We start from the raw sequence: 67,230 nt of genomic DNA on the forward strand, positions 1-67,230 counted from the left end.
TATTGGGTGAAAATTATCTGATATATTTATTATTTGTACAAGGGTGTTCTGAAATGAAGAAATGAGACTTTATATATTTGGTGCAAAGTATTAAAGTTCAGTATTCTAGGGTCTCAAATTGTGAAAAATCTCTAGAAATAACAACTTAGTTTTGCTGCACTATATAAATCTGGTCATCAGACATCCAATAAAGAAGCTGTAGAAGAGCTAAATGTTCACATTCTCATTTCATCCTCTAAGCATATTAATTACTTTCTGTTTTTATGGTGGTGTCACAGTTTCAGGAAACTAGCTTTTAAGATTATATTCCTGGCAGTAGGGCTAAGATGTGCATATGAGGAATGTGTGACTTCAGTCACACCTATAGAGCCAACAGCTGAGTTAAATTAAGGTATGAAACAGAAGGCACTCGTATAGTATGGTTGGGCAAACAATATCAGATGTCCTAAAACCTTAAGCCCTATTGAGGTGTTACTCCAAATGGATGGAAATAATGTGTGAACAGAATGTCAGCTGACATGCATAAGAGCTCCACCCATTGGTGGACCTTGCCACCAGGACTGTCCAGTCCTGGCATTCCTGGAGCAATAATAATAATAATAATAATAATAATAATAATAATAATAATAATAATAATAATAATAATAATAATAATAATAATAATAATAATAATAAAGCAGTGTGTGTGTGCCAGCTTCCTGTCTCAGCAGCCCCAAGACTCACTAACTCAGCACAGAAGGAGAGGGTTCTGGGGAGAGAGGTGATGGGCACATGCCTTTGGGCCCATTGTGCCATTTGGAGCAATGCAGGGAGTGATGTACCAGCATTGTGATTTGTGAGCTTATGCATATACTAGGCCTTATGCATGTACTAATTTTAGTATACTGCAAGAACTATGTACAAGAAATATTGCCATATCAAAGAAATTGTTAATCTGCAAATATTTATTTATTTATTTATTTATTTATTTATTTATTTATTTATTTATTTATTTATTTATTTATTTATTTATTTATTTACCACCTATCTGGTCTTACGACCACTCTAGGCGGCTTCCAAACACATAAAACAACATATAAATATAACAAAAAAGAAAAGGAAATTATTACATCAAGAAAGCAAGTTCTTCAAGATGGAAGGGAAAAAAAGTAAATAAAGAAAAAAGGTAAAATATTAACTGGAGGGACATCCAGGTTTTTAACTGGTTTTTAAAGATGCCCAGCGAAGGGGCCGCACAAATCTCTGGAGGAAGGTTGTTCCAGAGGCGAGGAACTACCGCCGAGAAGGCCCGGTTTCTTATTTTTTCCTTCCAGGCCTCCCTCGGCGTCAAGCTCCTCAGCCTCATCTCCCGACTCGATCGGGTGATATGGATAGATCTTGGTGGGAGTAGACGTTCTGCCAAATATCGAGGCCCTAAACCATTTAGGGCTTTATACGTAAGCATTAAAACTTTGAAGTCGATGCAGAATCAAATGGGCAGCCAGTGTAATGTGGCCAGAATAAGGAGTCTGGCCACCGCATTCTGCACCACTTGGAGTTTCCGCAACAACCTCAAAGGTAGCCCCACATAGAGTGCATTACAGCGGTCTAATCTAGAGATTATGAGTGCATGTACCAAGGTAGTGAGCGCTCCCACCTCAAGATAGGGTTGTAGCTGGGCTATCCCCCGAAGATGGAAAAAGGCGGTATGGATCACCGACGCCACCTGAGTTTCCATGGTGAGCGCTGGGTCCAGATGGATCCCCAAGCTGCGAACCCCACTCTTTGCAGTAAGGGTCACCCCCCCCAAATGAGAGGGAGTTTCCCAGACCATCAACAGTGGGGGCACCCACCCTCAGGACCTCCGTCTTGTCCAGGTTCAGCCTCAGCCCATTTTCCTGCATCCATTGCAGTACAGCCCTCAGGCAGCGCTGGAGGGACAGAACGGCATCTCTTGCGGTTGGTGAAAAGGAGATGCAGAGCTGACACGATGCCCCAAGTGTTAAGTACAGTACACTTTAGAAGCTACCACATTTAAATCGTGATGTACATGCACATATATTATTTGTAATTTTCAAACAAGGAGTTGCCCTCTGTGTTGTCATAAACTCCCAACTGTGTGATGTCACAAGGACTCTATCCCCACTGTTCAGGGATCTTTCTCAGTAGTAGCTACCCAAGTGCAGAACCCTCTACCAAGGGAAGTTAGGTTGGTGCTATATCTGTTGAGCTTCCGATGGGCATCTAACACTGCATTGTTCCAAAAGGACTTTGGTCTGTAGGACTGGCTATTAAAACTGACTTCAGATAAAGTTTTGGATGTGATTTTAAAGAAGGATTTTAATTTGCCGTTAATGATGTTTTAAGTCTGTTTATAATAATTTCAACTGATTGTAAATCACTTTGAAAACCCTGTATGCAAAAAGGAAATAAAAACATAATACAAATATAATACACATCTACCATTGTAAAACATTTTAAGAAAACAGATTAAAAAGCAAACACAGCAGTACAAATGCACCATTCATTCCCAGGTGCCTGCAGAAATAAAAATGGTTTAATCTGTCTTTTCAGGAAGATGAAGTAAAAATTTAGCTGGGCCTTGAGAAGCATTGCCACAGTGCTAGAGCTACAAGTGAATAGTCTCCCTGTTGGGAAATGTTAGGAAATCATAATTTATTTTTATTTGGGGGTGGCACGAATTGAGAAAAATATACATAACTGGACTGCTCTTGGTCCAACTCACTGAAAACATTTGTCAAATTAAAATGTGAATAAATACAATTTGGCTATCCTCTGCTTAAGATACTATCTGGAACAATTTACTCTAGAAATCAATGTTAAGTGCTGAGAAAGCAGTTCTGTGGTTTGTCACTTGCGGCTTTAAAACCAACACCAATAACAGAAAGGTGTATGAATAAAGGAATATGTTCAAGGAGTTCTTCTACTGTTTTCAGTTCAATTTGTAATTCAAGTGAACTAGTTTCTGTGTGGAAATTCTACTCAGCTAATGTAGTGCTAAGGTACTCATAAGAAATCCTTCATCCTATATATCCAGAATCGTAGGCCAACAATATGCCATTAGTTTCAATAGCCATCCAATGCATTCCACTGGCCAACTGGAAACTGAGAGATAGTGTTCCATTTTCTCTGCTGCTGTGTGTAAAAGTTACTTTTTTGGCTTTCATTTCACAGAATTCCTGAGCAACTAAGGCTACTGATAGTTGTAATTCAGAAAAAATAACTTTTCAAAGCTTTACCTCAACTACATTTGAGTACTTGGGCAATGGTTCTTTGTTGTTGAACAGTTCCACTGTTCTCAAACATTTCTAAGATCTTGCTTGGTGCTTTAGTAACTGGCTGTGGAGCAAGAGGTGGGGAGTTCAATTCCCCACAGTTCCTCCTGAGTAGAACCAGCCTGTATGGTCTTCTGCAAGCTGCACAGTCCCAGGGCACCCCCAAAAGAACGGAATGGTAAACCACTTCTGAGTATTCTCTACCTAAAAAAACCCGAAAAGGGTTGCCATTAGTCAGAATTGACTTGACTGCACATGGTGATGATAATGATTAGCCTGCACTTATTAGTGTTATTATTACACTTATTAGTGTTAATAACTTATCATTTTGTTCATGTCACTTTTCTTCTATCCAATGCACTTTTTAATTTGTATATCATTATTTGTGTGTGTTTGTTTATAGATATAACATGCGTTTTCTGATTGTGTGGCCAGATTACTCCAGGGTCTGATGAGCAAAGCACAAGATGGAGTTTCTACCTATGGAACAGAAATACCGTACACTCTCCAGATTTATCCAGATCTCCTGTCTGTAACACCAGGTGACCACCAGATGTCAGTATTGAAACAGATGTTACTTGAAAGAGAAGGTGAAGGAAGAACACAATGAACAAATTACATATGTGTGTATCGCCAGCACTCAAACTGCTTTTCTTAGTTGCTCAATAATCTTGCCACAGTAAGTGTATCTGTTATGTTTTCTTTTGGCACTACCAACTGCACTAGTGATGAGTCACCAGTCAAATACTGTTCATCAGCGGCAGTATTATGATCTGAGAATGATCTTGGTTTTTGTATCCCAAGCAGGCAATAAAACGACCAAGTGTTACAATGGGAAAAACGTAATGGATGGAGTACCTTCCAAGAGTTTAGCTCTTCTTTTGTGTTTGTTATCTGGATGAACGACATTAGTACATATGAAAGGGATCCTGGGGTCTCAGTAAACAAGGTAAACATGAGCCAACAGTGTGATGCAGCTGCAAAAAGACTAATGCAATACTAGGTTATATCAACAAAAGTACAGTGTCCAGATCAAGGGAAGTAATGGTAATAAACAATCTATTCTACTTTGGTCAGATCTCACCTGCAACATTATGTCCGGTTGTAAACACCCCAGTCTGAGAAGGGTATCAAAAAGTTGGAACGTGCCCAGGGAAGGACAACAGCACAGTGCTGGCCAGGATCTGTAAACTAAACTATATGAGGAATGGTTGTCAGAGTCTAGTTTGTTTAGCCTGGAGAAGAAAATGTTTGGATAGCATTTTTCAGAATCTGATGGGCTGTCACATGGAAGAGGGAGAACACGTGCCTCCTGAGGTCCAGAGGGTACGACCCATATGTGCGGGGTGAGCTCAAGCTACAGGAAAGCTCAATTTGATTAGAAGTTGGAAATAACTTCCTATTTGCCAATTTCGGCTGGCATAAGAGAAATTACCTGATTCTCGATGGTTAAAACCTAAAATTTATTAAGTAGTGATTTGCTATCCAGACTTAGAGCTCGTCCACTCATCTCATTTGCTCCTTTTAAAGAGGCAGCTCCATTACCTGTTGATTTGGGTTCATTTTATTGATTTGCATAACATGAATTGAATTGAATTGATACTTTCTCCTTCCCTTCCTCTTCAGAGTCATTTTCCCTCTCTTGGGAACTGGGTGGGTTTTTGTTTTGTTTTGTTGCAGCCTGGTTAGCTCTAGGATGTGTCAGTCTTAGAAAGCAGTAGAGTAACCAACTGGGGGGAGCCGTGCAAAGGCTGTAAAAGACAATATCAAGGGAAGGGAAGAGACAAGGAGAGGAGACAGGGCAAAGAATGGGGAGGGAAGGAGAAGGAAGGAGAAGTGCGATGAGGAAGTTGGCATGGAAATTGAAATCAGAAGACTCTAGATTACATTGAAGGAAAACTGACTAACAAGTGTGGAAACTTGAGGTGAGTAATTCTGGATCTGTGGGGGAAAGGAACCATGTTTTCAACCCACACCAGTCTGAGTCATGCACCTTATACAGATGAGTCTTTACATGACTCTATTCTAGCATAATTTAGCAAAAGGATGTTGGTTTGTGAGACTCTGAAGAGTAGATGCCTTCTTCATGTCATTTCAGATATGGAGACATGGATATGCTTCACATTTTTACACTTACACATGGTTTTTAAAAAAGCAACAAGAGCAAGTAGTTTGTTTTTCACCTTTCTTGGAGAATTTGACACCAGTGGTGAAACCAAAGAGATGCTTAAGAGGATAAAAAGGTAACAAAATGCTTAGCACATAAGGAATGGAAAGAGATTCAAAGACACTTTTCTGAATATTATTAAAAGAGAGACAGAGAAAGACCAAAAATTAATGATACATTCATCATCATAAGATGAACCAGAGCACAATAGGAAATATGATCTTTTTTCCATCATAAAAACCTTCTGTGAATTCAACATCATTTGAATGAGTTAAAAAAAAACATACTATAACTAAAGTCCTTATAAGGCAGTTTTGAGTGTAAACTTCATGTAACGTGTTTTCTATTTTTGTTATCTAGTAATCCATAGAGGAAACATTTTGGAATCTGTGTTTCAGAAATACTTTAATTAAATGGTTATGAATAGTGTAGCCAAGCTTTCAAGTTCTGCAGGACTCTTCAGGAGACAAAATGATAAACAGTGTAAAAAAGAGGGAAGTGGCCAATATTGAAGTCAATGGAATCTGCATCTGGTTACTTACAATCTTAAGGTGGGAGGAGGGAGGAGACTTCAGGCAATCAAAATAGGCTCTGCCTAGTGCTGAGGTAGTTTTAGGATTCCTTCAAGGATTGTTGGGATGGAGAAAAAAAAGAAATATTTTTTGAAATGTTCTTCCACTTGAAAAATTCATGTGTTAAAAAAAACCTGGCACATCAGAAATTGAGCTGGGCTAGAAGCTTTGCGGGTATATTTTTCATGGGGTTCCAACGCTTGTACTCTACACTCTACACTGCTACTACTCTTTCTCCCACTTCAATATTTTATCACCTCACTGTGCCACAAAGGTAGATAATGCTGTAATGAATATATTTTAATTCTGTAATATAAGGTACTCTAATAAAAGCAAAGCAAAGCATGCTGCTTATCTACTGCCCCACAGTGCTTAAAGCATTCTCTGGGTGGCTTACAATGCAGGCTACACATTGCTCCCTCCCCCACCAAGCAAGCTTCATTTGCCATCTTCGGAAGGATGGAAAGGTGACTGAATCTCAAGCCAGGTACCTGGGATTGACCCAGAGTTTTGACTGCAGTACAACAGTTTAACCACTGTGCCACAATGCTCTAGAGAGCTTGGAAATGTTACTTTTGCAGGGTCAAAACTCCTCAAATCCTCTGCCAGCATAGCCACTGGCCATGATGATTGCAATCCTGGGAACTGTGGTCCAAAAACCCTAGCTTTCCCAACCTCTGGGATATACTGTACCCCCATCTTCAGATTTTCCAAACACATATGTACCATGCAAGGAAGTGGTGCTGTAACTTTTAAGATTTAATGTTCTAGAATAATTGAATTTTTTAAAAGATGTATCATTTTTATTTCAATATTTATTATTTCATTTATGCCATGCACACTCTGCCAAATAAGGTCCAAACAACTGACACCTCAGTCTCATTGAGCCCACTGCAACTTACTTCTGAGTAGACATACATAAGATTGTATGGGTGGAACATTAGACAGGCCGAGTTGCAGTAAATCTCCATCATGTGCCTTAAGAATATTTGTCTGTCTTTCATGTTGATTATATATCTGTGTACATCTAAAGTGCAATGACCAGGATTTACCCTAGTGCCCTGTATAAGCTGCTGCCAAAGCTTTATCTGAGTGATCCTGTGGCATTAAGTGCTTGGGGTGTTATGTAAACCAAAAGCGAAATCTAGATTATCCAAGCAGCATGTGTGAGTTGAAATCCTTTGGAATAATCACAATCTAGTAGTAATCAATCCTTGATAAAAGGACAGAAGTAGCAGATATCCAAGGTGGCATGATGGCATTGTTTTTAAAAACCGGCAAAAAACTATTTGAGTGAGGCATTATGACACAAGGATGTGCAACAAAACCCTGTACTATCAAATCATAGAACCGCAGAACTGGGAGTTCATGTAATCCAGTCCCTTGCTGATGCAAACATCTACTGCAAAAGCATCCTTGGCAGACGGCCATTTAACGCTGTTTAAAACTCTTCCGTGAAGAAGAGTCCACAGCTTTTCAAGATAGTCTTCATAACGTCGAGAAGTTATTCTTGATGCTTAGGTAAAGGTAAAGGTTCCCCTTGACAATTTTTGTCCAGTCGTGTTCGACTCTAGGGAGCGGTGCTCATCCCCGTTTCCAAGCCATAGAGCCAGCGTTTGTCCGAAGACAATTTTCTGTGGTCACATGGCCAGTGCGACTTAGACACGGAACGCTGTTACCTTCCCACCGAGGTGGTCCCTATTTATCTACTTGCATTTGCATGCTTTCGAACCGCTAGGTTGGCGGGAGCTGGGACAAGCGACGGATGCTCACTCCGTTGCGTGGATTCAATCTTACGACTGCTTGGTCTTCTGACCCTGCAGCACAGGCTTCTGCGGTTTAGCCCGCAGCGCCACCACGTCCCTTTCTTGATGCTTAGCTGGAATTTTATTGCTTGTGATTAGATTTGATTTGGTGAGTCAACTCCTCCCTAAATTCCATTGATTCTAATGGAACTGCTCTGGCTGTGATTTCCTTTAGCGTAGTAAGTCAAATCAATGGAACTTAGGGAGGAGTTGACTCACCAAATCTTCACTGATTACTCTAAGGTGATTGGCTACATGAAGCAACCGGATTTCAGCCACTAGATGTTTTCTTAAAAATTGTACTTTTTAATGTTCTGTTCTAAGCCATTTTACACCCCAGCTTCTAGCAGAAAGGTGGATTACACCTCAAATATATCAACAAATAAATAAATTACATTGCAAAAGAACATTCTTCTTTGTGGTCTCTGTGAATGCACACAAATGAGTTTTAGGAAGCATGCGCAGAGATCCTCAGAAAATTCTAGAGCTTTTGCATGTGTCTGTGAGGACCTCCCTCCCATCACGTTTGCCCCGCCCGTAACACAGATTGCCTCAATTCCTTTTTTGCCGCAGCTGCAGCAGCATCTCGGCTACAAAGCTTCTGTAATTCTGTAGGAAAGACAAAAGAAAGATAGTATGATCCCTTCAGGACCTTCCTCCAATTCTATTATACCATTTTGTGAGCTTAAAAAAAAGAAAGAGAGAGAGAAGGGAGAAAATAAGGATAGAGGAGATGAATCTCTTTTTCCTGCCTTTTTTTTCCACCCAGGCCCTCTGCTATTTTATAGCCTGTTTGGGCCTCTTCAAGCAGTGCAAGTTTTGCCTGAATCAAATAACTCTTTCTAACTGGCATTCTCGTGCCTATTCTACTTAGGTGAGGCACACCAAAATTCACTGTGTCAGGCCTGTAAAAATCTGACTTAACCAGCACTTAAACTTCATCTCCAGCGATTACGATCTTTCCTCTGAGAAAAATTCCTGCAACTACCTTAGTGCTCAACCATGAATCCCACCCAGGCCCAAACTACAGATCCCTCACTTAGTTCTCATAATCACTCTCCAACCTTTAAATCATCACAACCCACTAAGAAGGCTAAACCGACATCAAAACCAAAGACTTTGGCATCAATGTTGAAACCCACCTCAACTCATGATTCTGTATCGACACCGAAGTCGACCTCAGTACCGACACCTAAAAAGAAAAAGAAAGCATCACTCTCTCACAAGGCGAAACACACCGCAGATAAACCAGCTCCTTCTCCTTTACCTACAGAAGAGCCTCAAAAGGAGACAGTGTGCCTTGATTTATTGTCTGAGGATGAGGATGGTCCTCTCCATGGTTGTTGTTGTGGGTTTTTCAGGCTTTTTGGCTGTGTTCTGAAGGTTGTTCTTTCTAACATTTCGCCAGTCTCTGTGGCTGTCATCTTCAGAGGACAGCACTCTTTGCTCTGGTTTAATTTGCTTGGGAGTGGAGTACTTATGGCTCTGAGCTAGGCTTTTGTCCTTTTCAGGAGATGGGTGATTAGTGTGTCTTGTTGTGGGTGTATTGTTGTGATAAGGAGGAGAGATTATCTGTCACTGTGATTGATGGGTGTCATTAGCTGGTCTTTTGTGTGTAGTGATCCCTGGTCCTTGTGGCTGGGTAGAGTTCTGTATTTTTCAGAGCTGGGAGCCAAGTTTTGTTGAGTTTCAAACTTTCCTCTCTAAACACCCTCTCCCTAATTAATTTATTGTGGGTGCTACCCAAAACACAGCTTACAATCGCTTTGCCTTCACTCCCAACAATCATGAAGGGAAGAAGTTGGCTGTCATAGGCTGTTGGGTTTATTCTCTTTCATCCTTCGGGTAGCTAATTATACAGCTGTAATGGGAGCATCACCACCTTTGGAACAAAGCACTGTCCATTCTCCAGGCGGCTTTGGAAGATCTACACTCTTGCGGCCTCTCCTTCCATCAGAGGCCATGACCCTTGCTCAACAGGAGAGAATTGTGGCATGCCATGTGGTGGATGCCACTTCTAAGCAAATGGCCACAGTTATAGCATTATGTCATCACGCATGGGTAAGATCTGCCTGTATATCCAATGATGCACAGTCCAGAATCGAAGATCTGCCCTTTGATGGCCTTGGTCTTTTTGAAGAAAAGGCTGATGAAATTCTAGACAACCTTCAAAAACTAAGGAAAACAGCGAGATCATATAATGCTTAGTAATATCACCCACAGAATTTTTGGTGTTGCCCCTATACTTACCAATGGTATAGACCTCAAGTGGATCTCCAATGACTGCATACTTCCAATGCGCCTACTTTTTCTTTCCGCCAGCAGACTACCAGACAACACCTACGTCAGTTTGTCCATAGACCTGAGAGGAAGACAAGGTAAATTTTTTGACCCCCCCATCCCTCCACATCCACCCCCTGCCACCAGTACCAGATACTTACCAAACACGGCTAGCACCTTTTCTCCATGCATGGTGACGCATCACTTCAGATGCTTGGGTTCTCACCATCATTGTGATAGGCTATGCAATTGAATTTGATTGCTTCCCATCAAGTGGGGTTTTCAGAAACACCACCCCTTCTCTCACTCTGGAAAAGAGGATTTGCTCCCTGCTACAGGAGGATGTGATCATTCTAGTCCAACATGCAGACATTGCCCTAGGTTTCTACTCCTGTTACTTTGCAGTTCTGAAAAAGGACAGCGAACTGTGACCCATCTTAAATCTCTGCCACCTCAATTCCTACATCACCCCACGGTGTTTTCATATGGTCACCTTGGACACTGCAATCCAGCTATTCCAACAGTGTGATTGGTTCGCGATCATAGATTTAAAGGATGTTTATTTTCATATAAGCATACATCCGAATCACTGCAGATTCCTCAGGTTCGCTTTCCAAGAAACGACATATGAGTTCAAAGCCCTACCATTTGGCTTGTCAACCGCGCCATGTGTCTTTACAAAATCTCTTGCTCCTGTAGCATCATATCTCTGCCTCCAAGGTGTCACTGTCTTCCCGTATTTGGACAACTGGCTCCTAGTATCCCCATCTCGCACCAAAGCATTCCATGACATAAATCTGATCCTGTCCCTCCTAACAGATCTAGGGCTTCAAATCAACCTCTCCAAATCAATCCTCAGGCCCTACCAAAGGGTCACATACATAGGCGCAGTATTCAACTTGATTCAAGGCCGAGCTTTTCTACCAGAAGAGAGACAGACAACCTTTCGCTCTTTCCTTTATTTTTTCTCACCCAACACAGCCATTACAGCCCATCTTACTCAGTGTCTCTTAAGCCAGCTGGCCTTCACCAGTGCAGTCATCCAACACACTTGCCTGAAAATGCAATAACTTCAAATGTGGTATCTTTCCCTTTTTGATCCCATGGTAGACCATCCCTGCAAAATCCTCACAGTTACAAAAGAACTGGCATCCCAGCTTACTTGATGGACCAACGTCTGCAGTCTGAGTATAAGCAGACCATTCAAGGCCCTGCACCTCTCTGCTCAGGTTACCACAGATGCTAGCCCTGCAGGCTGGGGAGCTCACTGTGACAATATGACCATACACAGTCTGTGGTCTCCCGCAAAAGCAAATCTGCACATCAATCATTTAGAGCTTCTCGTGGTAATCAAAGCTTTCCATGCCTTTGAAGGCCCTCTTACAGGACATGGGGTTCAAATAACTACTGACAACACTATAGTCCAGTTTTATATAAACAAACAAGGAGGAACACACACACACTCTCTCTCTCTCCCCTCTACCTGACAGTCCAACTGCGGGAGTGGTGCTACGCTCGCCACATTTACCAAGTTGCAGTCCACATCTCTATGGAGGACAATGCCCTCACAGATCACCTCAGCAGACTTGGTATGTGCAGCCATGAGTGGTCTTTGGATGACAACCTGCTTTGCCTCCTATGTCATCATAGGGGTACCCCACAAGTTGATGGATTTGCCTCCTCTGTCACTGCAAAATGCTGCTACTATTGCTCCAGGGTGGGAATAGGATCAGTGTCACCAGGGGATGCCTTCATGACCACCTGGAATCCGAGCCTGGTGTACCTCTTTCCTCTCATTCTGCTCCTTCAGTGCACAATTATCAAAACCAGGCAAGATAGCTCCAATGCCATCCTGATTGCACCATGGTGGCCCTGCCAACCATCATTCACAACCCTTCCGATCCATGGCTTTCGATTTACTCCGCCTTCCATGGTTCCCACACCTGCTGACCCTCAACCAGGGCAAAATGTTTCATCCAGACCTTCAGAATCTCTGTGCATGTGTGGGGCAAGCGTGATGGGAAGGAGGTCCCAACAGACACATGTAAAAGCTCTAGCAGTTTCCAAGGTTCTCTTCGCAAGCCCACTAAAACCCATTTTGTGTGAATTCACAGATGACCACTTGAAGAACCAGAGTTACAGATAAGTAACCTCTCTTTTGTCTAGCCTCTCATCACTTTGCCTTCCAGGACTTTTCCCATGATGCAGCTGCCTCTCTCTCTCTTGTCTCAGGACAGGAACACACTAAGTCAGGTTCTCTGTCCATCTATCTCCTTATTATCAACTCTGCCCACCAGCAGCTCTCTGGTGTCTGAGCAAGGATTTCTTTACCCCTAGGTCCTACAGTGGGGTCTTCACTTGAGAACTTAATCCGTATTGGAAGGCGGTTCTCAAGTCAAAAAGTTCTCAGGTCAAATCTGCATTTCCCATAGGAATGCATTGAAAACCATTTGATCCGTATCTGCTCTTTTCCATCCATAGAAACTAATGGGAAGCTGCTATTCAGCCTTCGACCACTAGAGGGGGATATTTTGTTTCTTTTTTTCTTAGGTCAAGAAAGGTTCAGGGAAGGCAGGGAAAATACAGTCCAGGCAGTCCAGTACCAGGCAGTCTGAAGACTGTCTCCCAATCCACTCTCTAAACGCTGGGAGGAGTGAGGAAGCAGACAGGCACCCTTTCCACTGGCCAACAGTTAACTGAAAGTTCACATTTTGCACTTTCCCTGCCTCCCACATGGTTTTTTTCAGTTCTTAACTCAAATCTAAGTACTTAAGTCAAGTCAATATTTTCCTATGAGAGCGGTTCTTAAGTCAAAATGTTCTTAACTCAAGCCGTTCTTAAGTCAAGACCCCACTGTACCTGGAGAACCCTGGCATTTTCCTCACCGTCTCCCATCCAGGTTCTAACCAGGCCTGACCCTGCTTAGGTCCAATCAAATAGGCTCAATGTGTCATAGGTCATAGGGTACTTTGTTGCAATTACTCACAACAATCACAGTCAATCAACATACCAATATAATCAAAGTGCAGTGAAAAAGAAGAGATGCCCTTCCTGAATCTCTTTCAAACAAAATAACTATCAAGCTGCACCACCAATAGGGAAGAAATGGGAAATGTTTTTCTCTACACTTAAAACTACACATCCCAACAATAGCCCCATAGTAGTATAGTAGGCATCCTTCAGTCTCGAAAGACTATGGTAGCGTGCTCTGTATGGAGGACTTGGAACAGCGTCTATTGTGGCTGAGGAGGCCAATTCGAGAGTGACAATCCCTTCCACACTGGAGACAAATCCAATCTGTCCCCTGTCCAGCTCCCTGGTTTTGCTTCCTTTGTGACTTCCTCTTTGCCTCAGCCTGCTGGACAAGGGTCTCTTCAAATTGGGAGAGGCCGTGATGTACTGCCTGCCTCCAGGCTGAACGATCAGATGTCAGAGTTTCCCATCTGTTGAGGTCTATTCCTAAGGCCTTCAGATCCCGCTTGCAGATATCCTTGTATCGCAGCTGTGGTCTCCCTCTGGGGCGATTTCCCTGCACTAATTCTCCATACAGGAGATCCTTTGGAATCCGACCATCAGCCATTCTCACAACGTGCCCAAGCCAGCGTAGACGTCGCTGTTTCAGTAATGTATGCATGCTGAAAATTCCAGCTCGTTCTAGGACTACTCTATTTGGAACTCTGTCCTGCCAGGTGATACCAAAAATCCGTCGGAGGCAACGCATATGGAAGGTGTTCAGCTTCCTCTCCTGCCGGGCACAAAGGGTCCAGGACTCGCTGCAGTACAGGAGTGTGCTCAGGACACAGGCTCTATAGACCTGGATCTTGGTATGTGTTGTCAGTTTCTTATTGAGCCATACTCTCTTTGTGAGTCTAGAGAACATGGTGGCTGCTTTGCCAATGCGTTTATCCAGCTCGACATCTAGAGAGAGGGTGTCAGAGATGGTTGAGCCAAGGTACACAAAGTCATGAACAACCTCCAATTCTTGTGTGGAGATGGTAATAGAGGGAGGTGAGTCCACAACCTGGCCCATGACTTGTGTTTTCTTCAGGCTGATTGTTAGTCCAAAGTCTTGGCAGGCCTCGCTGAAACAATTCATGAGTTGTTGGAGGTGGAGCCTGAGCTCATTTTCCTTAAGGGTTTTGGCTGGGAAGCAAGAGCAAGGTAGGCTTTTGTGGAGAAGTCTGTTTTTTCCTGTCTCTTTGTTCTGGCTCATCACATGGCCTAGTGGGAGGGCCTGGTAGTTTGAATCCTGATTTTACTGGAGCCTGAGCTCATTTTCCTTAAGGGTTTTGGCTGGGAAGCAAGAGCAAGGTAGGCCTTTTGTGGAGAAGTCTGTTTTTTCCTGTCTCTTTGTTCTGGCTCATCACATGGCCTAGTGGGAGGGCCTGGTAGTTTGAATCCTGATTTTACTGGAGCCTGAGCTCATTTTCCTTAAGGGTTTTGGCTGGGAAGCAAGAGCAAGGTAGGCCTTTTGTGGAGAAGTCTGTTTTTTCCTGTCTCTTTGTTCTGGCTCATCACATGGCCTAGTGGGAGGGCCTGGTAGTTTGAATCCTGATTTTACTGGAGCCTGAGCTCATTTTCCTTAAGGGTTTTGGCTGGGAAGCAAGAGCAAGGTAGGCCTTTTGTGGAGAAGTCTGTTTTTTCCTGTCTCTTTGTTCTGGCTCATCACATGGCCTAGTGGGAGGGCCTGGTAGTTTGAATCCTGATTTTACTGGAGCCTGAGCTCATTTTCCTTAAGGGTTTTGGCTGGGAAGCAAGAGCAAGGTAGGCCTTTTGTGGAGAAGTCTGTTTTTTCCTGTCTCTTTGTTCTGGCTCATCACATGGCCTAGTGGGAGGGCCTGGTAGTTTGAATCCTGATTTTACTGGAGCCTGAGCTCATTTTCCTTAAGGGTTTTGGCTGGGAAGCAAGAGCAAGGTAGGCCTTTTGTGGAGAAGTCTGTTTTTTCCTGTCTCTTTGTTCTGGCTCATCACATGGCCTAGTGGGAGGGCCTGGTAGTTTGAATCCTGATTTTACTGGAGCCTGAGCTCATTTTCCTTAAGGGTTTTGGCTGGGAAGCAAGAGCAAGGTAGGCCTTTTGTGGAGAAGTCTGTTTTTTCCTGTCTCTTTGTTCTGGCTCATCACATGGCCTAGTGGGAGGGCCTGGTAGTTTGAATCCTGATTTTACTGGAGCCTGAGCTCATTTTCCTTAAGGGTTTTGGCTGGGAAGCAAGAGCAAGGTAGGCCTTTTGTGGAGAAGTCTGTTTTTTCCTGTCTCTTTGTTCTGGCTCATCACATGGCCTAGTGGGAGGGCCTGGTAGTTTGAATCCTGATTTTACTGGAGCCTGAGCTCATTTTCCTTAAGGGTTTTGGCTGGGAAGCAAGAGCAAGGTAGGCCTTTTGTGGAGAAGTCTGTTTTTTCCTGTCTCTTTGTTCTGGCTCATCACATGGCCTAGTGGGAGGGCCTGGTAGTTTGAATCCTGAATAGCCCCATAGGTATAATGGAAATAAATGTTTTCCTACAAACCATTGCTGGTTGTGAAACTGCAACATTGCCCTCTCTCCCGAAAAAAATCAGTTTGATAATTGGAACAAAAAAACATAAACCTATTCCCATTCTATTAATAATTAGTATACCATTGGCCTGAGGTTGGTAACCACCAGGACAGGAAGAAGCTGAGGCCCTGTAAGCTGTATAAACTCCATTCATAGTCTATTGCGTTCTTCTCTAACAAAGCGCTCTCCCCCCCCCATCACCGCTTGCTTTAGGCTTCAGCAGCAGGCCACTAAGATTTAAATGGGAAGGCCGATTCTATTAAAGAGGATGAGGAGAAGTGGGCTCTTTTTTAATTCAGGGCCTCAAACAAGTACAGTACAAAAGAAAAGTGAAGTGAAAGGGAAATCGTGTGCCTGGATTAACCACAGGATAGCGTTATGCACGCACTTCAGCCTGCACAATTCTTAAGTGTCGAGTGCAAAGAAAAACAGGGCACAACCTTTCAGTGGTCTAGAGGAGTGAAGTGTGCTTAATGTCTCTCTTTTACCCAGTGGGCATTTAGCCTTCCACAGCATGTGTGTTCAAGGCAAATAATAATAATCCTTCTAACCAGGTTCTGGCATAAGCTCACCCACTGAAGCAGAAGACAACTGTACCTTCAGCCAAGGCATAATTTGTGCGCTTGACTAACCTCTGCTGGCTGCCTCTATGGCTATTAGCGGCTCTTACAATATTATTTGTATTTGAACAATACACGCTTGAACTAGGACCGTCTATTGCAATATGGCTAAAAGGGTTCACACCTATATAAGCACTTAAGATGCTTCAGTCTTTTCAGTCCTAGGACATAAACATTGATTTGGATGCCTTTTCTTCTTCTTTTTAATTCACCTATTTGTACAGTCGAAGCATGGCTATTATTGCATACATGGCTACTATTCACAGACTGGCCAGAAATGTATAAGCATTTCTGGCCAGTCTGTGGCCAGAAATTCACAGACTGGGAAATGTATAAGCAGAATACTGTGCACATGCAATGGTGCACTCCACTCATGCTCTCTGGCAAATGATACATAGAGGCATCCTGGTGTTGTCCAAGTTGGTTGCCATCATTATATCTTTTGGTGGCAAATTCTACAGCATAACCATGTGTTGTGGGATGAGGCACTTTCTTTGGTCTGTCCTAAATTACTCAGTATTCAGCTCAGTGGATGACTTTACTAGAGCTGACTGCTGGGCTGACACTTCCACCACATCACTTCAATCTTTTTCTTCATATCTCTGAATATGAAAAGTGTGTAAGTGTGATTCAGTGTGGATCTTTTTATTCTGTTGACTGTGTTTACAACAGCCTTGTAAGGCAGGTCAACGTAATCACTCAAAAGATAAAATTGTTAAGAAAATGTATAACTATCTGTTAGAAATTAAAATGCAAGATGAAATGGTCAAAGAATGTATGATTAAGTGGGCACAAAACATAGGGCATAATATTGATATTGATCAATGGTTGAAAATATGGCAAAATAATACTGTATAAAGCTGACAAGATCGGTTAATTTTAAGGAGAATATATACAAGACGTTTTATAGGTGGCATATGACTCCAGAAAAATTGTCGAAGATGTATACAGATGTATCAAATGTGTGGTGGAAATGTGAAGCACAAGTGGGAAGCTATTATCATATGTGGTGGTCATGTAGAGTAGAACAGTATTGGAAAAGAGTACATGCTGTGTTGCAACAAATATTGCTTTGTAAGGTGCCATTAATCCCAGAACTGTTTTTATTGAGTATGATACCTGATAACATAGATAAGACAAAGGAATATATAGTTATATACACAGTTACTGCAGCCAGAATTCTCTATGCCAAAAATTGGAAAAGTCCGCCGGTAGCGAAAGAAGAAGATCTTATCGAGAAGATACGGGAAACAGCAGAAATGGACATTTTATCAGAAGTGATGAAGGACTGTCCTTTACAAAAGGCAACAGAAAGATGGGACTTATTGTACAAATGGACTAAATCAACAGGCAGCGTATGAAGAGCATATATTGAAACGAGAACTTAAACCTGGAAGGCAGAAAATAGTAAAAAGAATAATTTGGAATTTTTCTATGGCAATAAGTATAGAATGGACGTTAGCATGTTATTGTTTCTCCTCTTCCCTATTAACCTCAATTCCCCTTTTCCTATAAAGTCTCCAATAATGTCGGGAAGATTTCCCAGAGGCTTCAGTCTTCCTCTTGTGTCTGCAGCAGCCTGCAGAATGAATGCTTATACCATGCTAAGCATCTTACTTCTGCCAAAAGCCCATCTTTACAATAAACCTTTTGTTGATACAAATCAAAATATTGTTCTCCCCGGCCACATACACAAATATCTTATTGCAGGCTTCCTCAACTTGGTTTCCTCTAGAAGTTTTGGAGTAAGAATGGAATTGAAGTCCAATACATCTGGAGATAAATAAGGCGAGGTTCACCCGACTAAAATAGATGCAAAGCCCTACCCCACCTAAATTTCCCTCCTGTTATTTCTACTGCCTCACATGTTGCATTTGAACTAAATTCTTTTGTTGTTTTTTATTGACTTTATGCCCATATCACAGACTGACAACAGAGACTGACAAAATGGAAAGAAAGGAAAGTTGGGCTGGCATTATTCTGGAAGAAGACATATTGCTAGCTTTATAATGAAGGAGTCTGTTTCAAGTGGCACGTGTCACACTATAGAATAATTTCAGTGACCTAGCAATTACCCATCTCAGCAGCCATCAATTCAAGGGGGAGATCAGAGTGCTCCTAGGCACACAGCTCTCAGGGCTAGCACCCCATTATTTCATCTTTCCGTACCCCCTTTTTTAATTTCGTAAGAAAGCAGCTAGTTGTACAAAGTTATGAGTTACAAGTAGAAGCAGATAATGTCATGTCCGGATCATCTGAGAAATTTGGGGACTAAGGCTTTTTCCAACAAAATATCTTCCTTGTACTGAAGTTATCCTTTGATTCTGAAGTCTCCCTTTAAACTCATCACTATGAGAACACTGTCAGTTTAAGAACTGGTGCCTGAATTTGTTCTTCCACCTCCACCCCTTTTTCCATCTGGATTGTAAGCTTGTCTGCAGAAACAGCCTGGTTGACTACTGACCTCAGGTGCTGAAACCTTCTTAGGAGAGTTAAGAATGTGTACAGTTACACACATTCTCTTTCCTTTCTTTGAAACCTGATTCGAGGAGATACAGATTTCTGGTAGTTCAAGCTATCTTTATGAATGAGACAAACAGAAAAAGGATATGCTCTAGAAGCTTGAGTCAAGTTTTAAACATGCTTGGTCACTTTTCATACCAATGTTTCTTTCAGAGCAGAGATAAGATGACGTTTCTATAACAACAATAATTGTATGCTATCCAGTGAATTCTGACTTACAGTTGACCCTTTTCATAGTTTTCCAGGTAGAGGCTACTCAGAAGTGGCTTACCATTCCCTCCCCCCCCCCTCCGGGGGCAACCTAGGACTGTGCCACTTGGTGAAAGCAATACAGGCTGGCTCCTCTGAGATGCATATTGTGGAATTTAATTCTCAATCTCCAGTTGCACAACCACATTCTAACTGAATGGAATGAATATGTTTTTGCCCCTCCACACAACTGGTTAACTGGTTGTCTGGAGGCAAGGTAGGGGAGCACAGAGAACAAAAACAATCAGCCTCTAACAGAATTAGAGCAATCCAGCTGAACCTGCTGCCCAGTTTCTGTACTGACAAGGTTTTTACAACATGAGTTTATGGCTTACATATGCCATACAAGAATTTATCCCACCTCCATGAACCTAAAACCTAAAACACTGCTATGTGCAGAAATGAATTTCTCCCTCCAGTTTTGAGAAAACTGCTTCAGATTGAGAAAGGGAAGAGTGCCAATGCATTCAGTCACCAACATTCCACTTACTTCTTGTGGGTTTCACAGCTGGTACAGAATATTTCCTTTCTTCTGGGGCCACTATGGGATTGTGCAGTTTGACCAAGACTGCACATGATGGCAATTCTCTTGGGAGTCACAGAGAGAAATCAGTCTTCAGCTTCTGACTCTACAGCTGGGTACTCAACTCATTGAGCTGCCTAGTCACTGTGCAGCTACTATAATAATAATTGCATGCTGTCAAGTCAATCCCAATTTATGGCGATCCTTTCAAAGGTTTTCTACATAGAGAATACACAGTCATAGAGTCATCAAGTTGGAAGAGACCACTGAGGTCATCCAGTCCAACCCCCTCCTGCCATGCGCCTACACAGAAGTGGTTGACCATTCCCTTCATCTGGGGGCACCCTGGAACCATGCAGCTTACCCAAGAAGAGACGACCCAGACTGGCTCATCTCCCTGAGTTCACAGTGAGGAACTGAAGTCCAAAGCCAGATACCTAAACCGCTGAGCTATCCAGTCAACTATGCAGCTATTAGAACACCTTTAGTTACACACCAAGAGAGTAAGGAACATTTCCATCCACATGTGTCTCTGTGCATTTTTGAGAGAGGCATCATTCTACACCCCTTGCCCGTGTGTTGCACCTTCTCTGTGAAGTCACTCAGACTTAGGAACACTTTGCTCTCAGAAGCAGTGCTCCACAACATTTCATTAAGTTTCATTTCACCAATCACTCCATCAAAGGCCTTAGTTCCCACCATGATTGAAAACAAAAAGGTCATTTTTTTTTCTGTGAAGGATATTTACATGTGTACGAAGTGCTGCGATGTTATCATTTACAGTAAGATGATAGGCAAGTGGGCTGGAGTTTTGAAGAAACACTCTGTCCAATGTTAGCATGCCAAAGTGTCATTGACTGATAATTTGTGCATGCAGGTTCAGTAGGAAATAGAATGTCAGGCTAGCAAGAAGACGTGGAGGTTGAGGGAATGTAAAGTCTTAGCAATTATTATGAAAACCCACCCAGGCTACTTCTGGGTCCCACTAGTGGTACGTGTAACACTTATTGAGAACTACTGCTCTGAAGGACAGACACTGAGTTACATATCTGGTGCCATTCAGCTGTCAAGCAGAACTCGAAGTCATGCCTGCTGAATGAACTCTCAAACTGATGGCACTTTAATAGCTACTGTAGAGATGTTTCTGCCTATGTTTTATATTTTGCATTTTAATGGTGTTGTTGGGGACTGCAGCTTGCTCTTGACAGCTCTTGTGGCAGAGAATACAAGTTGTAACATGGCTAATGAATAGTATACAAATTGGAGCCCTTTCCTCCTTCAGACATTGGTGATGATAATAATGTGCCTGCTTATAATCCTTGGGGAAAGCATGCTCCCGACACAGCTGTTTCTTTCTGCTGGTTGGACTGCCAAAGGCTCTTGCAATTTTTTGCTGCAGCCATCATTCCTTGTCTCTTTTACAGGATGTGACCACTGGAGTTCACCTTTAACACACGTATAGGCCAGAATCCTGTTGTTGATGTATGTTTGCTAAGAGAAATTGCACGAGTTTTGGGAGGAAATCGGCAATCACTAATGAGATGCTGGTTGTGTACCTGCGCATATACTCAGGAATGCAACCACCATCTCATTAATCAGTGGCAGTTTGCTACAAGGACTTATATACAGTACTTTACCTTAGCAAATGTAAATAAGATTCTGATCATTGTTAGCTTTTCTTAACTGCATGATATGTTAGATGTTGCATCATTATCATCTTGAGTATTCATTCTTGCCCCCCCCCCGTCAATACTGACATTTTTTCTAGGGTCCTCAAATTGCCCTTGAATTTGCAGAAGCGCTATTTCAGTGAGTTATCATAGGCTCCTCAATTTCAGCTGTATTCTTCTTTCAACCATATAGATTCAGCAGCCAAAATCCTGTTGATGTCTCTGTAAATTTTGAGTAGCTAATTGGCAAGGTGCCAGGATGAGCCTCAGTTGCACTATTCAGCATGTAAAATAGTCATGGAACTGAGATACGCCCCAGCACCCACTTCATAAATCAGTTGTTTTTGCTGTTGTTGTTATGTGCCAGTAAGTCAAAATTAACTTAATAGCAACCCCAATAGGTAAGTGAGATATTTAAGGAGTGCTGAGCAGGGGTTTGAACCCAGACCTCCTAAACCTTGTGTGTCTGCCTGACTGTCTTTATATACTGTCCCATAATACAAGCATGTTCTGGAAGGTTCACAACATAGTAATACTAAACCACATTAAAAGAATAATACAATATATGAATAAATAATACAAAAATCAGTAAGACCACTCTAATTAACTAAACCTATATTTAAATAAATAAACAAATTAAAACGACTTTGAACATCTCAGGTAACAAACACTAATAAAAAGTAGCTGTAAATAATTTTGTTTTAACTAGTTTCTTAAAACTGAGAGGGAAGGCACCTGGAAGTTTGTTCTGGAGATAAGGCCTGGTTTCTGATATTCACTCTTTTTGTCCTCCTTACGCGTTACGATTTTTTTAATATATCATGGACCATGAAGTGCAAGCAGGATTGGTAACTATTTTGTAGGAGAGACTTCCAACAGATATCAAGGTCCTAAACTGTTAAAGGGTTTTATATTAGGTGATGACCAGTACTTGGAATGGGCCTGGAAAATAACAAGAAGTCAGTGGAGATGTGCCAAGATTGGAGATACATGTTCATATCTGTTTGTATCTGTAATCAGTCTAGCTGCCACATTTTGGATCTGCTAGAGCAGGGGTCCCCAACCCCCGGTCCACGGCCCGGTGCCGGTCCCTGGGCTGCCTTGGACTGGGCCGCAGACAGGGATCACCGCCCCACCCGCCTGCCTACACGGGGGGCGTGTCATGCTTGCTGGTGGGTATTTCGAGCTTGTGCGCATGTGCGTGAGTGTGACATGCCCCCTCATGCTCATGTGTTACACACCCACCTCTTGGGCGAGCCCAGCCTTGAGCGGAGGGGAGGCGGCTTCACCATGGTGGCCTGTTCGACCCTGGAGGACCTCAAGCTGATGGGCGGAGCACCTGAACCAGGGCTTTCCGGACAAGGGCTTCCATGCCTTCTTGGCTGAGTATGCCGCCGAGGTGGTGGCCCTGGAGCGCCAGCGGATGCTGCAGACCAGCCAGGCCAGCCTCCGCTGCTGCTACCTCAATCTCTACATCCACTTCCACCTTGATCAAAGAGATCTGGCGGCGGCAGTCATGAGCCTGGACTCCTCACCTTCCCTGCAGCCAGCGGTGGCTCAGCTCCTTGTGGCTGCCTGGCGGCAGCTGCTGCTCCCTTCCACACTGCTTGGCCCCCAGCCACGAGTTGAGCCGCTGCTGGTTGCAGGGAAGGCGGGGAGTCCAGGCTCATGACCGCCGCCACCAGATCTCTTTGATCAAGGTGGAAGGGGCAGCTGGTGGTCATCCTACTGGTCCTGGTGAAGCCCAGGCCGGGAGCCTTCGGCAGCGGCCAGGAGCAGGCCGGAGCCGGAGCGGAGGGCGACGACCTCGGGGGGAGGCGGAAGAGTCTGACTAGGCGAACTGCAGTTCCCATGGACCACAGCGAGGCACACAGACTCCATCTCCCAGCAGGCCCGGCGGCGTGCCCTCCCTTGTTGCTGGGCAATGCGGTGTACTCAGGGGCCGGATTTTCACCTGAGGGAGCGGGCGAGTCACTTCTGGGCGGGAAGGAAGCCCCCAGGGAGGGGAGGCAGCACGGGGACACTCGACAGGCTCTTTCCTGGCTCTCCTTGCCATGCAGTCCCCAAAGAGCACGGCCTGGGGTGGCCCCAGCGAGGTGAGGCTGGAGCTGGCGTGCTCCTGGGCCACCTCGCCCTCCATCACCTTCTCACTACAATGAGCGGACCCGTGGGAACTGGACGAGGAAGGCCTGGGCAAGCTCAGCTTCAGCCCAGACGAAGAGTTTGAGCAGGAGGAAGAGGAGGCCTCCGAGCCCATGGAGGTCGGTGCCTGAGCCCCTGCCTGCTTCCCCACACACACCAGCTTTGCCTCCCTTGCCCACCCCATTGTCGCTCCCGCAGAGCCCTGCATTCAAGGCGGAGAATGGGGAAGGGTTTCCCATCACTCTGCTATAGACGCCCCTACATGAAGGAATACAGCAGCCAGGCCGGGTTGGGGTCGCACTGCTCCATCCCTACAGGGACTAATAGGGTTCCCCCCTCCCATTTGTGCATGCGCCTGTGTAAGGGGAACTACGGGTGCCATGGTGAAGCCGCCTCCTGTCCACTCAAGGCTGGGCTCGGGCAAGAGGTGGGTGTATCATGCATGAGCGCAAGAGGCGTGTCACGTATGCGCACAAGCGCAACACGCCCACCCGTGAACGCAGGGGTGCCCTCACCCCCAACCGGTCCGCACAGGGAGCCAGCACCCCCGAACCGGTCTGCGGTCCGAAAAACGTTGAGGAACGCTGTGCTAGAGTTTCTGTACTGACCTCAAGGACAGTCCTATGTAGAGAATGTTACAGTATTCAGTTTTGAAGATTCATTGTCCCCATCATCATCTCATAAACCACCGTTGTTAGGCATTTCTAGGTAAGGGCACAACTGGACAATCAACTGAAGTTGATAAAATGCATTCTTGGCCACAGCAGATATTTGCACTTCCATAGAAAGAGTTGTATTTTAGAGTACTGTAAACTTAAACTCTGAGCCCAGTCCTTCAGGGCTCATTGAGACCAAGTAAATGTCATTCTAACTCAGGGGTCAGGGAACTTTTTTACCTTTTACCCCCTAAAAATTTTATATACGCCTACATTACTCCCTTGATTTGAAAGGAAGGATCTCAGTCACGCGCGTCTTGGTCATGCACAGCCAGTTGAACGCTACCACCGAAGCCTCGCCGCCCGCGCCCAGGCCGCTGCTGCCTCCCCCTCCACGGCCTGGCAGGGCCACGCTCAGTCCTTGGCCCTCACGGGGCCAGCTCCCTTTCTCCGCTGGCGGGTGGCTCCTGGGAGACCATCGAAGAGCAGCAGGTGGCTCGCCCACCGGGGGCGCCTGCCACCACCTCCCACTCCGGCACTGGCTCTAGTGCTGCTTACCGGGGTGGCCATGTTGGGCCTCGGCATCAGGGCTCCCACAGGCCTCATCGTCAAAGGGCTGTGAAGCTGCTGCATGGATGGCTCCGCAGGCCTGACTTGCGCAGATGCGCCGCCAAAGGAAGCCGTGTGGCCGGGTGAACACCGCTTCCGCCCAACAGGCCCCTCCGGGAATGGGGACAGGGCGCGGGGGGCATTATCATCCTGGTGCCCGGAGGCTGAGCATGGCCTGGGCTGCCATCATGGACGCACCTGCCCCCCGGTGCGATCCGCCTCTCCAGGAACTGGAAGGAGAGGCTCCTCCTGGCTGGGTTGCTCTGGCCACTCGCCCCCGCCTCGCCTTCTGCTATGGCCGGCCCCACCGCTGCCTCAGCTGCCGTATGCCGCCAGCCGGGGCCCGTTGCTGGCCGCCATCCACTGTGGCTTGGTTGCAGCCGGGCCAGAGGAGGGGCTGGGAAGGGAACGATCAGGCAGCCAGGGATCCTCCCTCTGAGGAGGAGGAGGAGGAGGAGGAGGAGGAGGAGGAGGAGGAGGAGGGAAGGGGTTAGGGTTGCATCCTCATTACCATTTGGGGTAATATACCCGTTCCCTGATCACTGTTCTAACTGGTCTGACAATTCTTCCAACTATAGAATCTGTCTTATCTGGAGTTTGTTTCAGTTTATTGGCCCTTGTCTAGTCCATTACGGCCACCAGACAGGACTCAAGGACCTGTACAGTGGTGCCTCGCATTACGATCGCTTCGTTTAACGATGAAATTGCATTACGATGAACTTTTTACGATCGCATAACGATGTTTCCTATGGGGGAATTTCGCTTTGCGATGATTGATTCCCTGCTTCGGGAACCGATTCTTCACAAAACGACGATTTTCCTCCAGGTGATCGGCGGTTTCAAAATGGCCACTGGGTAAATAAAATGACTCCCCACTGTGTTTAGGGACGGATTCCTCGCAAGACAGGCAGCAAAAATGGCCGCCCTATGGAGGATCTTCGCTGGACGGTGAGTTTTAAGCCCATCGGAACGCATTAAACAGGTTTTAATGCGTTTCTATGGGCTTTTTAATTTCGCTTTACAATGTTTTCGTTCTACAGCGATTTCGCTGGAACAAATTAACATCGTAATGCAAGGCACCACTGTACTTCATCACCTGCAGATAAAGAAAAGGAGAGATAGAGAGGAGTGTCATCAGCATACTGATGACAACAAACTCCAAATGTCTTCTCCTAGCAGTTTCATACAAATGCTGAAAAGCATGGGGGAAATGGTTGGTCCCTGAGGAACCCCATAACAGATGTCCCAAAAGGTGGACATCACCTCCCCAAGCTGTACTTCCCTCGAGGAAGAACTGGAACCATCAAAGAATGGCGCTCCCAAGTCCTAAACTGGGAATCAGTTGGAATTAGCCACAACAAGTTACACAAACCACACACAACCACCCATATGAATCTGGCAATAAAAATAATTGTTGAACCTCTTTGCAAACACCACAAGAAAAATGTTAGCTACAGCACACATAAAACCATTCTTTTAAACCTCATCCAGCAGCCCAAGAACAAGATTTGCTCTCCCCTTTCAGGATCTATTGGTGGCAACACTTCTTTGCTGCTCACCTGCCCCAACTCTGAAGGTTCCATTTAGCCATCATGATTTATAACCATGGACCTCCTAATTCTATTCTTCTAAATTTGACAAATCTCACTTTAGCTTCACCTAAGTCCATGAGCTACCACTGTATTTCACGAGTGTCTTCAATAAATTGGTGATACGTTGTGACATGAAGTACTTTGTTTTGTACTTTCAAACCAATCCCATTCAGCCCATGGAAGAAGTCTGAATAAACTGGAACCAAGCTATGTATCACCCTAGCCTGATCACAGACATTTCCAGGAATGGACATAGTTGACTACTACTGAAACTTGTGCTTCCAGGTTTGATTACAATTAAACTGTACATCTGAGTCTTCATGGACAAATGTGGCCCCCATCAAACACCAGCTGGACCCCTGCTGCAGCCTCTGTCTTTCAAAATGTTAGGGCCGTATCTGTCTTCATTGTGTGCACCCTCATCCAGTTCATTACTGATATCAACTGAAAATGAAAACATCGTCCTTGGATTCAGATAAAACGGATAGAATTAGGCGTCATCAGCATACTATTAGAATCTAAAACAGAGAATGATCTCTCCCAGAAGTTGAATATATTTTTATTATGGATGAGATATCTGAGCTAACACAAATGAATAAGCACATAAGAGGTGTTCACTTTTCGTTTGTTTAGCTGATTCCTAAAAGTTAGCCTCTCACACATGAATTCTTCATAATAAAAAGGGACATTAAAGTTTATTTTTTCATGTATTCCTTTTCTTTATCCTTTCTTTCACCTCTTGTATCTCAAATCACCCCAGATATTTTTCACCCAAGAGTGTTGTGAAGGTTGTTGTTGTTGCTGCTAGCAATCAATGAAACATCAAGAGGGGGTGTGTGTGGCAATTTCGAAGGTATAAAAAAAGGCCTGGATTAGTTGAAACACAGGGTCATATTTTTCCCTTGCGGTATATGAATTCCTGTTGCCTTCTTTTTTTGTTATCTTATTGCCTTCTGTGCATAGCTGTGTCCTGGATTCTTTTTTTTTCCTTTTTGCTTGCTAGCTTCACTTTGTTTTTTAAAAGCCCCCTCCCTACAATTTCTTTGGGGATTTGTACCAGTTATTTGATAACCTTACAACTGCAGAGTTGGAAGGGATCCTATGGATCATCAACTCTAGCCTGTCAAGGAGGCACAATGGGGAATCGAACTCCCAACCCCAGGCTCTGCAACCAGATACCTAAACCATTGAAGAGAAGGAAGGAATCAAGTGGTAGGGGAAAGAGAAATCTATCCCATATTCTAGTCATTTATGTTTGTGGGGTGGGGTTTACTTGCATTTTTTGCCTTATATATTTAATTTCTATCCTGCCTTTCTCCTTGTAGACTTTGCTTGTTTGCCATTCTTGGTTTTTTAAGAGGCGTGTATGTGTGTTATTTTACTATTTGTCTCTCTCTCCCTCTCTCTCTAGGTTACTTTCCCTGTTTGATCGGTTTTTTAAAATTATTTGGTTAATTTCTGTGCACATTTATTCCCTTACATGTGTGTGTCCTGGTGTTTTTATGGAGACTGTTTTGTTTAGTGGTTGTTGTTGTTTGTAGTACTGTTACTTGTTTCTGCAGTAGATTGATTCTCTGTTACCTTTTTTTTTGGAGACTTTTCGACGAGTGCTAGATAGAACATGGATGGAGAAACGCCAGAATGACTTAAACAGAATTAAATGGTTAATCCCTTTCATGTTAAATGGTGCACAAAAGGCAAAAAACAAAAGAGGCACTACTCCCAAAAGAACCCAAGACAAAACCAAGTTTTCACTATGCACATCCCAAATATACATTTGTTAGTTGTGCGGCAGACAAAATGGAACTCTGAGCATCGTCATAGTTCTCCAGCACCTACTTTTGAACTTGCCCTGAACAAAGAAATTGAGCCAACATTAAACACAACCATCCCACACAAACAACTGGAATGGTAATTGATGGTACTGAATTTTTTTCAAAATGTCTAGCAGAATCAACATGAATACACTTTCTGGGAACAGTTCTTGACACAGATTGTCCACCAGAAGAACAAACAATATTTGCCATAAAGAGGCCCAACAGTGGTACATATGGAGCTAGCATCTGTCTCATCTAAAACCATGGAATGCAGGCAATGTTTCAGCATTTTGTATTCTCAAAGGCTTTCACAGCATTTTGCCCAAGATAGTGTACTGGAGCTTGGCTCAAAATTATCCAGTATAGTGGGGTGCGGAAAGGGTCTTTTTAAAAATAAGTGGGTGGAACCTCATAGATCACAGTGATAATTAAAGAAGTCATCTGTATTGTTTTGTTCTACTCCAGTATCAGCTAGGGATGTTGAATCCCTGTAGACTACTTCTTCAACCCTGTTATTTGAAAGCTGGTTAATAAAACAATCACCCTAACATGGTTCAGAAATATGCAGAATCCAGAGATGGCATCGTGGCCCAGTCTTTTGCTCTAAGATACTCCTGTTCATTTTCTTCCTTTTATAGCTCCATTTGTTTGGTCATATTTAATATACAGTAGTTCCTCTAAGGCAATCTAAGAATGTGAACAAGTTGGTGATGTGTTGGCTAAGTGTTCTTTACTCATCCACTGAGTATGTGTCAGTAAAATAATTGATGGAATGGAGATCTGAAGAAGGTTCAAAAGATAGAACACTCTTTCAAGAATGGGAGAATTGAAATATGGTTGGTCTCTCTTCTGCTAGCTGCAATGCCAAAAGAGAGAAGAACAAGTTAAGAGTGCTGGCCCTCACTCCTATTCATTTGTTGCAGACTTATGCAAACTGTGAAGAGGAACCACAACTTCTGTAGAATATTAACCTTCCCAAAGACTCTTCCTGGCACAGTAAAGTAGGACTGTGTGAAGGATATAAAGAATAGCAGTTGTAGTTCAAATATGAGGGTTAGAAGCTGCTTGCTTCACAGAAAGCCTTTCTTCTCTGTGCAGAAGATATTAAGATAGCACTGTTACTGTAGTGACAAATACTGTATAAGAGCAGCAACAACAATGACTTTGGAGATCTAGGTTCTATTTGGTAGCTTCCCTTCCATAACTCACTTTGGGGGAACTATAGCAAGACTTCCAGCTTTTCCTTTTTTAAAAAAAACAGAGGTTGGCTGTGGCAACTTAGAGGTGGCAGAGGGAAAGCAACCTACACCTTGCTTCCTCCCCCCAAATCCTTTTCTGACTTTCCGTTACCAATTCACACAGCTGTTTTCCTCTTTAATCATAATCATTTTTTCTATTCTCCATTTCAATATTAGTATCCCCTCTTTTCCAGTACAAGACCCATATTACAGAAGGGAATCTGAATTCTGGAAGCACAAAACGTGTGACTACCATAAGTAATGCATATTAAACCAGTGTTGTGTAAGTAACATCAAAGACAAATCTCTACAAATTCCTGAAAATGAAAAATAGGCATATATTTCTAAAACTTAAAAGTGAGGGACAAAATTTTGCTTTGCATGTATTCGCCAAAACCATAAACTGTATTCTTCCTCAACCGCAACTGCCAGTAGCATTTAAGGAAAAAGCCAAGAGGTTCTGTATAAGCATTTTTTAATTCTGATTAAATATATTAATCCAAGATATTTTTAAACCGCATGTTTCTGTACTAGTCAATAGTCATAGGCAAATTTTTGAATTTAAATATCCAAAATTTTAACAGCAAAAATGCTGTTGAATGCAAACATATATTGTTGCCCAACACAATGTTTTTTTAAATCAGGGTTTTATATGGCTAAAAAGAAATCTAAACTATTGAATATAATTAGTGCCTCCCCTCTAACTTCTTTAAAATTTAAAATACAGCTTTAAAAAAGGAACCTACATCCTAACTCCATGGTTTATACAGTGTTATGTACATATGCAAAGAAAATGCATTAGAAAAGAGTTGATTGGAGCTGCACTAACTAGACAGAATCTTGAGTTATCTGGCTAAATCAAACACATTGGAGGAACTGAGTGTCCTTTGAGAGAACTATCTGAATAAGATGTGAAAAGGGAAAGAAAACATGTATAGTTACGTACAAGGTATTTGAACAAAACTCCAGAACTCCAACAGACCCATATAAACATAAAACTTGCAACTAATCCATAGATGTTTTGCTGCAAAAAAGAATTTATGGTGGTGGTGGGGATTACATTCATGTGGATAACCAAAGATGGGAAAACTCCAGAGTACATCAACCACTCCAATTAACTTTTCCCATCTCTGTGCATTAAGCATTTACACTAGTCATTTTCCACAGTCCTGAATTCCATCCTGCTTCTTGGAGGTCTGGCACCATACACTGTTACAAATAAAGAACAAAAAGCCTTAGTCACTGCTGAGTAAATATGCAATTCTGGAACTTTGCTCTGAACTTGATATGTAAGTTAAAAATTCTCAATTTGTATATATGGCAGAACATAAGAATGGGTGCTCCAATATAAATAAACTAAGATTGAGTGTGTTCTGGCAGTGATTTCCATAACCCCAGTGCAGCATTAATTCCTATAACATTACATTTTTAAATTTACATTAAGTGCACAAAGTGCAAAACTGAGTTTACATCAACAACAAAAAAGCTGTGATGACTATAGAAACTGGCCAGATAACTGGTTTAATTTGATGCTTCCTCATATAGCTGCAAGACAGACACTCCAACTGGAATGTCTGATGCTAACAGGGTTATCTAAATATTACATTGTCCATGTACTAGCTCCAGTGCCAAAATCCTGCACAGAATTTGGGCTAAGAATTATATGATGATAAAGGGAAAGATTGTTTTGCTACCTCTTTGATGTGCACAATTAAACTTCCTAGTTTTGATATCAAACAAGAGATTTTCTTAATATATATTGTATATGTATGTATGTGTGTATGTGTGTCAATGTGCGTGCGCACACACACACATACACACACAGACACAAGCTTCACACAGATCTCCAACAAAAGCACACAAACATTCACCCAAACTTTTATTTCTTACCCAGTAAGCATGCTGTTCAGACTGAGATGCTCCAAATGATTTCATCAATGAGAGCAGACACAAGACAAATTGGATTCTAAACTGCATCCACTAAGGTTTCAAGTTTAATGATGCAAAAATCTGACATTCAAATACAGTTAAGAAACTTGCTTGCTCCAATGCAGTGTGCATCAGACACTTGCCCCCGCAAATAAGGCTAGTCCTGTCAAACAAACAATTAACAGATTTATTGTGTTTAAATGCTTGAAGTGTATACGCTAAGGAACTTCATACCAGCTGCCACCAATGAAACACTGTCCCACTGTATATATGTATTTGATTTTAAGGGGTATTAAAGGTCAATATATGCCTCTTGTTTGACCTTTTGTTTTAAGTTCTGGCAAAGAACCATGTCACCAGAAAGGACTGGGGAAATCGTAATCCCACTAACTGCATTAACAATGAGTTGCAGAAGAAAGCCCAACCCCCAGTGTCAAATGTTAACACACACACACCCTCATACATACACACACACACACACACACACACCATACAGACACATCAGACAGGGTAACTGAGTCAAAAGGTCCAAGTATGCTTGATGGATGTTCCAAACATGTCTTCTGCATTGCCCCAGCCTCCGACACCACAACATTTTTATCTAGTATAATAGACTCTGTAATAAACTGTTTTTGATCTCCATAGTGAGTATGAGTTGTCAAATTTAAGGAGATAGACTCCTCTCCCTGGATACTGGTGGCTGCCAGCGTACACCTCTTCATGACAGTCTCGTCTGTACACAGGCACTATTTCATCTAATTGACGCTTGTTGGCGTTCTTTTTGGCTTTTTCTTCAGTACTAGCATTTTCTGAGAAAAGAGTTAGAAAGAAAGCATTATTAACTAACTGCAACTTTCTGTACCAGAAATACATTTCCAAGGTGTGTTACTGGAACTAAACACTAGAGGGAACCAGAGAATATGCTATATATAGGGTTTCTATATTCATGCTTTCTGGCATCTGCCGGTAGCAGGGGGCCTTGGAACTGATCTCACATGGATACCGCCGTCCAACTATAATTTCAACAAGATTTAACAAAAGCAAGACTGTAAGTAGTAGTCTATGCCAGAACTTCACAGAAAAGAGCAATGACCAATTGTTAAAAATATTTTGGTACAAGAATAAATGATGTTACCACATCAAGGTTTTGTCAAAGTTAATTCCTTCATTCCCATCTTGGGAAATGCTATCTTGCATAAAATCAGTGAACCGATATGGAACTTCAACACTGCGAACAATTTTAATACAATTCTACACATGAATGGACTGGGAGTTTTACTTTAGATTTCATTTTACCACTAATTATTTTTAAAATACTGGGTTTCCACTGTGATCATGATGCTCTGAAGGGCTTTCAGTCTTCCCTCAGAAGGCATGTATGATTCTTTCCCCCCTCTTTCTTGTCTTGTCTTTTTTAATTTTTTTGTCTCCAAATCCCAGAATTCTTCATGCTGTGAGTTCCACCTGCCATACCCACAACTAAACTGGACTCACCTGGAGAAAGGCCAAGCTGGCAGGCTTCATGGCTTAAGACTGACCAAACTCCTGTCCGGCATCCTGATAGAAAAGGAAGTTGCCTCATTCACTTTCTTTTCCAACAGGGAGTTCCCAACAGGTCTGAACACAGTACTTTGGGTCTGAACATAGGCAAGCTCCTTTTCTGACAGGATGCTAGGCAATGAAACCTTATGAGTAGAGCTCCCAGAATGGGGCATCTGAAAAGAAATAAAATAAACAAACACATCCCTATCCTTAAGATGTCCATGCATTGCATTTTGGACTTTAAAAAAAAGAATTTGGAATTCGCAGTTGTGATGACTAAACCACTTCTGAGTATTTTCTACATAGAAAACCCTGGAAAAGGTCCCTGTTAAGTCAGAATTGACTTGACAGCACACGATTATCATTGAGAAAGTTCATATAGGACACTATGACAAGACAGCCACTATAGTCCTGGAGGTTGGTCAAGACAAGGCTGAATAAGTTCACTGATAGTAATGGATTCAAAGTAGAACATTTAAATTACTACAAGGTCTACTTGTGATCCATAGCTTCTATCTGAAAATTCCTTGACCACAAGAACTGATTAACTCACAATGTTCCAGGGCTTCTCACTATTTGCCACTTGCTACACTGGAACTATGCTTCAAAACTCCAATTTGACAACCATCAGATTCCTCCAAAACTTCTGATCATGACAAATAATGCAAATTAAAGTATGAAACCTGACAAGTGTGTAAAACAAGATACCTTCATCTTCGTCCTCATCCTCACTGGATTCACTAACATGTACACTGACGGCTGTGTTAGGGGAGTCTGTCCATTCAAAATACACCCCAAAACCAATGTCATAATTGTCTGTAGCAAACTCCCAGAAGAGATAAGAACCCTCTTCATGAGTTGGTACACGGACTGTCACTACTTCTCCTCTGCCAACTGTGATGACAGAGTCTGCATCCTGGCGAATTTTCTCTTTGAAGTCTGCAATTTGAGGCCGTGTCCACATGGATGGTGCTGCTATCACTGGAACAGATTCTAAAAAGACAGCAGGACAAGAAAAGTGCAGGAGCTAAGTGATTTACAAACAGACACACCACTGTTGTGGGTTGGGGGTGAAGGGACTAGAAAAATCCCACAACAACAAAGGAAGTCTTCCTTCTAAAACATTCCTTGCAGACAACATGAGAACCAGAGGGACAGTATTTTCTTTCTGCCAGCATTTCTTCATCCCCACAAAGTTAGTTATGAAAAAGGGCAAAATGTCCAGAATGTTATCTCCTACCTTGCAGTCTTTGGATAATTTGGATGTAACAACATCAATTTTTCCAACAATGCCCCCCTTTCAATCTGTTTACAAAAGATTTCTATCCTAATGAAGGATGTTGAGCTCTGAAAGTCTAAACAGCTAACAAATGATAAATATGCTAGAGAGCATATTTTGTGGACTCCACTTGGCTAGAGGAAGCTAGGTGCCAACCATGACAAAGACAACTGCTAAGGGGGACACAATCAGAAGTAACATAAGCAGATTTCTGTGCCACACATTTCCTGGATTTTTAAAAAATAAAAAGAGTTCAAGAAATTTTACTCATACCTTTTGGTCCATTCTCTAATGCTTCTTCTAAAGCATCTGTTTCCAGGTCCTTTTCAGGGCTGTCTGTATGAGAACTAGTTTGCCCATTTATTGATGGGATTTCCCCTGTAGCAGCTGGGTTTCCCTTTGACACAGAAGAAGCTGAAGCTCCTGCTGTGGCTGCAGCTTCCTGTTGTTTCTGTAAAGCTGCCTACAAATTAAAAAAAACATTATGGGCAATGAAAGATGTGGGCTCTATTGTCAGGGAGGTACAGAGTTCTATGTATGGGTAATATCATGGAACCCTTTGCCAAACAACTGAATGAAGAGGTAAAGATTAAGTCAGTCAGCTTTAAGAGGGGTGGGAACCTAGCACAATTACCCTGTACATCACTGAAGACTTAAGCAAAGGACTGGATTTGTACTTTGGGTCTGAACATGGAGGAAGGTAAAGTTTCACATGTAAATATTCATTCAATTAGTTAGGATGCGCATTACATTATTATTCCGTCTGTTGAATCCTAAATTGCTCCTAAGTCAGTTACTTTTCAATCTATCTTCTGCGCAAATGTTTACTTCCAACTGAAACCAATAAACAGGTTCCCACCCTTTTGCTTAGAGGCATTATGACCCACTCTGGTTAGTAAGCTCAAAAAGTCATGTTGAAGCAGAAATTTGATTTGACATTAGAATGTACGCACCTGTCCCTTCATTAATTGCAATACAGAACAGGAATCTCACAGATATGAGAACTGGCAAACATTGAACATTCTAAAAACGTCATTCCTAACACAGTGACTATACCTGTTGCTGTGCTAGTTGGACTTGATAAAGTTGCTGCATGTACTGTTGGTAGTGCTGTTCCTGGAGCTGACGAATTAAGAGCTGCTGCTGCTCATAGTTGCCTGGATACTGCTGGGCTGCATACTGTTGGAACTGAACAGCAGTCTGAGAGTTCAATGCTGCCATTATCTGTTGTCTAGATTAGGAACAAATTGCCCTAATAAACAATTCTGTAGGCATCTGAGGAGTAATATTTAAATCTGTGTAGCAAATTAAATATTCTTATGGAAAACAAACTCCCTGCAATAACAAAGACACAATGTATACAGTGTATTTCTGAAATACAACCAGCTAAGCAGACATGAAGAAGTTCAAATTAAAGAATAAAAGTTTGGATGAAACTTTTACAAGTCCTTGTGGTACAATGTACAATCAGAGTTCACACAGGCAGAATGAGCCTCATGGCGCAGTAGTTAAACTGCTGTACTGCAGCCAAAACTGTGCTCACGACCCGGGGTTCAATCCCAAGTAGCCGGCTCAAGGTTGACTCAGCCTTCTATCTTTCCGAGGTCGGTAAAATGAATACCCAGCTTGCTGGGGGGGGGGGCAATGTGTAGTCTGCATAATTAACTTGTAAACTGCCCAGATAGTGCTTGAAGCACTATGGGGCAGTATATAAGCAGCAAGCTTTGCTTTGCTTTGCTTCTAAAACCATGCAAATTGCTGCACTGGCCAGCTGTGTATTTCATAAGCTCTACTTACTACGCCCACTATGGCCCTACCTGCAACAATCCCACTTGGCCTTGGGTACCCATGTATACAGAAGCTCCAAAACAGACTCCTGCAATGCTATCTGTATGAAACTCTTTCTGAACAACATATGGAACTTACTGTGAGGTGAAAATGTGATAAACCAAATGGTGGTGGATGGCAAAATATTTAAACACACAATTTTGCCTCACTATGTTTCTGGATTCAATTCTAACTTTTGACATCTGAAATTGACTCACACTCATAATCATCTCTAGCCATCTAATCCAGCCTATAAACTAAAATCTTTTTGAATATCCTTCTTGTGTCCTCCTGTTAATTTAGGTAATGGTTCCCCTTGACATTTAGTCCAGTTGTGTCCGACTCTAGGGTGCAGTGCTCATCCCCGTTTCCAAGCCATAGAACCAGCATTTGTCCGAAGACAGTTTCCATGGTCACGTGGCCAGCGTGACTAGACACAGAATGCCGTTACCTTCCCACCGAGGTGGTACCTATTTATCTACTTGCATTTACATGCTTTCAAACTGCTAGGTTGGCAGGAGCTGGGACAAGTGACGGGAGCTCACTCCATCGTGTGGATTCGATCTTATGATTGCTGGTCTTCTGACCTCGCAGCACAGAGGCTTCTGCAGTTTAACCCGCAGAGCCACCACATCCCTGTTAATTTAGGTCAATATAAATGAAAAACAATGGACTTGATGGTGCTGCAAGCACCGGAACTTCCAATGGATTTGCACCTAATCCATTCAAGTTGCCAACATTTAAACAAGTCTTACAGACTTCCTCTTTCAAAACAGTCTCAGATACAACATAATTAACAGCTTACATGTCTAGAGATACTCCTTCATGTGCTGTTTGTATTTGTTTTATGTATAGTACTTCCACTGTTGTTATGTGCTATCAAGTCATTTTTAACTTGATGGCACCTTTACAGTTTTTGAGATGTAAGGAGTGGCTGACCATTGTCACCTGCTTGTCAGTCTTCATGGCCATGCATGGATTAGAAATCAGGTCTCCTGAGTCCTAGTGCAACACTCTATCTAGTATACCATACTGGCTCTCACTTCCACTGTAGCTCATCTCAATTGTTTTATATGCCGTTTTCTAAGGACAGAGTTCTAAAAAATAACAACATATTTTTAAACACATACTTTGGAATAAATTTCATTGCATGGCATAGAAAAGGCATCACTTCATCAGGTGTGGCCTATCCCAGGCTCTGGGATTCTGCAGCTTGAGGAAGCCACACAATGGCAGGACACATGCTATCAGCTACAGGTGACCTCAACTGGCCCGATTTGCAAAAGGCACAATGGGGATCTGAACTCCTCGCCCCAAACTCTACTGCCAGATGTTCCCATTCACTAAGGTATACTATGAGAATAAAAGAGAGAACCCAGGCACAGAAGCTCTTTCTGAGGAAATTCGTGTACACATATGTTACGTTAAAGTACTGATGACTCCTTACTTCTGCTGTTCCATTCGGAATCTTTCTTCTTCTATCCGCCGCCTTTCTTCTTCCTCTCGCCTCTGCCTTTCTTCCTCTTCTTGCCTACGCTTTTCTTCCTCCTTTTGCAAGCGCTCTCGTTCTTCCTCTTCACGACGCCTACGTTCCTCTTCTTCTCTCCTGTAATAGCCATGTTTATTAAACAATCATTATTCTACAATTTTATGCAGCCACTATATATAAAAATGAAAGTGTCAAAACATGTGATTACCTAGGTTTCTACAGATTTGGCAATACCAAGAATACAATTAATAAAATAGAAATTATCACATAAGATTATTTGTGGTGGTATACTATGACTGCAATACTTACTCCTACAATCCTAGGAGTAAGCCCTACCAAATTCGATAGGACTTAACTTTTGAGTAGACTTGAACAAGACTGAGATGTAAGAGTGAAACGGAGTGATGAAAAAGAGATTTTAGAGAGACTCAACAATGTACAGAATAATTAAGTGTTTAGACTTTTTTCATACTTTAAACTAAATGTGAAGAAGTTGTAAAAGTCCAGGTGTCAATTTTCCATCCCTAGAAGTCACTGCAGGCCACCCCGTTGCAAAAATGTTATTAAAAGTTGAAAGCCAGATGTTTACTTTCAGGTTCATGGATACAGGGAGAGTTAGGAGGAGTGAAAGAAAAATCAAACAAAGAGTGATCCCTGTCCTCATTTTTGCTGATGGGGTTCTTCAGACTGACAAGAAGATTCAGAAGTCTGTCTGACACAAAATAAAGCATTACTTAAAGAACAGAATGCTAACTGAAGCACATCAGCTCTGTATAAGTAGGAAATGTAACTAATAGGAAACAGACAGGGACACAGTCCAATTTTTCAACAGACACATAAATTTTGTAACAAATATTAGATTACATGCCTGTATCTTCCTAGGCTGAAGACATTCTGTTTTAAATCATGTTAGCCTGATAAAATTCTTGTTCTACAGTGACAGATTAAAACATAACTAATATGTTTCAAGTTTTTCTGAAATACTAAGATTTTCAAGACTAGCAGGCATCTTTCTAAAGCTAGGAAAAAACTTCACTATAGCTAAAAGATTCATATCCAGGTTGTAAAAAAGCACTTAAAATTATTTAACAATGAAGCGACAGATAAACTAGCCAGCTGGGATACTGAACACTCTATGGCAGTGATCCCCAACCTTGGGCCTCCAGATGTTCTTGGACTACAACTCCCAGAAGCCTTCACCACCACCTCTACTGGCCAGGTTTTCTTGGAGATGAAGTCGAAGAACATCTGGAGGGCCAAGGTTGGGGGCCACTGCTGTATGGAACTATTGTGCAACTCCAAAGAGGCCCAAGAAAAAAGCTTACCTTTTCTTCTCCTGCTCTTCTCTTTCTATTTTATGAGAAGTAACATATGTTGAGAAGAGATGACAACACCTATTTAAGAGCTTTACAAACTCTGTCATGGCATCTTGCTTTGTCATGTTTCCAAGGGCAGCCCATTCTTTCCTGCAAGGAGAAAAGAGAAGCAAAATGTCATTTTCTCTACCATCTTATAAAGACAGAATGTAAACATTATTTTATCAAGTAGGGGATGACATGATGGTGGAGGGTCCATAATTTCAAGACCAAGTATTCTCTACATAATCTGAGCATAGAAAAGAGAACTCAAAATAAAGGATGCACAAAACATTTGTTCACCTATCTTATTTGCAAGATATTACTAAACCACTGGTACATCAACTTACAGACCAATCTTAAAATACATCAAACAATTTAACTGACAAACAGCTTATTATAGGTGATAATTTTTTACCTTCTATCATTTCCCAGCACATCAAAGAATCCAACTTCTGGACAAGTGTCTGGATTATAAGGTCCCAACAGAACCTGCTTATGCAGTGCAACAAGTCTTAGCTTTTCTTCGTAAGAGGGGTGAAATGCTTTGCCGTCTTTTTCTGAAGAAGACAAATGAAACAAAGAAATGCTTAAAGATTACAATCAAAATCACAGCACTGGAATGTACCAATTGTCATCTGTTCAACAGTCAAATGAATTAGGATGGAATGTCATCCCCTCATGTATCAGGACCATTTTCTACATGGGCAACAGTGATAACTGATTGTCATGAAGAGGAATATTATATTAACACTTCCAAATGAGAGCAGAGACTGCCAATCTGTAGCCGTGCAGATCAGAGCTTGTAAACATTACTTTGTGGGGCTATACCTCCCAGAATTCCCTGGGAATTTTGGGAATGGTTATCAAAAAAATTGTGATTACACTCATTGTCACCTGGCCCTCTGAATTTTAACTCTCGTTTGTCCTACACAATGCAGCCAATGACCAAGCATAATATGGGGTTGTAGTTCAATATCTGGAGGCCACAGGTTCCTCATCTCTGATTAAGGAGGACTATATTTGACATAAAAACAATAGGTCTTATCTTGTGCCAACGGTGAGGAAGCAAACAGTTATTTAAACAACAAAAGGGAGAACTGTGATGACATGGTTTGTGACTGGGTGAAAACCTGGGAGACCTGGGTTTAATTATTTACTCAGCCAACAAGCACGCTAAATGACTTTGGGCTACACGTACTCTCTCCACCCAGCCTGAAGGTAAAATGGTGAAATGGGAGTGTCAGAAAGTTCGCCTTTCCCCTCAGGCGGCCCCTCCATTTCGGCAGGAAATAATAAGGGTTGAATCCTTATAACTTTAACAACAGAACCTTTATTGCCACTTCCACTCTCCAGCACATCCTTTAACGGTTCCAACGGTTTACAACTGGGTGACAAACTGTCATTAACATGTTCTAAACTTTGGAAATAATCCCACGGGGCTAACGGCGCCGGTCCCCATAGGGTTTCTTGCAACCCCACTGAGGGGGTGGGGGACTCCTCATGGCACAAATTGTCCCACAGCATTTGTGCCGAATCCACCCCCTCTCATCCGGACCTTCCTCAAACTCAGCCTTTCTCCAACCGTGCTCTCGTTGTAACTCTTCTTCCCACGGAGCCACAATCACTTTCCACTCTTTCGCCGGTTCATAAAGTGGTGGTTTCCTTTGAGTTGAGGGATTAGGCAAAAGTCCGCCCACTTGGAGGTTAGGGAAATCCCTTATTAAACCTTGGGTGCGGACCCTCTCAAAGGCTTTTTCTTCCCTCCTTTTCCTTTCGTACTCCTCCACCACCGCACTAAACCACACCACCCCCTCCTTATCCTTATATCCTCCACCAACTGTCACTTCTGACTCCTCCCACTCCCCTTCAGCCAAACATACTTCCAGCTTTAATTCTCCCTCCTTATCTGTTAACCCTTTCCTCTCTTCTTTGTTACTTTCGCTGCTAGTCAGCTGCTCTTTCTTTTCATCATCTTTTTCCACCTTCGTCTCTGTGGACGGCACACTCTCTCTTGCTACACCTTCACAGGGAGAATGATATATGTCACCGTGAGCTCACAAAAACACAAGATATTCCATGCAGAATCAGACCAAAAGCCTATCTAAACAAACATCCTGTTCATACTGGGCAAGCAAACCTGCCAGCAAGACAAGAGTGCACATTCACCCTCCATCTCACATACCCTAACAACTAATATACAGAGGCACTCCCTCATATTAGAGGTGATCTATTGCCCTTTTGGCTAACAGCAATTGATAGCCCTATCCTCCACATATTTATCTAATCCCCATAAAGGTGTCCAAGTTGGCAGTCATCACTATAACTTGTGGCAGTGAATTTCACACCAAGATGTGCAGTTGCTTGTAATACCTTTGGGTTGGATAAACATGTAATGGATGAAAACAGACAATAAAGATTCATTTTGTAATAGACAAAGCCAAACATGTCTAGTAGGCTCTCTAAACCAGTGTCTTTTTTTGTTCTACTTAAAAATATCTGCCTGCCTGTTTATGATATCACTACATAAATCCTATTTTTAACTACTGAACTAGGATATGTTGACTCAAAAATTATTTATTCATATTACAATACATATGCATTCTACAGTGTAATAACATTACCAAAAATGTTCATGAAAAGAAATGAGTTTTTTTTAAACTTTCAATTATTAAAAAACTTAATGAATAATTGACATGCATAACTAAAAAATGGGCTGCAGAGAGACAGAGATGGGCAGGACTGTTAGGACCTTATTACCGTATAAGCCACACAGCAAATAAATGATGATCTATTTCACAATTTTTAATCTATCTGTTCTGAAATGTGACACAAGAGAGATGTCACCGACAAAGAGTTTAATTCACCACTCAGCCAAGTGTCCAATGGCATCATACATAACAATGTGAGAAGAGTTCTATGTAATTCAGGTATTCACATTTGGAACTCTGATCTATGAAACTATGAAACATCTGTTGATCTAGCATTATTTTTTAAAAAATATGGTTTTGGTGAACACATTATTGGGGGATCAGGATAATTGTAGCACATTTAATGAACTCTCAGAGCATATGGCAAATGAATGAAGCAAATGCTTTCAGAAACAGTCCTTGATGAAACATGGAACAAGGACACAAATGAAAGTCCCATATGGAAAAATTAGTGTGTCAGGTTGTTACTTGTATTAGAATAATTAAATCACGTGACTGGCTTGAAGCATATCTGTACTTTCTGGAGTAAACACAAGCAGCTGGGCACAGTAGACACAGTGGGAGAAAATTCCTATTCCCTCTACAACATCAGAGGGTGGAATGTACATCTGGAGATAATGCTATATTGTGGTTTCCAGTAGACTGACTAAATATCTGGTCCCCAATTATTGGACAGTAGCAACATAATTACTACCCTTCTCCATCATGCTATAGAAACAAAGAAAGATGGGGCAATAGTGAATGGATTTTTAGAATGGAACAATTTAGGTCCAAAACTTAAATGAATTCTGGAACTCAGAACCCTTTAAATTGTAGGTTTAAATCTGCTGCATCAGGCTCCAGTTGGTGGATTCTATGGTTCTTAAAAAAAAGAAAGGGAAAAGAAAGAGAGAGAGAGAGAGAGAGATCTTAAAGATCGTTAGTATACCTACCCTTATGTACAAAATTACTTTTAGTGGCACTATCTGAATAACACAGACGTTCACTGTGGGTGGGTAAGATCTGAAATTTCTGTTCTCACAAGCCCTATTCAAGCATTTGTTTGCATATATAAATGGGCATATATGTATCACGGGAAAATTGGGATGTGCATTAAGTCCAGCTCATAATATCTCCTGCCCAGAAGTCATTCGGACTTTGTGCATGGGGCATGAAGGTCTAAAAAGGTTTTGATAGTCACATACAAAGCCCTCCATGGCTTGGGCCATGTTACTTGTTGGAGCATCTCTCCTTAATGTCGCCTAGAGTGGTCGAAATGACTACATAGGCGGGGTATAAATACAATAAAATAAATAAATACATAAATAAATCTATAAATAAATCTCCCCAACACACAAGATCATCTTACTTGAGGTTCCTCCGGGTGGCCACCCCGAAGGAGGACAATAAATCCTCTACAAGAGGCACGGCCTTCTTTGAGGTGGCTCTAACTTTACAGAACCAGCTTCTGGAGGAGCTCCACCTAGCCCCCTCTCTGTGGATTTTTAGGAAGCAATTAAAAACACTGCTCTTCAGGGGGTCTTTCCACACCAACCCCAGCTAATCACATTCTCCCCCTTTTTGCTCTCTCCTCCTCTTCTTCCCTCCCCTTTTTTCCTCCATCCACTCTGAGATTAGTTGGTGCCATCGGTTTTTTTTAAAGGTTTACTGCTATCAGTTTTAATATTTCTATTTTTATTTTCTATTTTACGAGTTGTAACCTGCCCAGAGTAGTGCTGTGACACTAATGGGAGCAAGATACAAAATGAATGAATGAATGAATGGATGGATGGATGGATGGATGGATGGATGGATGGATGGATGGATGGATGGATGGATGGATGGATGGATGGATGGATGGATGGATGGATGGATGGATGAATGAATGAATGAATGAAAAGGGGCTTGTAACTGTATTTGGATAAATGTGCTTACACAGCTCCTGTGACTGGGAATCCTGAAAAGATAGGATTCTTGATCAAGGAAGGTCTGTAAGGACAGATCCCTTTTCATGTGGTCATGGCTTCTTCACATTTCCTCACCTCTAATGAATAAAGCTTAATTCATGTCTCGATAAACAGCTGAACAGGGTTATAATAAATACTCCATCTTAAGACTTTGTCCTCTGTGCACTACCATGTTGTTACTACCAGCTAAAACCATCCCACTGTATCAATAACCTGTACCCTAACTTTAATACTTCTCACATGCGCTGAAGTGTAGGCATGCTCTTATTCAGATAACCATCTCACTTACAAAAAAGATGAACCACTTTTCAGAGACATATTCAGAGAATAGCCTTTCTAATCACTGCACATATTGTTCTAAAAGGAGCTAAGACGAGTCCTAAAAGAAACTAAGATGCACATAAGCAAAATTAAAACCAGCAGCTCCTTTATCTGCATACCCTTCAGACACAATGGTTGAGATCCTGTTGTTTACCCTTGTGAGTAGCACTGGAGTAACTCTGCTGAATCAGTAGCGGTGTGGTTGAGGCAACTCCTCACCAAACCGCTTTATTGATTTAACGGACCTACTCCAGTTGCAACTTACCAGGCTAAACAACAGAATTTCAGCCAATATATACCCTTACCAGCTTACAACATCCTTCTGCTATGTATATTTACATCTTTACACAAGGGTGGATGAAAGGCCAAACAGAGACACTGAGAGGGGAAAAAGATGAAGATGTCAACTTATTAATGGGCACTGAAATATGCAAAAATACCAAAACACACACAAAAAACCAACAACCCCCACCCCAAAATACAAACCACCAGGTAGATAAAGGCTATACCTCCCAGTGAGAACCTGAGCATGTTCAATGGCCTCCAGGACCTACAGAATGTTCAGATGGAAAATTAAATTTTGTGTGCATGAGAACAAAGTTGGCATGTAAGAAGTTCTCAGATTAAGCATATATGCTTAATGTTATTTTAGTATACAGTACATGCTAATAGTATAGATGTGCATATACTATTGATTTTATCTAAATTAGTGCAGTACTTAGAATTGTCATAGATCTATTGCAACAAAACAGATTTCCTGATTTTCGACCCTAATATTAGCAAACATTTTCATATAATCATGTTGCATCTGGTAAGTGAAGATTATGCCACAAATTTGACAATATGAATTGTAGTCCATAGTTGTGTCACAATATAATTGTCAGCTAAATCCCATAGAGCTCTCGGTTTGGGCACCTGAAAAACAGGGTACTGTATACATTTTTATGAAGAGCATTTAACAAAAATCAAATGTTCTCATGATATGTGATCCCATTTCTTCTTTACCTCCAAGCAAAGGTCTGTAGGATAAGTATAAGCAATTTCTCTATACCAATGATAAAGGCTATCTCTTTCTGGCTACTGCTGCAGCCTTAGGACAGCACTGGTATCTTGATTGATGTAAAATGGCAATAGAGGAAAGGAAAGGAAGATACCTCTCTACAGAGAGAAACATCTGTTTTCTCTTTTCTTCCTCACTACAGTTTTTCTTCCTTATTCCATGGCTTTCAAAAGGATGCAAAATTGACTAAAAAAGGTGGAAAACAGTCTCTGGGCTAGGAATTTCATTCCTACCATGTTTTCCTGAAAATAAGACAGGGTCTTATATTAATTTTTGTTCCAAAAACGCATTAGGGCTTATTTTCAGGGGCTGTTTTATTTTTGTCATGTACAACCATCTATATTTATTCAAATACAGTCATGTCATCTACTTCTGGTTGCTGCACAATGGTAGAGAGCAGGGTTTCACTTCACTAGGGCTTATTTTTGGGGTAGGGCTTATATTACGAGCATCCTGAAAAATCATACTAGGACTTATTTTCAGGTTAGGTCTTATTTTTGAGGAAACAGGGTACAAGAATGTTTACTTTCCCTCATGCTTGATGGAGTGCCACATGTTTTAAACATTTCTCAGACAATTTTTTGAGCAATTCAAGAAATGATCCAAAAATTATTCAGATGTATGGAGAGAGGAAGAGAAGAATGGATACTATGCTCTTCAAGAACATTATTCAATGGTGTATTCAGCAGTCACATCAAAACACATATTCTATTCTAGTGGTAGCAGACAGGATTTTAGGAGCTTATTTTGTTTTTTTCTGGAAAACAAAATAAGCTTCAACCATAAGGGAATGTATACATAAACTAAGGTATATAAAAACCAATGATTTTAAAAAAATCAATTTGTCACAACAAATCCATTTTAATTTAAATAATCAAAATAAATTTTTATTTAATCAAATAAAATCAAATATTTAGCATTTACTCAAATATTTAAATCAAATCCGCCCTGACATAAACTACAGACAACAACTTTACAATAGAACTCTTCCATGTCTCTGAACAGCAATTTGTACAGTCATAGAAGAGTCATTAAACTACATTAACAGTCCAATATTATGTGGCCTGATTAAGGTAAACTATTTTGGGACATGAGTTTAGAAGAACGTTAGCTATCACTTAGATAATAAAAGTGCTAATGATAACATGCACACAGTAAGTATAATGCAGATGAAATACTGTACTTCCTAGCAACATGAACTCAAGACTTCAACTGAAGAATCTGCACTACTGAAAATCAGATTACAATGCACAATGAAGATAAGAGTAAGATTATCTGCTCAACAGCCTTCCTGCAAATGCTGTGCAAAATACAAGGCTAAGCAAATGACTTGAAGAATTTGGACAATGTTCTCAAAAATGCTTGAAGCTTAAGAGTGAGAACTCATTGAACACATACTTTGGAGGATGAGAGCACAACTGTAAGCATAGTTTTAAAATGCTTTCCAGCCAGGATAGCTTTAAAGAGCAAAACACACACAAATGTTACTATGTACAGTAATATGTTAGACATTTATCAGTTTAGCTACTTTTTTCAACCAATGAAATACACCTATAGGAATGATAATCTGCCTCAAGAAAATGCTAAAAATGTTTTGTTTTGGGCCAAATTTAAATCATAATTTGCTAAAAGAGGATGACCAGCAACATTAACTTTTGAATAATCTAATCAGATTAAAGGTGCAACATCAAGAGAACATAAAGTGAATTTTATTCTCTTTCTTTCAATGGTGCCAACTAGATGCTATAGTTTAAAACAAACCTAGACTCCCTTATCAACTAACTAATCCATCCTTTATCAACTAACTAATCCAAACTTTGTTTTTTGCAGTTCAAATAGAACACCATCCTCAAAATGTAGATGATGTAAACTGCAGTTTGAAATCCTGCCACTATGAACAAACTTTCTAAAGGCAAAGATGCTCAAGTTTGCTTTCAACTGGAAAAATGCCTGAGGGAGAAAGAAACAAAAAGACTAGAATCAATTAAGAAAGGAAGACCTTCACTAAGAACAGATAAAAGTAATGTGAGGAGAGAGAATGAGATCCTCTAGGGCTTACTCCTAAAATAAACAAGAATAGCTGGCAAATGACATCTCTCTGTGCTCCTCGGGAGAGAAGGCATCTAGGTTACAACTTGCACTTGCTGCATCTTGCTTGAATTAATTAAGATACGTAAGTCCCCTAAAAGCAATTCCCAAGAATCAACATTTTATTGCAAACTTTGTAAGCAAAAAAGATAAGACAGCTACATTAAGATGTGATTTTTTTTCAGAATTTTCAGTTTAGAAAATATTTCAATATATTGGAACTGAAAGGAAAGCAATGCAAAATATCTCATATTTAGTAAGCAAAAACAAACTAATAAATGTTAGTTTTACTTGTATATACATTAAAGAACTTTTTATCCTCAAAAACTGATATATTTTAATCTTTCATTAAGATTTTAAAAAATAAAATATGCACAGGCTACAATGCCCACTTTGACTGGTACAAGTCTCACTGAACTAAGCACATAAAACCTTTTTTGAGAACTGTTTTTATTTATTTATTTAATTTATTTAATTTATTTTTGGACTTATATACCGCCCCATAGTGCTACAAGCACTCTCCGGGCGGTTTACAATTTAATTATACAGGCTACACATTGCCCCCCCCCCCAGCAAGCTGGGTACTCATTTTACCGACCTTGGAAGGATAGAAGGCTGAGTCAACCTTGAGCCGGCTACCTGGGATTTGAACCCCAGGTCGTGAGCACAGTTGCAGTACAGCGTTTTAACCACTGCGCCACGAGGCTCTTTTGCACTCTTTTACTGCACTATTTGTAAACCTTTAGGACTCAGTTCATATTTCCCCCTTAGCTTTTACTGTAAAAAAAGAAATTAATATAGTAACATTCTGTTAGCATATATTGTACTACCGTGTTTTCCTGAAAATAAGACAATTTTTGCTCCAAAAATGCATTAAGGCTTATTTTCAGGGGATGTTTTATTTTTGTCATGTACAACAATCTACATTTATTCAGATACAATCACGTCATCTTCTGGTTGCTGCACAATGGTGGAGGGCGGTGTTTCACTTAGTTTGGGGCTTATTTGGGGGGTAGGGCTTATATTATGAGCATCCAGAAAAATCATACTAGGGCTTATTTTCAGGTTAGGTCTTATCTTTGGGAAAACAGGGTAAATGGATTGTTAATGTATGCATTCATTATTTGTTACAGTGTACCATCAATTCATTACGACTTATGGTGACCCTTTGCATGGTTTTCTAGGTACAGAGTATTCAGAACTGGTTTACCACTTCCTTCTTCTGGGGCACTGTAGGACTGTTCTCTTGTTCAAGGCCAAACAGGTTGGCTCTTCTGGACTGAACTCTCAGCGTCTGGCTCTGCAACCACATACCTAACTCACTGAGCTATCCAGCCAGCTGTGAAAATATATGTCAGTATCCAGATCTTGCCCAGAACTGAAGGGCTACACGAATACCACAAACAAAAAACCAATTCTCAAGTGTTTTAGACAGAAGAGCTGCAGACCTTTCATGTGCATATCTACTCAGGCCTGGCTGCTAACAAACATTTAGTTCATCCAAAATACATTCAGTGCTATTATTCCATATTATGTAAAACTCCTAAATAGTTTTTTAAAAAAATCTCTCAAATGTTGGGAGCTCTTTGACCTCTTCTGCTATTATTTAGGAACTAGGCCACAGAAAATTGTAATATGCCCAAAGATGATTCTGAGAAGAAAATGGAAGGATTGCTCCATCCCCCTTTCCAAGTAGTTCTGGTAAAGATTCTTCAATAGGAAACACTGACTTTAGGAATTTATACAGGCAAAGCATGGGCTTTAGCAATCAACCTGGAAAACATTCCTGGCTACAGAATCCAGTTTAAACTCAATCTAAAAATGGAAGGTCAGAGTCTAGTTAGTGTACCAAACATAAAAGAGAATATAAATAATCTTTTATATAAATAAGAATTTACAGTGACTGACACACTAAAACAATATTACTACACAGTGAACATTCTTCAAGAATGTTATACTACCCTATGATACACAGAATGAAATCTAACCAGGTTTCCTTTGTTAAAAGAACATTTCTGGCAGCAGAATGAGGAAACACACTATTTTCAATAATTCTTCCTTCTCACCCCTTCTGCAGCCTCCAATATCTGAAGCAGAGTTGGTATAAAGAGCTATACAACACAGAGTTAAACATAAAAAATTGTGCCCCTATCTTCTTTACTGGTAGAAGTCTTTAAAAGGGGGTGGCTAACTGGATCCCATTCATACACTGCAGGTGAAGATATCTGCAGGGAATGAAAGCTTACAACAACAGTAGATTGTGACCTTTTGAACTAAGTGTATTCACTTCAAAGAAGCATTCCAGTTCATTTCTGTAGAGCAACTAAGTGCTGACACTTCTTGCACTCAAAGCAGATAGTTCTTCATTGCCCATGTCAGAAACACCATAGTATAATAAATATATCAGATAATTATAGAGTTTAGCATGAAGTGTTAAAGGCATTAGTCCATGGTGGATTTAATTTACATCAAATTTATTTAAATCATGATTTAATTTAAAAGATCACTTTTACTTAAATTGTGATTTAAATCAATTTGATTTTTTAAAAAATCATTGATTCTACCCACCCTGCATCATATCTACTACATACTACTGCATCATGTCTACTACATACAGAAGATTTTACTACAAGATACTGGTACTTTCATGCTGAGAACTTATTAATAACTGAAATGAATTCATTCAAATTATCTCAATATACAGTACAGACAAAAATACTTCTGGCCAACGTAAATAATACTTTTAATCTATGACATTTATAATAAAAAGTAAAATAGCTTATTACTACCATACTTGTCAGCACCTAAGGCAAGCAAAGGAGTGATGTGACTTCAAAGATATCATCAAGCACATTAACCATGGTCAGTCCCATCATCTGGAAATATTTGCATTACAATCTGAACAAACACATCACTTTATTGTTATGTATTAAAAAGCTCCAAAACACTGAGAATAGAAATTCTGCCTAGGACTGCAATTCTATTTATAACAAGCCTTGCTAATCTCATTGAGACTTTCTTTCAAATAAAGAGGAATATGGTTGGAGTACAGAATAGATTAGGAAGAAATAGACAAGTAAATGAAATGGGCAATTTGCATTTTTTCCCAGCTTAATATTGACTATTAAGATGGTCCAAATATAAATTATCACATTTTAAAATTTCTCTTTAAAACATACTAGCAAAACTGCTGCTTTAGAAAGGTCTTGCAAATCACTCAATTACAAGGCTGAACCCTTTCTCTTACTAGACAGGATTACCCTTCATTTCCTTTTATATGTTACAATTGGGCATTAATCACAGATCTCATGAAGATAACAACTCATATGAAAATTGCAATACGTATAATATCACCAACAGAACAACCAGGAACAGGAACACAATGAAAGTGGCTACTGTGCCTGTAGACAAAATATGAGTAGCAAAAATGGGCCTTGCAGCAGTAACTTACTCTTCTGCATTTTCTACTATCAGCTTTGCTATTTTATTTGATTTTAGTTAAATGAGTAGGTCTGGACTCATCTTCAGTGAAAAAAGTTTAACAGAAATAGGTTTCAGTGAAATGAATGGAGCACTTTGCTTTCCAGCCATCACAGGAGCAAAGTCAAAATGAAGACAGAGAACCATGCTTTTCTTTCTTGCATCAGCAACATGCCCATCCTGGGATGAGATGTGTAGATTGTAGCAAGTCGTTCCCCCCCCCCAAGCAGTTAATGAATACTGAAAAAATGCTAGAATCTTATGAAACCTCTGTTATCAATACTGCAAAAAAGTCAACTGCCACAAAAATGGTTTTATCTAGGAAAATATAATTTTACTGAAGGTATCAAAGCACCTTTGGCGTTCTTCCTCAGCATAAAGTTGCTACCATGAGGTAGTGAAAAATACGACCATTAGAAGAAAAGCCACATTAAACAACAATAAACAGGTATTCTCTTTTTCGTGAGGCCATATATTTCTCTTACTGTCTATCTTTCAAATGCAGAGCTGTAAGGGGCCCTATCAATAATCTAGTCCAGCCTCTGTCAAGGAGGCACTGTGAGAACTCGAACTCCCAACCTCTGGCTCCAGAGGCCTGATACCTAAAGCACTGGCTCCACCTCAGTTTTCTAGTATCCAATACACTTCTTCAGCTTTGCTTAAAGACACCTAAGCATCCAGGGGAGGCTGATTTGTCAAAGATCATAGCTTCAGTTGTGACAAACATGTTTCAGGACGAAAAATAATATATCTTAAAAGAAAGTAGGGCAGTAACCAAGTGCTATAAATCAATTTTATAAGGAACTAAACTCCTATCTTTCTCTAAGCCTGAATCGTGTTCCTCAGAAATAATTGCTTATTCCACCCAACAGGGTCAGACTTCAAGGAACCAAATTCTGTACAGTAATTGTGTATTACCCCCAACAAGTCCTCTAATATTCTCTCTTTTAGTGTCCACCGTGACACCTCATCTTCTCTTTCTCCGCAAATGGGATCCTCTCCCCCCCCCCCCATTTTTCTGAGGTCTCTTGCCAACAACCCTTAGAGGAAGGCTCTTGTATCCGACACGCCTACCGAATGAACACTTAAATCAGCCTGGGACGGGCGGCGGCGGTGGCCTGAGAAGCCTCCGGACGAGCATCCTGTGGGATGGCTTGGGGGCCACGGAGCGAAGCAGGCCACCCTTCTCACCCCGCCTCCCCTGAGGCGGAGAGAACGAAGACGGGAAGGAACCGGCGACGCTCGCGTTACCTTCCCGCCTCGGGAACGGGGGAGGGCGGGGAAGGGCTCCTGGGGGGCGGCGGTCACCTTTGAAGAAGCGCAGCGCCAAGCCGTACAACTCCTCCAGGCCGAAGCCCCAGCGCCGGCTCAGGCTCAGCGCCCCGTCGTCTCCTCCGGCTCCTCCGCCTTCGCCTTCGCCGTCTTCGTCCGCCTCGTCCCCGGCCTCCTCTTCCTCTTCGGCGACCTGCTGCCCTGGCTGAGGGGTAGCCCCCGCCCGGCTCCCTCTGCCCGCAGGAGCGGAGCGCGGCCTAGGCTCCGCCTGCCCCACCCGGGCATCCTCCGAGTCCGGGCTCAGGGTGAGGCCGTCAATGGAGACCTCCAGCCGCTCCGAGCTCAGTGCCGCCGCGGCCGCCATCGCCAACCCGCTCTCCTTGCCCCCCTGCTGCTCAGCTGGGCGGCCACGTCTCGACTTCCTGCTCCCTCCTCACGACCCGGATCTTCCGGCGCTCGAAGGGCCCTGGCGAGGCAAGGCGAGGGAGGAGGAGGAGCTGGAGCTGGAGCCGCGCTGGCCTCCGAGGCCTCACCTCCCTGGCCCTTCCCCACTCGTCGCTTTGGCGGCTCTCCCTCGGGCGCCGGGGCCCGCGGAGGCGGGCCGGCGGGCGGGGGCTTCTTAATTTAAGTAGTTGAGGCTGCAGCCTCGACTGCTCCGCGGGAGGAAAGCCCGCCGTGTTCAGGAGGGCTTGCTAAATAAGCATGCCGAAAAGTTGCCATCTTTTATTCCCCGACAGAATTCCCCTGACGTTGAACAGCTGCAGGAGGCGCAGACATTCGCCAGGTGCTGCTCTCTCGTCCTGGTCGCTGCAGCTCTGAGCTGTGTACCTGTTGATTTGCTCCAGCTGTTAAAGGCAAATCAGCCTCCCAGCGAGGCGGCGGGTGAGGCTCGGGGCCAGGCAGCAAGCCCCCTCCGAGCTGTTGTCGCCTCAGCACGTACGAGATGTGCGGCAAAAACAAAAAATTTCCGGCTAGAAGGCGCCTCACGCTGAAATTTTGGATGCAGGCGAAAGAGCCGTTACCTCTCCGCAGTACCGCCAGTTTTAACGCTGCCAGGAGTGCTTTAATAGCCGCTTTCTCAATGGGGAGAAGCAGACGAAATCCCACACTACTTAAACGCAACCCCCTTGTCATTGCTTAATACGATAGCTGAGGCTCGATTCCTGAGTACCTTTTGCCCTCTTTTTTTTTACCAGTTTTCAGCTGGCATATATAGGAAAAGACATACATAATTATGCATTTTAAAAACCAGAGTTTAGGCTGGTTTATGAGAATGATGTAATGATGTCTTCGCTTCCTCTGAAACAGATTTGGTTTATGAAGTGTTTTCTGTGTTGCATCAGTTTTATGATTCAGGAAGCAAGTCCTTCATATCTCATGCAATTAATCCCAGACATCTGCATGAAACAAATGAGGGAGAAGAAAGTGGCAGTGGTGCAGCTGTTTCTGTCAAAAACCTATTTACACTAATTCACTCTCTTGTGAATGAAAAACAACAGTCAACACAAAGCTGGATCTCATGTATAGGCTTGCCCATCTGGACAACATTTCTGCCCTGAGACTGAGGGTTATGAGGTTCTGCATCTGCACTATGCTGGAAAAATCTACATATTTAAAAAATCCTTCTTTCAGTAAGGAATCTGTATAAATCCAGTCATCTGTTGCAGCTTTGCCTCTGAAACTTTTCTGCCCCATTTTTAAATCTAATTTTAAGACATAATTAAAGGCATCAAAGTGGGGGCTAAAACAAGGAAATAAACTCTCAATGGGAATGGCTACAGCACTAAACTCTGAACGAACAAGTGGGAAAACCTCAGGAAAAACTATCAAATCAGATCCTGTATCTGACACGAGTTGTGTGAACAACATAAAACCCATACTGAACCAAGTACTTTTACTGGGGCCTTGCTCCACCTGGATATGCTATGCAAAATCTGTATTATTGTTCTATGTAGACTAATATAATTTTTTTACCAGCAGTCTACTCTTCAATAACTTAAGAGCTCTTTTAAAACTTGAGAAGCTTGAGACCATTATTATGTGTCCTGCACTCTGGGATGATTGAGAACAGATCCTGCCCCTCTGTATGACTACCTTTCAAGTATATGAAAAGTACGGTATTATCATAGCAACCCCCTGCCTTTTCTCAAGGCTAAACATGCCCACTTCTTTCAGTTTTTCCTCATACGGCTTGGTTTTCAGTCCTCTCTTCATCCTTGTTGCCCTTCTCTGAACTTGTTCGTTGTTGGCATCCTTATTAAAGTGTGGTGTCCAGAAATGGACATAGTATTCTAGATGAGGCCTAACCAGTGTTGAATAGAGGAGAAATAGTACTTCTGTTAATGCATCCTAAAATAGCAAAGTTCCCCTCTATTTGGTACTGGTTAGGCCTCATCTTGAGTACATACTGCGTCCAGTTCTGGATACTGCACTTTAAGAAGGGGTGAGACAAACTGGAAAAAGTTCAGAGGAGGGCAACAAAGATGATAAGGGAGCTGGAAATAAAGCCCTGTGAGGAAAGACTGAAAGGACTGGGCATGTTTAGCCTTAAGAAAATCAGGCTGAGGGGAGTTACTGTACAATAGGAGGGGTATTATTACATATCTCAGAATGCAGGACATGTCATAATGGGCTCAAGTTATAGGAAGCCAGATTTAGACTGAATATTAGGAAAAGCTTCCTGTTAGAGCAGTACAACAATGGAATCAATTATGTCAGGGGGTGGAGAGTATTCCAGTGCTGGAGTAATTGAAGAGAAAAATGGGCAACCATCTATCTGATCTACTTTGATTTGGATTCCTGCAGTGAGAAGGAGGTTGGACTTAATGGCCTTATAGGCCCCTTCCAACTCAATTATTTCATGTCTCTGTAAGAGTGGTTGTGTCAACAGTAGGAGCAAATGTTGGGTGCTTAAAGAAATCCTGTTTCTGTTCTTGGCCATGGAACTTGTGTGTTATCACTCATTGAATGTGAGCCTTGTGAGGTCTAGGATGGAAACAAGGACTATTGATTATCAGTTAGTGTGTTTTTGGATAGATCCTTGGTTGTGCAAGTTGCCTACCCTCCGTATCAAATCACCTGCAAGTAAGTACTATTGAAGTTAACTGAAGTTATGGCCACCTCAATTATTTGATCAGTTCCCTACCTATGCTTTAGGTACTTGCTGTTTGTTCCCAGTACAAGGAAGAACCTGAAATGGATGATGCATTTTTTTCTTCATGTCCCAGGTTCTCAGTTACTTCTTTGGAGGAGTTGCTGCACAATCCTGAGAGACTAGAATCCTAAACAACAGTAAAGTATTGGATAAAATGGAGTAAATATTGCTTGGTTAGTAATTAGAAAGAGTGGGACAGGCTCAAATCAACATGGGAAGAAACATGTTTGAACCATTTTTACATCTAATTTGTTTGTTTCAGTCATTTCCTCCAAAGTCTTCTCCTTTTAACTTGAACTGGATTATGAATTCTTCAAGGTTAATTATCCAAACAGCAACTCTGTGAAGCCTGTCTTGCCAAAATTAATACTCTTGTACCACATTACATCAAATATAACAAATATCAGCTACTGTCATCCTATCAAAGTGTAATTTTATTTATTTATTCTACTTATATCCCACCTATCTGGTCTTGTGACCACTCTAGGCGGCTTACAAACACATAAAACAGCAAGTAAATATAATTTAAGTTTTGAACTAGATACTCAGCTTCTTCTGGATGTAAAGAGCATCATGTATGTGATGTATAACTTTCATTTCCTTTCACCTTTTATTTGCCTCAGCAAAATGTTCAGGTCTTCTTTGTTGGTTCCTCCTGTATACTGGCATTTTTTTTCTGTAACTTTCCCTATCTCCCTTGCATTTTGTTTTCCTTCTCTGCTATTTGTAAGGCCTCATTGGACAGCCACTTTGCTTTCTTGCATTTCCCTTTCTTCTGGATTTTTTTGTTGCTGCCTCCTGTACAATGTTACGAGCCTCTATCCAAAGTTCTTCAGGCACTCTGTCCACCAAATCTAGTTCTTTAAATCTGTTCTTCACTTCCACTGTGTATTGATAAGGGATTTGGTTTAGATTATACCTGACTAGCCCAGTGGTTTTTCCTGCTCTCTTCAATTTAAACTTGGAATTTTGCTGAGAAGCTGATGATCAGAACCACAATCGGCTCCAGATCTTTTTTTTGCTGTCTAGAGCTTCTTCATCTTTGGCGGCAGAGAATATAATCAATCTGATTTTGGTGTTGCCCATCTGGTGATGTCCATGTGTAGAGTTGCCTGTTGTGTTGTTGGAAAAGTGTTTGTGATGACCAGCTTGTTCTCTTGACAAAACTCTATTAGCCTTTGCCCTGCTTCGTTTTGAACTCCAAGGCCAAACGTCCCTGTTGTTCCCTTTATCTCTTGCCTCCCTGCTTTAGCATTCCAATCCCCTAGAATGAGAAGAACATCTTTCTTCGCTGTCATTTCTAGAAGGTGTTGTAAGTCTTCATAGAATTGGTCAGTTTCAGCCTCTTCAGCATTGGTGTTTGGTGCATAAACTTGGATTACTGTGATGTTGAAAAGTCTGCCTTGGATTCGTATTGAAATCATTCTATCATTGTTGAGATTATATTCAAGTACAGCTTTTCCCACTCTGATGTTGACTATGAGGGCTACTCCATTTCTTCTATGGGATTCTTGCCCACAATAGGAGATATGATAATCATCTGAATTGAATTTGCCCATTCCCATCCATTTTAGTTCACTGATGCCCAGGATGTCAATGTTTATTCTTGCCATCTCCTGTTTGACTATATCCAACTTACCAAGGTTCATAGCTCTTACATTCCTGGCTCCTATGCAGTATTTTTCTTTGCAGCATCGGACTATCCTTTCACTTCCAGGAGTGTCCACACTTGAGCATCCTTTCAGTTTTGGCCCAGCCACTTCAATAGCTGTGGAGCTACTTGTCCTTTACTTTTCCTCAGTAGCATGTTGGACGCCTTCCGACCTGAGGTGCTCACCTTCCAGCGTAATCCCTTTTAGCCTTTTGTTTCTGTCGGGGAAGTTTTCTTGGCAAAGATACTGGAGTGGCTTGCCAGTTCCTGTTCCAGGTGGATGGCGTTTAGTCAGATCTCCACTACGACCTGTCCATCTTGGGTGTCCCTGCACAGCATAGCCCATGTGTGTTTAGTCGTTTAGTCGTGTCCGACTCTTCGTGACCCCATGGACCAGAGCACGCCAGTCCCTCCTGTCTTCTACTGCCTCCCGGAGTTGTGTCAGGTTCATGTTGGTTGCTTCGCAGACACTGTCCAGCCATCTCATCCTCGGTCGTCCCCTTCTCCTCTTGCCGTCACACTTTCCCAACATCAGGGTCTTTTCCAGGGAGTCTTTTCTTCTCATTAGATGGCCAAAGTACTGGAGCCTCAGCTTCAGGATCTGTCCTTCCAGTGAGCACTCAGGGTTGATTTCCTTTAGAACTGATAGGTTTGTTCTCCTTGCAGTCCAGGGGATTCTCAAGAGCCTCCTCCAGCACCACAATTCAAAGGCATCAATTCTTCGGCGGTCTGCTTTCTTTATGGTCCAGCTCTCACTTCCATACATCACGACAGGAAAAACCATAGCTTTGACTATTCGGACTTTTGTTGGCAAGGTGATGTCTCTGCTTTTCAAGATGCTGTCCAGATTTGTCATCGCTTTCCTCCCAAGAAGAAGGCGCCTTTTAATTTCAGGGCTGCTGTCTCCATCTGCAGTGATCATGGAGCCCAGGAAGATAAAATTTGACACTGCCTCCATATCTTCCCCTTCTATTTCCCAGGAGGTGATGGGACCAGTGGCCATGATCTTAGTTTTTTTGATGTTGAGTTTCAGACCGTTTTTTGCACTCTCCTCTTTCACTCTCATTACAAGGTTCTTTAATTCCTCCTCACTTTCTGCCATCAGAGTGGTATCATCTGCATATCGGAGGTTGTTGATATTTCTTCCGGCAATCTTAATTCCGGCTTGGGTTTCTTCCAGTCCAGCCTTCCGCATGATGTATTCTGCATATAAGTTAAATAAGCTGGGGGACAATATACAGCCTTGCCGTACTCCTTTCCCAATTTTGAACCACTCAGTTGTTCCATGACCAGTTCTAACTGTTGCTTCCTGTCCCACATATAGGTTTCTCAGGAGACAGATAAAGTGGTCAGGCACTCCCATTTCTTTAAGAACTTGCCATAGTTTGCTGTGGTCCACACAGTCAAAGGCTTTCGCATAGTCAATGAAGCAGAAGTAGATATTTTTCTGGAACTCTCTGGCTTTCTCCATAATCCAGCGCAAGTTAGCAATTTGGTCTCGAGTTCCTCTGCCTCTTCGGAATCCAGCTTGTACTTCTGGGAGTTCTCGGTCCACATACTGCTGAAGCCTACCTTGGAGGATTTTGAGCATAACCTTGCTAGCGTGTGAAATGAGTGCAATTGTACGGTAGTTGGAGCATTCTTTGGCACTGCCTTTCTTTGGGATTGGGATGTAGACTGATCTTTTCCAATCCTCTGGCCACTGTTGAGTTTTCCAAACTTGCTGGCATATTGAATGTAGCACCTTAACAGCATCATCTTTCAAGATTTTAAATAGTTCAACTGGAATGCCATCACCTCCACTGGCCTTGTTGTTAGCCAGGCTTTCTAAGGCCCACTTGACTTCGCTCTCCAGGATGTCTGGCTCAAGGTCAGCAACTACATTGTCTGGGTTGTCCGGGATATCCACATCTTTCTGATATAATTCCTCCGTGTATTCTTGCCACCTCTTCTTGACGTCTTCTGCTTCTGTTAGGTCCCTTCCATTTTTGTCTTTTATCATGTTCATCTTTGCGCAAAATGTTCCTCTAATATGTCCAATTTTCCTGAACAGATCTCTGGTCTTTCCTTTTCTGTTATCTTCCTCTATTTCTTTGCATTGTTCATTTAAGAAGGCCCTCTTGTCTCTCCTTGCTATTCTTTGGAAGTCTGCATTCAAGTTTCTGTAACTTTCCCTATCTCCCTTGCATTTTGCTTCCCTTCTCCTCTCTGCTATTTCTAAGGCCTCGTTGGACAGCCACTTTGCTTTCTTGCATTTCCTTTTCTTTGGGATGGTTTTCGTTGCTGCCTCCTGGACAATGTTACGAGCCTCTATCCAAAGTTCTTCAGGCACTCTGTCCACCAAATCTAGTTCCTTAAATCTGTTCTTTACTTCCACTGTGTATTCATAAGGGATTTGGTTTAGATTATACCTGAGTGGCCCAGTGGTTTTTCCTAATCTCTTCAGTCTAAGCTTGAATTTTGCTATGAGAAGCTGATGATCAGAACCGCAGTCAGCTCCAGGTCTTGTTTTTGCTGACTGTATAGAGCTTCTCCATCTTTGGCTGCAGAGAATATAATCAATCTGATTTCGATATTGCCCATCTGGTGATTTCCATGTATAGAGTTGCCTCTTGTGTTGTTGGAAAAGAGTGTTTGTGATGACCAGCTTATTCTCTTGACAAAACTCTATTAGCCTTTGTCCTGCTTCGTTCTGAACTCCAAGGTGTGACAAACCCAGACCTACTGGGATCTATCACACAGTTACTAAGCTGCCACCAACCATTCCCTATAATAAGTCACACAGACCAGGGATGGATTTTTAAACAACAAAAGAATAAGGTTTATTTTAAATACAAACAGGGTAAATAAAACAATCAGGTGAATAAAATAAAGTAACGTGGCTTATTCTCACACACACAAGCATACAGTTTGGTTCACCTAGAACCTTTAACTTAAAGCACAGACCCTGAACCCATCAGTTCTGGCTAACCCACAGACACCTGAACTTATCAGGTTGGTACTCTGACACACAGTAGTACCCTGTCAGACACCCAGACTCCCACAACAGCTTCTTCTTCCCCAGCTGCTGCTTCGTCCCAACCCAGTGTCTCACAGTCTGTCTCAGCATCTACTCTTCACCACACAGGCATCACATATTTATACAGTACAGCCCCTCCTCCTGATGTCCCGCCTTCCACTCCCCATAGGATGGAACTTTCCCTCCAAACCCATGACAGACAGGTAACATCAGTGCTGTTATGTAACACCTCCCCTCTTTAAAAGTTGTTTTGTAGGGGGAAAGCTAAAAGTGCTTTTCACCAAAAAACAACCTGCATAAAATACACAACAACATTTATACATACCATATAATACTTACATATACTTACACTCCAAGTTAACCATAGCAAATATGCATTTAAACATTTTACCATATACAGTACATCAATTTACCTTTATTAATACCAACCAAATTCAAAACCAGGTACATTTTAACTTTTTGTTTTCATTATATACATATAGTCCATGTTCTTTCGCCGTCTTCAGTCTTCAGGTCTTCTTGATAAGGCGTCAGCAACACAGTTCACTGACCCTCTGACCACCTTCACTTCAAAGTCATAGTCCTGTAGGTTTAAAGCCCACCTCATAAGTTTGCTATTGTGGGTTTTCATTGTCTTTAACCATTGCAATGGTGAATGGTCAGTACACAGAATAAAATGTCTTCCCCAGATGTAAGGCTTGGCCTTCTGGATCGCGTAGACTATGGCCAAACACTCCTCTCCACGGTTGCCAAATGTCTCTCACCTTTTTGAAGTTTCCTACTCAGGTAGGACACTGGATGCTGGTCACCATTCTCATCCTCCTGGCACAGAACTGCTCCTACCCCGCTGTTAGACGCATCGGTGTAGATGATGAACTCCCGGTCGAAGTCTGGAGCACGCAGCACAGGATAGTTGATTAACGCCTCCTTCAGCCTCTGGAACGCCGCCTCACAGTCGCTGGTCCACGGGATGCGGTCATCAGCCTTCTTCCTCGTCAGATCGGTCAGCGGAGCCGCAAACTCGCTAAACCTCGGGATGAACTTTCTGTAGTAGCCCACCAACCCAAGAAATGATTTGACTTTTCTCTTGGTGGTGGGTCTAGGCCAATCTCGAACAGCTTCTATTTTGGCCTCCAGGGGTTTTATCATTCCTCCCCCTACCATGTGACCTAAGTATTTTATTTCTGGGCTACCCAGCTGACACTTGCTGGCCTTTACTGTTAGCCCTGCTGCACTTAACCTCTGCAGCACTAACTCCAGGTGTATCAGGTGATCTTCCCAGGTATTACTGAAGATCCCTATGTCGTCAATGTAGGCCACTGTAAAGTCACTGAGCCCTGCCAAGGTCTGGTCCATCAGCCTTTGGAATGTGGCTGGTGCATTTCTGAGACCAAAGCTCAGGACTCGAAACTCATAGAGACCAAAAGGGCTGCAAAAGGCAGTCTTTTCTTGATCCCTGGGATCAATTCTTAATTGCCAATATCCCTTTACCAGGTCCAATGATGAGATGAACCGACAACCCCCTATGGTTTCAATCAGGTTGTCTAGCCTGGGCATTGGGTAGGCATCAGGAGTGGTTACACGGTTTAATTTCCTGTAATCGACACAAAACCTAATGCTCCCATCAGGCTTGTCCACAAGGACTATCGGAGAGGACCAAGGACTAGAAGAGGGGACGATTATGTTCTCCCTCAGCATCTCGTCCAGCTCCTTCCGCACCTTGTCCCTATAGGGTCCCGTTACTCGGTATGGGGATACTGCCTGCGGGGGTGCATCCCCTGTGTGGATCCGATGCATCACTCCCTTCACTATCCCCGGCTTGTTGGAAAACACCTGTTGATATTTACTAAGCAGCATTTTTAGTTCTTGCTGCTGGTCTTGGGTGAGTGCAGGACTGATCTTTACCTCCTCTGGGTTGTATTTTACTTCCCCTCTACCCTCCCAGAAGGGTAATTCAGCTTCCTCACTCTCAGCTGCTTTTATCGCGAATAAAACCCTCGGTTCCCCTCTGTAGTAGGGTTTTAGGGCATTCACATGAACCACCCTCCTTGCTTGGTTCTCCTCCTGCTCTATTAGGTAGTTCAGGTCTGCCATCTTGGAAATGACCCTATATGGTCCTGCCCATTTGAGCTGCAGTTTATTCTCTCTGCAGGGCCTAAGCCAAAGCACTTCCTCCCCTGGGTCAAAGTGCCTCTCTCTAGCTTTGCGGTCATACCATGTTTTCTGTCTGACCTTCTGAGCTTGCAGGTTTTCTGCTGCCAGCTCTAGATTTCTCCTTAGGTCATTCATCAAGGTGTCTATGTAAGTCACAACGTCTTGTGGGTCATCCTGGGTGATCTGCTCCCAATTTTGTTTGATCAAATCAAGGGGCTCTTTCACCCCTAAGCGTGCAGCAAACATGTCAGAGTGACCCCTTTGTAAGATCATGGGGCGATACTTTTCAGGTACCACCAGCTGACTTCTGATCCCATCTCCCCCTTTTGAGATATTCCTCAGAGTTTCTCTATATAAAATCCCCTTTTTCTCCAGAAATCTCACTGGGGTTTCAGGTGTTAGCTGGGCGTCAGTCACCTGTTCAAAACACTTTTGGAGAGTGGCGTCTGCCTTTTGCTCCTGTCCAAATCTGCTGTCTGTGGTTAAGGTTTCCACCACAGCTTCTGAACTCCCCTCTGCTTCCGCCTCTGGCTCATCATTACCCCCCTGAACTGTCCCTGTGGTGGCTTGTGAGCGTGTAATCACTAGCACCCTTTTCACATGTTCAGCCAGGTCATTTCCCACGAGCACGGCTGCTGGCAGAGTCGATGAAATCGCTATCCGCCAATCTCCCCTCCAGCCTTGAAAGTTGACAGGTACCTCTGCTACTGGTAGAGAGATTACCTGCCCCTCAATCCCTGCCACCTTCATGCTCTCATTTGGGATTATAAACTCCCTAGGGATGATATCTGGATGGCACAGGGTTACCTGGGAACAAGTGTCCCGCAGCCCCCTATACTGACGGTCAAGTATTCCTACGTCCACCCCTGCTGTCTCAAACAACTGAGAATCTGTTTTTATCAGCAAGCAGCGCTTTACCTCCACCAGAGGACCATTTTCCTCAGCCTGATCAGCAGAGGTAGCTGTTCCAGACTGAGTAGCTATGGCAACAGGCTCCCTCTGTGACACTGAGCCTTGCTCTTTCTGGACACAGAACACAGCTTTTGGCTTGGTCCCACTAGAATTCTGAGGCACCATTCCTTTTAGCTGCTTCAATTTCTCACACTCTGAGATCAGATGACCCTTTCCCTGACAGAAATAGCATTTTCTGGTGTATTTTGATTCTCTCTCCTCTTGTTTGGGTTTTCCCTCCAAATTCTGAGGGCTTGGTTTCATGCCTGAGGGCTTCCCTTCACCATGGGCCCCTCCCCCTTGCTGGCTTTTCCCTGGTCCCTGAGAGTACTTGCTGTAGGTTTCTTTGGGTTTACCTACAGATTTCCCCTCACCCAAGGGCTTTCTTATTTGGGAGATAAAATCCGCGATCTCTGCGGCTGCTGCCACAGATTTCGGTTTCCTTTCCCTCACCTGGAATTTCAATTCCCCATGCAGGACTGAATAGAACTGTTCCAGGGCTATCAAGTCTTTAAGCTGTTCATAGGTCTCTGTTCCCTCCTGCGACAGCCATTTCTCAAGCAGCCTCACCAATTGGGCCCCCACTTGGGTAAAAGTCTGTTCTGGCTTCTTGGTGAGGGACCTGAACCTTTGTCTCAGCTGCTCTGCATTTATCCCATGTCTTGCGAACACCAGTTTTTTAAACTCTGCAAAATCTTTCATCCGTTCCTCAGGCATCTCGGCATAAACCTCAGCCAGGCTACCACTGATTAAAGAACGCATGATGGTCATCTTCTCAGTTTCCCTCACTGAGAAGTCCACAAACGCTCTTTCCACTAAGGAAAAGAACACCTCAGGACAATCTCCCTTGTGGTACACAGGGAATTTCTTCAGGTCAGCCTTAGACAGTTGGCCTCCCTCAGAATCCCTATTATTATTATTGTTCTGGTTCATCATTTCCAGTTTTCTTAATTCAAACGCCATTCTTTCTTTCTCCAGAGCAATTTTCTCTCTCTCTCTCTCTATTTCAAATTGCCGCTGTTTCTCTCTTTCCCTTTCCTCCATTTCCCTCACCCTCAGTTCATGCTGTTGGGCTAGGAGTAATTTTCTGAGTTCTGGGTCCTGCTCTCCTGTGCTGTCACCTTGCACTGAGCCAAATTCATCCTCAGAACCTTGGTCAATCTGGGGGTCTTTCACTTCACCCATGTCTGTTACTTGACTTCGAGTCAAGGGCATAATCCCCCCTCAGAACAGGCTGCTTTAAAAAGTCAAGCCTCAAAATAAAACGACCACTTTTTTCCTTCTTGCCTCAGAACCAGCTCTCCTAGAGATTGCTGCTGTTCTTCAGCACTAAATTTGCAACAGTATCGAGTCAGAGCCTACCCCCCTCTGCTGGGCCTCTCAGCTGGCAAGCTAGCTCACTGTTGCTACGCAGTTTTGCCTCAGCGTTTTCCCGCCAAAATCAGGCTGCCTCAGAGCACCTTAATCTAAGTCTCCCCAGTTGGCACGTTCTTCTACTAGTGCACCTCCCCGTGAGGTACACCTAGAAGATTACCTACGCGCCTCAGACTGTCCCTGACTAGACCCCCCTTGCTCTGGGCACACTTGCCAAGGCTTTGCTGGACCACTGGACAACTGGACCAGTCGTATCCCACACGCTGGACACCAATCAATGTGACAAACCCAGACCTACTGGGATCTATCACACAGTTACTAAGCTGCCACCAACCATTCCCTATAATAAGTCACACAGACCAGGGATGGATTTTTAAACAACAAAAGAATAAGGTTTATTTTAAATACAAACAGGGTAAATAAAACAATCAGGTGAATAAAATAAAGTAACGTGGCTTATTCTCACACACACAAGCATACAGTTTGGTTCACCTAGAACCTTTAACTTAAAGCACAGACCCTGAACCCATCAGTTCTGGCTAACCCACAGACACCTGAACTTATCAGGTTGGTACTCTGACACACAGTAGTACCCTGTCAGACACCCAGACTCCCACAACAGCTTCTTCTTCCCCAGCTGCTGCTTCGTCCCAACCCAGTGTCTCACAGTCTGTCTCAGCATCTACTCTTCACCACACAGGCATCACATATTTATACAGTACAGCCCCTCCTCCTGATGTCCCGCCTTCCACTCCCCATAGGATGGAACTTTCCCTCCAAACCCATGACAGACAGGTAACATCAGTGCTGTTATGTAACACAAGGCCAAACTTCCCTGTTGTTCCTTTTATCTCTTGGCTCCCTACTTTAGCATTCCAGTCCCCTAGAATGAGAAGAACATCTTTCTTTGGTGTCAGTTCTAGAAGGTGTTGTAGATCTTCATAGAATTGTTCAATTTCAGTCTCCTCAGCAATGCTGGTTGGTGCATAAACTTGGATTATTGTGATGTTGAATGGTCTGCCTTGGATTCGTATTGACATCATTCTATCATTTTTGAGATTGTATCCCATTACAGCTTTTCCCACTCTTTTGTTGACTATGACGGCTACTCCATTCCTTCTACGGGATTCTTGTCCACAATAGTAGATATGATAATCATCTGAGCTGAATTCGCCCATTCCTGTCCATTTTAGTTCACTGATGCCCAGGATGTCAATGTTTATTCTTGCTATCTCCTGTTTGACCACCTCCAGCTTCCCAGTGTTCATAGATCTTACATTCCAGGTTCCTATGCAGTATTTTTCTTTGCAGCATTGGATTTTCCTTTCACTTCCAGGCACGTCCACAGCTGAGCGTCCTTTCGGCTTTGGCCCAACCACTTCATTAGCTCTGGAGCTACTTGTACTTGTCCTCCGCTCTTCCTCAGTAGCATGTTGGACGCCTTCCGACCTGAGGGGCCCATCTTCCAGCGTCATATCTTTTAGCCTTTTGTTTCTGATCATGGGGCGTTCTTGGCAAAGATACTGGAGTGGCTTGCCATTTCCTTCTCCAGGTGGATTGCGTTTAGTCGGAACTCTCCACTATGTCCTGTCCGTCTTGGGTGTCCCTGCACGGCATAGCCCATAGTTTCTCTGAGTTACTCAAGCCCCTTCGCCACGACAAGGCAGCAATCCATGAAGAAGGCATAGCCCATAGCTTCTCTGAATTACTCAAGCCCCTTCGCAACAAGAGGAAGAGTATTTGCTGCCACCTGCTGGACAGAACAAAACAGGCAGCATTATACAGTATGTACTGTGTATTTTCTAGTTTTGTTTCCATTGGGTTTTTTTAAAAAGTACTTTTTTTTCAAAATTGCCAACATTTTCAGAAATCCAGGTGTACATTTCTTAGTTTAATTCACTATTGGTGTGCAAAATTGTATGAAAATATTTAAATAAAAGGATTTTGAAATAGGTTATGCATGTTCAAAGATGTAGAGGAGAAAGACAGCAGAAATTTTGAAAAAGGTGTCTGTTTCATAAATCAGTCAGGATGAAATACAGTTAAAATAGGTTTTTTAAAGAAAAAGATTAGGGATGCAATCTTGCTTGAGAATCACCAGTGGGGGTGCCATAGGACTGGGCAAAACCTGCATTCCTCAAATGGAAAGCAAAATACACTGCTATTCCAATATGTTTTTGAGAATCTCAAATATACTCGTAGAATATTCTGCCAGCTTTTTCATTAGAGAGGATACACTAATGAATCTGAAAAAGAAACAGATCTGACAGAGTAGATAAAGTGGAACAGGGGAGGAAGGTAGTAATGCAATGTCTGATACTGTTCCAGATCACAGCCAGGTCTCTCCTAGTGCCTCAACTTTGTCATAGACCTAGTCAAAGATGTTTTCTTGCCACTACTATAGTGGTAATCTGTTTGGCTCTATGGAAAGCATTATATTAAATACATAATAGCACGACTGATAAGGAGATGCAGGAGATAAGATATTTGACCCAGTCTCCTGCATTTTGGTAAGTTTTTCTTAGGAAAAGTATTTTGCAAATTAGGTATAGGAGAGAGGTGCAGGCCTAGGTGAACTTTAGTAAGTAGGGAATTGTTCAAAACTTATTAAGGCTTCTTTTGAATCTATAATTTTAAAAAATGTAGTCCCACTATTTTAGGAATCATGACCCCTTTTTATTATAGCCATATAACCTGCGACCCCCCATCATATTTGCATTTTAACCTTCTGATTGTAACTAAAGATCAACTGTAAGTAAAGATGGCGAAACATATTTAGGAGTGATATGATTAAAAGTGAATGTGATACTACTATATATGAAAAGAGTTGTTTAGTACCCGATACGTAGTTAAACATTGCCTGACTTACAAACAAGCACCTATGTGCTGGGGAGAGGCTGTAGTTCTGTGACAGAACACCTATTTTGGATATAGAAGGCTCAGTCTCCAGCATCTCCACCAATAAATTGAGCTTGAAAACTTGGAAAGCTGCTGTCAGTCAAAGTTATCAGTAGTAGGGCAAGGGGGACCAAATGTCTAACACAGGATAAGACAGCTTCCCGTGTGCTACATCAGAGGGTGTTGAGGAATCAGTTCAAAGTATATAAAACCCCAAGAATGTAAATAACTCTTAATATTTACTTAGAATTTAGAAAATAAATTCACTAATCATAGTTATTGCTTGGTCACTACTATAGGAGACCTATAGGTAAAGCCCAAGAGTAAGAGACTACAGTAGATTTTATTTTCCAGTGAGAAGTGGATCCTGGACCCAACCAAGAGGATTGAATGTGAATGCACTGGCACTTGCTCAAGAGGAAATGAAGCTCAATAGCACAGTCCTGAAGGAAGGAAATC

The 67,230-nt window shown here is 42.4% G+C and overlaps 1 protein-coding gene across 1 annotated transcript; it reads right to left on the bottom strand.

Annotated features, from left to right (window-relative positions):
- Positions 1–31,252: 31,252 nt before the first annotated feature.
- On the bottom strand, positions 31,253–52,063 carry ACBD3 (acyl-CoA binding domain containing 3). The gene is made up of 8 exons (XM_020786574.3): positions 51,607–52,063; positions 39,111–39,252; positions 38,663–38,803; positions 37,296–37,454; positions 35,078–35,252; positions 34,295–34,484; positions 33,451–33,735; positions 31,253–32,009 (listed from the first exon to the last, which is right to left on the bottom strand). The coding sequence occupies exons 1-8, from the start codon at positions 51,932–51,934 to the stop codon at positions 31,798–31,800; spliced, it is 1,632 nt and encodes a 543-aa protein (XP_020642233.1). The 5' UTR covers positions 51,935–52,063; the 3' UTR covers positions 31,253–31,797.
- Positions 52,064–67,230: the final 15,167 nt, after the last annotated feature.

Source organism: Pogona vitticeps, chromosome 1, assembly GCF_051106095.1.
Source record: "Pogona vitticeps strain Pit_001003342236 chromosome 1, PviZW2.1, whole genome shotgun sequence".
NCBI classification, from domain to species: Eukaryota; Metazoa; Chordata; class Lepidosauria; order Squamata; family Agamidae; genus Pogona; species Pogona vitticeps.

Coding starts and splice junctions, on each gene's coding strand:
- ACBD3 (XM_020786574.3), bottom strand. CDS start 51,934: ATGGCGGCCGCGGCGGCACTGAGCTCGGAGCGGCTGGAGGTCTCCATT. Junction 38,804..39,110: donor GTGCTGGGAAATGATAGAAG/GTAAAAAATTAT, acceptor TTCTCCTTGCAG/GAAAGAATGGGCTGCCCTTG. Junction 35,253..37,295: donor TTCCGAATGGAACAGCAGAA/GTAAGGAGTCAT, acceptor TTCCTAATCTAG/ACAACAGATAATGGCAGCAT.